The 71,874-nt window shown below is 46.1% G+C and overlaps 3 protein-coding genes across 3 annotated transcripts in view; all 3 read left to right on the top strand.

Moving 5' to 3' along the window:
* The window catches only part of LOC144506215 (lysozyme C-1/C-2-like), an 18,111-nt gene extending 14,645 nt beyond the window's left edge, over nucleotides 1–3,466 (top strand). The window contains exon 4 of the mRNA XM_078232076.1: nucleotides 3,403–3,466. Coding sequence (XP_078088202.1) covers nucleotides 3,403–3,466 — 64 coding nt within the window. The remainder of the gene's footprint in view (nucleotides 1–3,402) is intronic.
* An 18,773-nt stretch (nucleotides 3,467–22,239) lies between these two features.
* Nucleotides 22,240–29,049, top strand: LOC144506099 (lysozyme C-2-like). The gene is made up of 4 exons (XM_078231915.1): nucleotides 22,240–22,369; nucleotides 24,027–24,203; nucleotides 26,028–26,109; nucleotides 28,986–29,049. The coding sequence occupies exons 1-4, from the start codon at nucleotides 22,240–22,242 to the stop codon at nucleotides 29,047–29,049; spliced, it is 453 nt and encodes a 150-aa protein (XP_078088041.1).
* Nucleotides 29,050–41,336: 12,287 nt separating this feature from the next.
* On the top strand, nucleotides 41,337–59,126 carry LOC144506098 (lysozyme C-1-like). Its single transcript, XM_078231914.1, has 4 exons — nucleotides 41,337–41,466; nucleotides 42,903–43,085; nucleotides 56,951–57,026; nucleotides 59,060–59,126. The coding sequence occupies exons 1-4, from the start codon at nucleotides 41,337–41,339 to the stop codon at nucleotides 59,124–59,126; spliced, it is 456 nt and encodes a 151-aa protein (XP_078088040.1).
* Nucleotides 59,127–71,874: the final 12,748 nt, after the last annotated feature.

Genomic DNA, 71,874 nt, shown 5'->3' with positions numbered 1-71,874 from the left:
AGAGAGTGTGACAGTGAGGGGGTGTTATAGAGAGTGTGACAGTGAGGGGGTGTTATAGAGAGTGTGACAGTGAGAGTGTGTTATAGAGAGTGTGACAGTGAGAGTGTGTTATAGAGAGTGTGACAGTGAGAGTGTGTTATAGAGAGTGTGACAGTGAGGGGGTGTTATAGAGAGTGTGACAGTGAGAGTGTGTTATAGAGAGTGTGACAGTGAGGGGGTGTTATAGAGAGTGTGACAGTGAGAGTGTGTTATAGAGAGTGTGACAGTGAGGGGGTGTTATAGAGAGTGTGACAGTGAGGGGGTGTTATAGAGAGTGTGACAGTGAGGGGGTGTTATAGAGAGTGTGACAGTGAGAGGGTGTTATAGAGAGTGTGACAGTGAGAGTGTGTTATAGAGAGTGTGACAGTGAGGGGGTGTTATAGAGAGTGTGACAGTGAGGGGGTGTTATAGAGAGTGTGACAGTGAGAGTGTGTTATAGAGAGTGTGACAGTGAGGGGGTGTTATAGAGAGTGTGACAGTGAGAGTGTGTTATAGAGAGTGTGACAGTGAGGGGGTGTTATAGAGAGTGTGACAGTGAGAGTGTGTTATAGAGAGTGTGACAGTGAGAGTGTGTTATAGAGAGTGTGACAGTGAGGGGGTGTTATAGAGAGTGTGACAGTGAGGGGGTGTTATAGAGAGTGTGACAGTGAGGGGGTGTTATAGAGAGTGTGACAGTGAGAGGGTGTTATAGAGAGTGTGACAGTGAGGGGGTGTTATAGAGAGTGTGACAGTGAGGGGGTGTTATAGAGAGTGTGACAGTGAGGGGGTGTTATAGAGAGTGTGACAGTGAGGGGGTGTTATAGAGAGTGTGACAGTGAGGGGGTGTTATAGAGAGTGTGACAGTGAGGGGGTGTTATAGAGAGTGTGACAGTGAGGGGGTGTTATAGAGAGTGTGACAGTGAGGGGGTGTTATAGAGAGTGTGACAGTGAGGGGGTGTTATAGAGAGTGTGACAGTGAGGGGGTGTTATAGAGAGTGTGACAGTGAGGGGGTGTTATAGAGAGTGTGACAGTGAGGGGGTGTTATAGAGAGTGTGACAGTGAGGGGGTGTTACGGGGAGTGTGACAGTGAGAGTGTTATAGATTTGCGTTTGGCCAATTTTTCCACAATTCACCAGCTGTGCCCAACTTTGTCACAGATTTCTGCCAAATTGATACTCTGCAACAGAGTCTGGTGGTTTTTAATCAAATGGACATTCGGATTATGCGTTTTCTACTGAGGATCAGGTTCCAAAGTCTGTCACACTCCTTTTCCATGTCAAATGTAGAAACGCTGCAATTCCTGACACTACAAAACTGCAGCTGACCTGCTTGTAAGCAAAAGTTAAAGAGACTCCCAGTGAATGTCATTGAAGCAAACTGATATATTTCCATCGCTACACCACAACTCGATGCAGTGCGGTAATGAGTTGCTGCGATTGCAAATATTTTTGTACAGAGATGCCCTCACAGTGCAGCGCACTACTGTTCACCTTTTGCCCACTTCCTCAATCCCAGTTCACCTCTGGGAGGTTATTACAAGATTCTCCCCTCCCTTTACATGTATTTTGTATCACTCAGGAGAGGTGGTACAGAGTTATTGTCACTGGAATAGTAATCCAGAGTCTGGGGACTGAAATAACTCCTCAGAGGCTGGTGTTTCTTCACCAGATTCCCTTTATTTGCAAACTCTGTTCCACTCCTAGAATGCTTCAGGTCCAAAGTCAGAATCTGGTGTTTCAATAGTCCTGACACTCCTCCATATATACACAGGTGACGCTCTTTGATTGGGCAGGCAATTATGACCTCAATTAAGGAGCTCATACTCACGGGCCTCGTTGAAGTAATTTACAGGGGTCTGGGCTCGAATCTCACCACAGTAGATGCTGGAATTTAATATTAATCTGGAATTAAATATTGAATGATGACCATGTCGATTATTGTAAAAGCCCATCTGGAAATCTTTCTTGGTCTGGCCTTCATGTGACTCCAGCTCCACAGCAAGGTCATTGACTCTTATATGGCCTAGATGGGCAATTAGGAATGGCCAATAAATGTTGGCCTGCTAGTGATGCTCAGATCCTATGAATAAAAAAAATCAAGTGGTGAATATAGTGACCCGTGCTTGAATTTTATTGGCACACCCTCCCGAGGCTCGTATGATCGCGCTCGAGGCCAACGGAGAAAGCCGTTCTGCGAGCATCGCCCGCCCCGATTCCGAGGCAGGCGTGCCGGTAAAATCGAGGCCCTGATCTCCACAAGTGAGTATCACGCGTGAGTGTCACATTGATTGTGAGCTGGAGATTATTGGTGCAATGGTTGTGCCAATTCCTGTATTGTAGGTTGTGGTATAGAGTGGCATAGCGTTCCAGCTCACTAACTTCCACAAGGGTAAGGGAATGATTTGCAGGGTTCTGGTGAAGGAGCAGGACAATAGATCCAGTTGGACTCTGCAGGGAGAAAGCATGGGAGTGCGACCAGGGGACTTGCTCCTGTAGAGAACTAGCAAGGACACAATAGGCCAAAAAGTCTCCTACCATGCTACGACCATTCTGTTATTTGTCCATCTCCTGTTGCCGCAATGTTTATCCAGATAGTTAGAAGTACAGATATACTCCAGATTACGGGATACACAGCTAATGGGAGAAGTTGCGGTCGCCCAATACAGAAGAATATCTCGTTTATTACTGGAGTTAGTAACAAGCACATGGTTACTGAGTGGCTTATATCCGGATTGTTTCACCCTCAGAAGAGTGAAGCATCTCAGGAAGGGAGGGGAGGAAACTTTGAAAGGGGCAGGGAAAAATAAACGCAATATATTGCATGCAGTTCAGTTCTGGTCGCCACAGTAACAGAAGGACGTGGATGCTTTGGAGAAGGTGCAAAGAAGGTTTACCAGGATGTTGCCTGGTCTGGAGGGTTTTAAGTATGAGGAAAGATTGGATAAACTCGGATTGTTTTCACTGGAAAGTCAGAGGCTGACGGATGGCCTGATAGAGGTCTGCAAAATTATGAGAGGCATTGACAAGGTGGATAGTCAGAGGCTTTTTCCCAGGGTGGATGGGTGGGCTCCAAGAGGGCACAGGTTTAAGGTGAGAGGGGCTAAGTTTCGGGGAGACATGCAGGGAATGTTTTTCACACAGAGGATGGTGGGTGCTTGGAACGCACGGCCAATGGAGGTGGTGGAAGCAGGCAGGTTAGCAACGCTCTGTTGGTAGGCACATGAACGGGAGGCAAACAGAGGGATAGAAACCACAGATCGGCGCAGGCTTGGTTAGCTGAAGGGCCTGTATTTATCTTTGTTCGAACACCTCCAGTCAATAAAAAATAAAGAAATGTTACTTCTCTCTGACTAATCTCGTTTTTCTGATGTTTCGTTTCTGCAGGAGCAGTTGGGTTGAGGACTGCAAGGGGAAATGGATTGGTTATTACACCTACTTTTGCTTCTAAAGATGGAAGAGATGCGCTTGGCCAAACCCACTCGCTTCAACACAGCGTAGCATGGGAAGGTTTCAGCAGCTAGCTCTGAATTGTTAAGATGGATGGGAACACAAGGAAGGAAGGTTTCTGCCGCAGCTCATTAAAATAAAAACAAGCAAATAACGATCCACAACTCTTTCATTCCTTTCAATATTGAGATTAATCTGGATGTGAATGAAATCCTGTTGTTAGGTTCAGAGTCTTTCCTGTGTCGAGTAGTTCATGGATGAAAAAGTTGCTTCTGCTGAAATCACAAAAGAATCCACAAGAGTGGATTCAATAAAATTCCTGGCTCAAATAAAATGTTGGTGTGGTGAACCATCGTTGGTTCCCACTAGATAGTACTGAGCCAGGGTCTGGCCAGTACTACAAGTATGTATATATGTTGCTGTTGGGGTTAGGGATGGGTTGTTCTACTTGTTGCTGTTGAGGTTAGGGTTGGGCTGTTACACCTGTATTATAGTTATTATGGTACATCACAGTCGGGCTCCGCCTCCTGGGAGAGGTATAAAGGTCTCTGCTCTGTCTGGGACCCCTCAGTCTGGGATCGTGTACTATACATGGTAGCTTCGTTGTAACAGTAAATAAAAGCCTTTATTTCCTTGAGCATCTCAAGCCTCGTGTGTGATAACGCGCATCAATTTTATTTACTGTTAATTAAACTCTCGTCGTTAAAAAAAAAGAAAACGATACAGAGAGTATGGAGCAAATGTTAAAACCCGAACGTCTTACACTGTATCCACGTGCGGCGGGCGCCTCTAACACCTTCGACCACTAGTTGAAATGTTTTGAGGACTACCTGGCAGCCTCCGCAGCGGTCACCACAGACGACGACAGACTCCGGGTCTTCCACGCGAGGGTAAGCGACACCGTATATCTCGCGATCCGTGCGGCCACCGACTACACAAGGGCCCTCGAGCTTCTTAAGAAGCGTTACATTAAACCGCCAAACGAGATGCATGCTCGATACCTCTTAGCCACTCGACGACGGCAGCCCGGCGAAACGACGGAAGAATACGCGAACGAGCTCCTACAGCTAGCCAGGGGCTGTAACTGCAAAGCAGTGTCGGCAGAGCAGAATATGAACGACCTCGCTCGAGATGCATTTGTGGCGGGAATCAGATCATCTTATATCCGACTCAGACTGTTGGAGCAATGTAATCTTGATCTCACTAAGTCGATAGAACTAGCGGATATGTTGGAGACGGCCTCCAAAAGCCTAGTATTGTATCCCGAAGACCACGTGGAGACAACGTGGCAGGAGCAGTCGCTGATCCCTCCTCGTCCCTCGGGTTAGAAAAACTGCGTGATGGCGTGCCCACACTCGGGCCTGACAACGGCAGCAGGTCCGGGCGGCCCGCGGTGTTACTTCTGTGGGGGAGTGAAGCACACTCGGCAGCGATGTCCCGCTAAAGCTGTGTTGTGCTCCGCCTGCGGTAAGAAGGGGCACTATTCGAAGGTATGCCGATCCAAACTTACTTCCAGGAACAGCAGTGCGGCCTGCGACTCCCCAGAGCCCCGTTCTTCATCGTCGGCATCGTCGAGGGTTTCGTCCACATGCGAGGCCAGGACGCTGCCATTACAGTCGACGGAGTCGAAAGAGATGCGTGACCACCAGGGGTCGCTGATTTTGGCACCATCACCCACGTGCGACCTATGGGAGCAGCCATGTTGGTCGGCACTGACCGCGAACGACCAGCAGGGGTCATCTTCATCTATCTCAGCTGCCTGCAGTGGCGCTCACGAACCAACGGTGGCGTCGATCATCCTGGACCAGGTCAAGCCTCACAGACTCGACAAGTCTATGATGGACATTCAGGTAAACAAACACGTGATTTATTGTCTGTTTGACAGCGGGAGCACTGAGAGTTTTATTCACCCAGACGCTGTGAAGCAGTGTGGCCTCCAGATCCAACCTGTCAAACAGACGATTTCGATGGCATCAAGGTCCCGGTCTGTCACCGTGCGAGGGAGTTGCGTGGTAAATTTAACGGTGCAGTGCACGGTTTACAAGCGCTTCAAGCTCCTGGTGTTACCGCACCTTTGCGCGCCAATACTCCTCGGACTAAATTTCATGGTCCACTTGAAGAGTGTAACCCTACAGTATGGTGGGCCACTCCCTCCGCTTTCAGTGGGAGAACAGCAGCTTCCAAATTGCCCAACGCGCCCCGCCTGTAGCCTCTCGACGCTGAAGATTACCACACCCTCCCTGTTCCAGAATCTTGTGCCAGGCTGCAAGCCCATCGCGACTAAGAGTAGGGGTTACAGCGCTGAGGATCGGATCTTCATTCGAGCTGAAGTTCAGTGGCTCCTCAAGGAAGGGATCATACAATCTAGCGCTAGTCCATGGAGAGCGCAGGTCGTGGTGGTCAAGAGTGGGAACAAACCCCGGATGGTCATTGACTATAGTCAGACCATTAATAGATACACGCAGCTGGATGTGTATCCCCTCCCGCGCATATCTGACATGGTCAACCAGATTGCGCAGTACCGGGTGTTCTCCACCATAGACCTCAAGTCTGCCTACCACCAACTCCCCATTCGCCCAGAGGACCGACAATACACGGCTTTTGAGGTGGATGGTCGCATGTATCACTTTCTCAAGGTTCCTTTTGGTGTCACCAATGGGGTCTCGGTCTTCCAGCGTGCTATGGACCAAATGGTGGACCAGAACGGACTGCGGGCTACCTTCCCGTACATGGATAACGTCACCATCTGCGGCCATGACCAGCAGGACCACGACACAAATCTCCTTAAGTTCCTACGCACTGCATCTCGCCTGAATCTGACCTACAACAGGGAGAAGTGTGTGTTTCGTACGCGCCGTTTAGCCATCCTCGGATACATGGTGGAAAACGGGGTCATTGGCCCTGATCCAGACCGTATGCGTCCCCTCCTTGAACTTCCCCTGCCCACTAGCGCAAAAGCACTGAGAAGATGCTTAGGCTTCTTCTCTTACTATGCACAGTGGGTTCCCAATTACGCGGACAAAGCCCGTCCGCTCATCAAGTCCACCTCTTTTCCCCTAACACCAGAGGCTCGATTGGCCTTTGATAAACTAAAAGCCGACATCGCAAAAGCCACGATGCACGCTGTTGATGAGTCCATCCCCTTTCAGGTGGAGAGCGATGCATCTGATTTTGCCCTGGCCGCCACACTTAACCAGGCGGGCAGGCCTGTCGCCTTTTTTTCCCGCATCCTCCAAGGCCCCGAAATTCGACATTCAGCGGTGGAAAAGGAGGCCCAGGCCATTGTGGAGGCCGTCAGGCATTGGCGCCATTACTTGGCAGGAAAACGGTTCACCCTGATCACGGACCAGCGGTCCGTGGCGTTCGTGTTCAATAACACGCTGAGGGGCAAGATCAAGAACGACAAGATCTTGAGGTGGAGAATCGAACTCTCCACCTATAATTACGACATCATGTATCGTCCAGGGAAACTCAACGAGCCCTCGGATGCCCTGTCGCGTGGAACATGCGCCAGTATACAGGAGGACCGTTTGCAGGCTCTCCATAATGACCTCTGCCATCCTGGGGTCACTCGGCTCTACCACTTCGTAAAAGCCCGCAATCTGCCCTACTCGGTGGAGGATGTCAGGTCCATAACAAGAAGCTGTTGGGTATACGCGGAATGCAAACCGCACTTTTACCGACCTGACCGGGCACAACTAGTCAAGGCCACTCGTCCCTTCGAAAGACTGAGTGTCGACTTTAAGGGCCCCCTTCCTTCGACAGATCGCAATGTGTACTTCCTCAACATCATTGATGAGTACTCGAGATTCCCGTTTGTTATTCCCTGCTCTGATATATCCGCTGCCATGGTTATCAAGGCATTCCGTGATCTTTTCACCCTGTTCGGGTACCCCTGCTACATTCACAGCGACAGCGGCTCGTCGTTCATGAGCAATGACTTGAGGCAATACCTGCTCTCATACGGGATTGCCTCTAGTAGAACCACGAGCTACAACCCTAGGAGTAATGGACAGGTGGAACGTGAGAATGCTACAGTCTGGAAGGCTGTCTTACTGGCGTTGAAGTCAAAAAGCCTTCCAGTCTCCCGTTGGCAAGAGGTGCTCCCTGATGCGCTCCATTCCGTACGCTCACTCCTGTGTACGGCAACCAACGCTATTCCCCATGAGAGGCTGTTTTCATTCCCTCGGAAGTCTTCCTCTGGGACCTCATTACCCGTCTTGGTTGACGTACTCAGGACCTGTCCTCCTGCGGCAACATGTAAGGGCCCGCAAGTCCGACCCGTTGGTCGAACAGGTCCATCTCCTCCACGCCAACCCTCAGTATGCCTATGTGGCATACCCTGACGGGCGAGAGGACACGGTCTCGATCCGAGACCTGGCGCCAGCAGGGGACGTAGAAACTCCTGTCGCTCCCATACCTCCTGTTAGAGACCCCCCAACTATTGTTTCCCCTCCTGACACGGCGCGGGCAGCATCGGGACCATTACTTAACCCTTTTACTCCCGTGTACAGCTTGCCTGAGTCCAGGAGATGGTCACCACTTCAGGGCGTGTCGGAACTCAACGGATTATCATCACCTCGGGGTCAACCGGCCCGTGAGACTGTGGAGGAACCGTTGGACATCGCCTTGGGGAGAACGCCACCACGAGTGCCTACTCCGGTGTCATCACCGGTGTTGAGGAGGTCACAACGACGGTGCGGTCCCCCTGACCTTCTGAACTTATAGACTGATGACAAATTATTCTGTTTTTTGTACCCCGCCGGCCTTTGTCTTCAAAGGAGGGGTGAATGTGGTGAACCATCGTTGGTTCCCACTAGATAGTACTGAGCCAGGGTCTGGCCAGTACTACAAGTATGTATATATGTTGCTGTTGGGGTTAGGGATGGGTTGTTCTACTTGTTGCTGTTGGGGTTAGGGTGGGGCTGTTACACCTGTATTATAATTATTGTGGTACATCCCAGTCGGGCTCTGCCTCCTGGGAGAGGTATAAAGGTCACTGCTCTGTCTGGGATCCCTCAGTCTGGGATCGTGTACTATACATGGTAGCTTCGTTGTAACAGTAAATAAAAGCCTTTATTTCCTTGAGCATCTCAAGCCTCGTGTGTGATAACGCGCATCAGCTGGGAGTGTTCTGAAATAATAAATAGGAATTATTACATCAGAACATTAGATGAATGCTTAGAATGCAAGTTTTCCCGATTATTTCACAAGGTTATACCACGAATGCTGATGATTTCTTCAAATTCCCTTCTTCCGACAAAATAGTAGAAATTTGGGAGAATTCTGTGTTGAGGCCTTGAGCACACGCCACATCTTTTTTCATAGTTAACTGTTCCCTGACGTCACTGCAAATCAAACATGGCTGACCAGGAGACTCTCCCACTCTCACCACCTACCATCGACATACTGGATGAATTTGCACATTGGCCACACCATGAATGCAAGGACACCACCCCCTCCGCCACAGGTTCTCCCCTCCCGTCTGATGCACTATCAACACCCAGAGATGGAATCTGGAATAATAGGCTTTTATTAACTATAAAAGGGAACTAACTCTGCAGTAAACTCTAACCAAGGGACCGGACCAGAATGAGGCGAAGGGGAGGAGCAGCCACCTTTATACCCCAGTGAACAGGGGAGGAGCCTCAGGCAGCACCGGTAGGGGTGTGTCCAGTCATCAGAACATAACAGTGGTTATTAGGACATAACAGTGGTTTACCACAGCGTCCCCCTTTCAGAATGGTCAAGATATTGAGGTGATTTGAAAATCTACACATTATGAAGAGTATTAGCAAAATGTAAAAGGCATCACAGAGAATGACTCTAACCTGAGCATAAGTCTAATGTTCCAGGCTACAGATTCTTTATTAAAGACATGGAAATTGGAAAAGGAGAGGGAATTACAATCTCGACAAAAAAAAACAACTGCTAGACTAGAATGGAGAATCTCAGTAAAGGTGATTCCAATTCTCTTCCCGCACCCAATGCTACAGTAAGGCAGGCTTTTGTCTGTCCTACAGCTATTCCTGGAACAGGTCATGAGCCTATGACCAGGGGCTTATAGTTTGAGGGGTGCCACTCCACATTAAGCATAGCGGACCAGGCGTCTCTCCCGCTCTTACTGCTTGCCTATTTGCAGGTTGACACTCAACCTGTTTGATCGTGTTATGATTGCACCTTCCTTGGCCATCAAGTCCTGGGATGGGACGCCAGCCTGGAGCTACCCACTGCAGCACAAAACCTGCAATAAGGGTGATTGGACAGTGGAAACAGTATGGGTGGGATTAAGGCATGGCTGAGGGTGGAAGACTTTGGTAGGATTTGCCTACAGACTGTCACAGGTAGTACCTACCCTTAACAGGGGATGATTTATTATAGAATTGAAATTTAACCATGGTGAGATGTGAGCCCAAAACATTGCTCGAGGTTTGCAGCTTACTAGTTCAGTGACCTATACCACTAGGCCACTACATACACTTGTGTAGTTAAGTAATAATTGTCAACTAATTCCCAATCCAGGAGATCAAATTTCAACCAATACCACCAGGTTCTTCTGAAGTAATTTATCAGGCTTTTTGAAACTCTAGGTGGGAATATCAACCCGATGAATGTTGACTATTATTGTAGTAATTTCTTCATAACCTGAGGTTTAGAACCATAGAATGCCTCCAGTGCGGAAGGAGGCCATTTAGCCCACTGAGCCTGCACCGACCACAATCCCAACCAGGCCCTCTCCCCATAATCCTACTTATTTACCCTACTAACCCCCTGGCACTCAGGGGAAATTTAACATTGCCAATCAACTTAACCCGCACATCTTTGGAGTGTGGGAGGAAACCAGATCACCTGGAGGAAACCCACGCAGACATGGGGAGAAAGTACAAACTCCACACAGAAAGTCACCCAAGCCGGGAATCGAACCCGGGTCCCTGGCGCTGTGAGGCAGCAGTGCTAACCACTGTGCCGCCATATTCCATCGTGTATACCTGAAGCTGTAATTGGCATTTATAAAGTTCATTCCCAAGACCATAATGATCATTTCAAACAGCTTCTCGGTGATGGATATAGGATTTGTTTTTAACTGTGTCTGTGCACACACTTTCTTTTTCACTTTGAACAGTAGCTGAGAAGTGTTGGAAGGATGAGCAGGCTGAGTATTAACTCCTTGATTCATATCACAAATGTTTATTCTGCTGTCCTGGAGTGGGACTTGAATCCAAAGCTACATGCTCAGAGACAGGCGCAGGATCATCTTAAAACTCCCCAAACTTTAGCGGTGTTTGAGGTAACTTGTTGCTCAGAAGCTCTGCTCCTGCCAGGGTCGGGGGGTGGTTGTACACATGAGGTAAACTGGAAGATGCGTACCACGTGGAAGTCCCCATGCAAAGGCAGCATGGAAGTTGCCCAGGAAGTTTGAACCTCCGATGGGCAATTAACTTGCACCGGGAGCCACCCGATTTAAATCAGAGACTTTGGATGTTCCATCGCTTAGCAGGATAGTCACCCAGGAAAAGTTTAAAAGGATTAAACCCACTGCTGATTCTTCGGTAACTATGGTACTGACCCACCCACAACCCCCACTATCACGACTGGGCTCTCACTCACCTGGTGAAGGAGCAGTCTTCCGAAAGCTGGTGATTCCAAATAAACCTGTTGGACTTTAACCCTGGTGTTGTGAGACTTCTTACTGTGCCCCACCCCAGTCCAACACCGGCATCTCCACATTGCAGAATAATAAGACAGAGTTAATGCTCCTTCAGTGCTTTCCACTCTTTGGGCGGAATTTCACACTCGGTGCACAGAATGCTGACTGAGGCGTGTAGCTCATGAGCTGCACAACTGAGATTTCTCCCCAGATTCTCTGGCACTCTGCGGGTGTGGTTTTCACCACCACGGTGGCAGAGCGAGAATGCTTGAGAAACATAGAAACGTAGAAACTAGATGCAGGAGCAGGCCATTCGGCTCTTTTAGTCTGCTCCGCCGTTTTTTTTTGATCATGGCTGATTATCGAATTCAATATCCTGATCCTCCGCTTCCTCCCATATCCCTTGATCCCTTTAGCTCCAAGAGCTAAAACTAATTTCTTCTTGAAATCAGACAATGTTTTGGCCTCAACTACATTCTGTGGTAGTGAATTCCACACACTCACCACCATCTGAGTGAAGAAATTTCTCCTCACCTCAGTCCTAAAAGATTTATCCCTAATCCTCAAACTAAAACCCCTAGTTCTTCACTCCCCCACCGTTGGGAACATTCTTTCTGAATCTATCCTGTCTAACCCTGTTAGAATTTTATATGTCTGTATAGCGCACAATAAACAATATTTTTCACTGCGCACCAATACATGTGACAATCATAAATAAAATAAAATCAAAAACTGAAAGTCTACTGCTCTCTGGGATATAGATTTGCAAAGATTCACAACCCTTTGAGTGAAGATGTTTGTCATCATCTCAGCCCTAATTTGCCAACCTCGTATCCTGAAACTCCGATTCCTAGTTCCACACTCTCCTGAAAGAGAATCATAGAACCCCTACATTGTAGAAGGAGAGGCTATTTGGCCCATTGAGCCTTCACCAACTCTCTGACAGAGAATCTTACCCATCCCCATCCAATCCCTGTAACCCCGCGCATTTACCATGGCTAATCCCCTGAACCTACAGATTTTGAGACACTAACGGGCAATTAAGCATGACCAATCCACATAACCTGCGCATCTTTGGACTGTGGGAGGAAACCGGAGCACCCGGAGGAAACCCACGCAGACACGGGGAGAATGTGCAAACTCCACACTGACAATAACCCAAGCCGGGAATCGAACCTGGGTCTGGAACAGCACAGGGAGTAGCAAGTCCCCTGAAATAATCGTTTAGAATTGGGGATGTTGTGAAACTCAGAAGGAAAGAAGGCTGAACTCAGCGAGGTAGTGCTAAGCTTCCTGTGGCACATGGTGCTGACACAAGCCATTCCAGAGTAAGAACTCTGGCACTGTAAGACCATCTGTTAAAGTTAAAGTTTATTTATTAGTCACAAGTAGGCTTACATTAACACTGCAATGAAGTTACTGTGAAAATCCCCTAGTCGCCACACTCCGGCGCCTGTTCGGGTACACTGAGGGAGAATTTAGCATGGCCAATGCACCCTAACCAGCACGTCTTCCAATCTGTGGGAGGAAACCGGAGCACCCGGAGGAAACCCACGCAGACACGGGGAGAACATGCCCCACTGACACACTGACAGTGACTCAAGCCTGGAATCAAACCCAAGTCCCTGGAGCTGTGAGGCAGCAGTGCTAACCACTGTGCCACTGTGATGCAAGTACTGGAGCTCATTTCCGGAAACATTCAATTATTTTGTCCAAGTGAATAAAATTGCAGCAGATATTGTACTCCCAACTCTCCTGAGTACAATGGGAGATGGTGGGGGAACATTCAACCTCCTGTGAAGTCTGGTGAAAGCAGAAAAACCTGGCTCAAAAACCTATGATGAGATTGTGGAGATTCTGCAGGGCCACTTCTCACCTAAACCTTTGGTCATCACCGAGAGGTTTCAGTCCCATAAACATAGCCAACAAGTTAATGGTAGGGCACTGGGGAGAGTTATAGAACAAAGAGATCTAGGTTCATAGCTCCTTGAAAGTGGAGTCACAGGTGGACAGAGTGGTGAAGAAGGCATTCGGCATGATTGGTTTCATTGGTCAGAACTTTGAATACAGGAGTTGGGACATCTTGTTGAAGTTGTACAAGACATTGGTAAGGCCACACTTGGAATACTGTGTACAGTTCTGGTAACCCTATTATAGAAAGGATATTATTAAACTAGAAAGAGTGCAGAGCAGAAAAGGTTTACTAGGATGCAACCAGAACTTGATGGTTTGAGTTAAAAGGAGAGGCTGGATAGGCTGGGACTTCTTTCTCTGGAGTGTAGGAGGCTTAGGGGTGATCTTATAAAAGTCTATAAAATAATGAGGAGCATGAATCAGCTAGATAGTCAATATCTTTTCCCAAAGGTAGGGGAGTCTAAAACTAGAGGGCATAGGCTTAAGGTGAGAGGGGAGAGATACAAAAGGATCCAGAGGGCCAATTGTTTCACACAGAGGGTGGTGAGTGTCTGGAACAAGCTGCCAGAGGTAGTAGTAGAGGCAGGTACAATTTTTTCTTTTAAAAAGCGTTTAGACAGTTACATGGGTAAGATGGGTATAGAGGGATATGGGCCAAACGCAGGCAATTGGGACTAGCTTAGGGGTTAAAAAAAAGGGGTGGCATGGACAAGTTGGATCAAAGGGCCTGTTTCCATGCTGTAAACTCTACGACTCTATGACTCTGTAAAAAAGTGAAACAATCACAGTTCATAGCTATTTTGGAGAAATTAGCTGAATACTGTGTATTTGGAAATGCCTTGAACGACGCCATTAGAGACAGACTGGTGTGCGGGTTAAGAAGTAAAGCTATCCAGGAAAGGCTGTTATCAGAAAGCAGCTTAAACCTAAAGAAGGCTTTAGAAGCCACAATCTCCATGGAATTAGCAGCTAAGGAAGCCCAACAATTAAGTTTGAGATCTAGAATCTGTAAAATGTTGGGTGAGATCCAAAGGCAAACACAAGCTCGAAATTACCACCACTGTGCAAAAACTGGGCACGCAGCAACTAACTACTGGTGCAAAGCTGAAAATGGAGGAACCATGGTAAAACGGGGCACACCAAACGTATGTGTTGGAGGAAGAAATAATAAGTTTAAAACAAGAATTACAAAAAACAAAAAACAAATGCATCAAGTTGAAAACTGAATAGGGGAAAAGCATCCATGTGATACATAAAGGCATGAGAATGGACCGGAACCACAGTCAGAGAATGAACTGTCGTTGAAAGTCCTGACCACTGTGGGCACAACAAGCCGTACTCGGTTTCTCCTTCACTGGACGGACAATCGGTGAAAATGGAGGTGGACACTGAAGCAACCACTTGGTTGGTCCCAGAAATTTTTTACCAAGAGAAACTACGTGATATTGCCTTAAAATCCTCAAAGATGATACTCAAAACCTGTACTGGAGAAGTGGTTCCACTGAGGGGCAGTATCGATGCAAATTTATAGCTAAACAGTCAGACCACAGAGTTGTCCCTGCATGTCGTTAAAGGTAACTATCCAGCCCTAATGGGGAGAACCTGGCTGGAGAGAATCAAACTAAACTGGGCCACGGTGAATCTGATGTCAGAATCGAAAACAGCTGGGTGAAGATGTTAAAGAAACATGCCATTATCCTTCATGGGAAGCTTGGGAGATTGGAAGAGATCTCAGTCACGCTAAAGATTAAGGATAGAACATAGAACATAGAACATAGAACATTACAGCGCAGAACAGGCCCTTCGGCCCACGATGTTGCACCGACCAGTTAAAAAAAAAACTGTGACCCTCCAACCTAAACCAATTTCTTTTCGTCCATGAACCTATCTACGGATCTCTTAAACGCCCCCAAACTAGGCGCATTTACTACTGATGCTGGCAGGGCATTCCAATCCCTCACCACCCTCTGGGTAAAGAACCTACCCCTGACATCGGTTCTATAACTACCCCCCCTCAATTTAAAGCCATGCCCCCTCGTGCTGGATTTCTCCATCAGAGGAAAAAGGCTATCACTATCCACCCTATCTAAACCTCTAATCATCTTATATGTTTCAATAAGATCCCCTCTTAGCCGCCGCCTTTCCAGCGAAAACAATCCCAAATCCCTCAGCCTCTCCTCATAGGATCTCCCCTCCATACCAGGCAACATCCTGGTAAACCTCCTCTGCACCCTCTCCAAAGCCTCCACATCCTTCCTGTAATGTGGGGACCAGAACTGCACACAGTACTCCAAGTGCGGCCGCACCAGAGTTGTGTACAGTTGCAACATAACGCTACGACTCCTAAATTCAATCCCCCTACCAATAAACGCCAAGACACCATATGCCTTCTTAACAACCTTATCTACTTGATTCCCAACTTTCAGGGATCTATGCACACATACACCTAGATCCCTCTGCTCCTCCACACTATTCAAAGTCCTCCCGTTAGCCCTATACTCAACACATCTGTTATTCCTACCAAAGTGAATTACCTCACACTTCTCCGCATTAAATGGAAGACAAGCAAGATGGCACTTTGTGGCAAGACCGCGGGAACAAACCCGGAGTTGAAGCCATTTTTACCTGAAGACTTGAACTCTCCGTACAGGCTGGTTGTCTCCTCTGGGGAATGAAGGTCATCATTCTTCCACTGTGAGTGAAACGTGTCCAAAATCAACTCCAAGCAGGTCATTGTGGAATGATAAGTTTGAAGGCGATAGCCTGATGCTATTTTTGGTGGCAAGGTCTCGATAATAAAGTCAAGGTGAAGGTGGGTAGGTGCTTGGCTTGTGTAAAGGTTGGAATCCTGCCACCACTGGCACCATTATCCCATGGGAATGGCCAGTAGGGCCATGACAAAGAGTTTGTATTGATTGTGTCGGACCATTTGAAGGACAAATGTTTTTCCTTCTGGTAGACGTGCATTCAAAATGGCCTGAAGTCACCATTATGAAGACCACATCCTCGGAGAGAACAATAGAAAGTCTGGGTGAGATTTTTGCAAGATTCTATTACCCTAAACAACTTGTTAGCAATGATAGACCACAGTTTATTTCACAAGAATTCACAAAGGAGAACAGAATCCAACACATCTGATCTGCATGCGCAAATCACTGTTAAAGGCCGGAGACCCGCGTCTCCCACCGCGACCCAATAGAAAAGTTGCGGGTCACATTGGGAGAATCGCGGCCAATGTTCCCAATGGTGGGAGAGTCCAGGACTCGGGTTCACTGTTTGAGGATCAGGGCTAAACCTTTTGGAACTGAGATGAGGAGAAATTTCTTCACCCAGAGAGTGGTGAATATGTGGAATTCACTACCACAGAATGTAGTTGAGACCAAAACATTGTCTTAGACGGGATTGAGGTTAATAAGGAGGAGGTGTTAGCAATTCTGGAAAATGTGAAAATAGATAAGTCTCCTGGACCAGATGGGATTTATCCTAGGATTCTCTGGGAGGCGAGGGAGGAGATTACAGAGCCTTTGGCTTTGATCTTTATGTCGTCATTGTCTACAGGAATAGTGCTAGAAGACTGGAGGATAGCAAATGTTGTCCCCTTGTTCAAGAAGGGGAGTAGAGACAACCCTGTTAATTATAGACCAGTGAGCCTTACTTCTGTTGTGGGCAAAGTTTTGGAAAGGATTATAAGAGATAGGATTTATAATCATCTAGAAAGAAATAATTTGATTAGGGATAGTCAACACGGTTTTGTGAAGAGTAGGTCGTGCCTCACAAACCTTATTGAATTCTTTGAGAAGGTGACCAAAGAGGTGGATGAGGGTAAAGCAATTGATGTGGTGTATATGGATTTCAGTAAAGCGTTTGATAAGGTTCCCCACGGTAAGCTATTGCAGAAAATACGGAGGCATGGGATTGAAAGTGATTTAGCGGTTTGGATCAGGAATTGGCGAGCTGTAAGAAGACAGAGGTTGGTGGTTGATGGGAAATGTTCATCTTGGAGTTCAGTTACTAGTGGTGTACCGCAAGGATCTGTTTTGGGGCCACTGCTGTTTGTCATTTTTATAAATGACCTGGATGAGGGTGTAGAAGGATGGTTAGTAAATTTGCGGATGACACTAAAGTCGGTGGAGTTGTGGACAGTGCGGAAGGATGTTGCAGGTTACAGAGGGACATAGATAAGCTGCAGAGCTGGGCTGAGAGGTGGCAAATGGAGTTTCATGGTGAAAGGTGTGAGTTGATTCACTTTGGAAGGAGTAACAGGATTACAGAGTACTGGGCTAATGGTAAGATACTTGGTAGTGTGGATGAACAGAGAGATCTCGGTGTCCATGTGCATAGATCCCTGAAAGTTGGCACCCAGGTTGATAGGGTTGTTAAGAATGCGGACGGAGTGTTAGCTTTTATTGGTAGAGGGATTGAGTTTCGGAGCCAGGAGGTCATGTTGCAGCTGTACAAAACTCTGGAGTATTGTGTACAGTTCTGGTCGCTGCATCATAGGAAGGATGTGGAAGCATCGGAAAGGGTGCAGAGGATATTTACCAGGCTGTTGCCTGGTATGGTGGGAAGGTCATATGAGGAAAGGCTGAGGGACTTGAGGTCATTTTCGTTAGAGAGAAGAAGGTTAAGAGGTGACTTAATAGAGGCATACAAGATGATCAGAGGATTAGATAGGGTGGATAGTGAAAGCCTTTTTCCTCGAATGGTGATAGCTAGCACGAGGGGACATAGCTTTAAATTGAGGGGTGGTAGATATAGGACAGATGTCAGAGGTAGGTTCTTTACTCAGAGAGTAGTAAGGGCGTGGAATGCCCTGCCTGCAGCAGTAGTGGACTCGCCAACATTAAGGGCATTTAAATGGTCATTGGATAAACACATGGATGATATTGGAATAGTGTAGGTTAGATGGGCTTTAGATTGGTTTCACTGGTCGGCGCAACATTGAGGGCCGAAGGGCCTGTACTGCGCTGTAATGTTCTATGTTCTATGTTCTATTATTACCAGAAGAAATTAGATATAGCTTTTGGGGCTAAAGTGATCAAGTGATATGAGGGGAAGTGGGGATCAGGATATTGAATTCGATGATCGGCCATGCTCAAGATGAATGGTGGAGCAGGCTTGAAGGGCCGAATGGCCTACTCCTGCTTCTACTTTCTTTGTTTCTATGTTTCTATGAATACATGATGAATGGTAGGACCCTGGGAAGTACCGAGGATCAGAGGGACTTTCTCAGCAGGTCTGTTAGAGAGAATGGAGCTAACATTTTGAATCTCTCCACAGATGCTGTCAGACCTGCTGAGATTTTCCAGCATTTTCTGTTTTCTTTCAGAGTCCAGCATCCGCAGTCATTTGCTTTTATTAGAGGGGTCTTGATGTGCATATGCACTAGTCCCTTAGGGTAGAAAGACAGATGGATTAAGTGGTTGCGAAGGCATATGATATACTTGCCTTTTCTAGTTGAGGCATAGAGTTAAGAGCAGGGTGGTTATGCTGGAAGTGTGTAAAATCTTGGTTCGGTCACAGCGAGAGGATTGTGTGCAGTTCTGCAATCCACACTACAGGAGGGATGTGATCGCATCGGAAAGGATGCAGAGGAGATACACCAGAATGTTGCCTGGGTGGGAGAGTATTACTTATAAAGAGAGACTGAATAGCCAGGGGTTGTCTTCCTTGGAGCAGAGGAGACTGAGCGGGGGGACAGGATTGAGATGTATAAAATTATGAGGGGCATAGATAGAGTAGAGAGGAAGAAGCTATACCCCCTGGTGGAGGGATCAATGACCAGGGACATAGAATAAGGTAAGAGGCGGGAGGTTTAGGGGGAATGTGAAGAAAAACATTTTCACCCAGAGGGTGGTGGGAGTCTGGAACTCACTGCCTGAAACGGTGGTAAAGGCAAAGACCCTCATAGCATTGAAGAAGTAATTAGATATACACTTACGGTGCCAAGGCATACAAGGCTTTGGGTCAAATGCTGGGAAATGGGATTAGAACAGTTAGTGCCTTGTCTTTGACAAGCAGAGACGCGATGGGCCAAAGGGCCTTTTTCTGTGCTGAATACTTCTTTGATTCTATGATTCTCGGGTGCTGAAAAGATTAATCAGAACAGTTTTGGGGATGAGAGACTTCTGTCAGGAGGACAGATTGCTGAAAATGGGGTTGTTCTTTGAGAGAAGAGAGGTTTGAGAGGAGATGTGACAAAGGATTTCAAAATCACCAGGTGTCCAGGCAGAGTGCATGGAAACCTGTTCCCATTGGCAGAAAGGTCCAAAAGCAGAGAACAATGGTTCTGGAGATTGGCACAAGAACCAGGGGAGAGAATGAGCAAAAACCTTTTTCCACAACAACTGGTTAGGGTCGGAAATGCCCTGTCTGAGAGTGTGGTGGAGAAAGATTGACACAGCGAGTGGTTAGGATCTGGAATGCACTGTCTGAGAGTGTGGTGGAGACAGATTCACACAGCGAGTGGTTAGGATCTGGAATGCACTGTCTGAGAGTGTGGTGGAGACAGATTCACACAGCGAGTGGTTAGGATCTGGAATGCACTGTCTGAGAGTGTGGTGGAGACAGATTCACACAGCGAGTGGTTAGGGTCTGGAATGCACTGTCTGGTGGAGACAGATTCTCACAGCGAGTGGTTAGGATCTGGAATGCACTGTCTGAGAGTGTGGTGGAGACAGATTCACACAGCGAGTAGTTAGGATCTGGGATGCACTATCTGAGAGTGTCGTGGAGACACTCTTGGAAATCCAAAAACACCACATCTACCGTTTCCCCTCCGTCAACCGCACTAGTCACATCTTCATAAAAATCCAGTAAGTTTGTCAAACACGACTTTCCTCTCATGAATCCATGCTGCGTCTGCTTGAACGAACCATTCTTATCCAGATGGCCTGCTATTTCTTCTTTAATGATGGATTCCAACATTTTCCCAACTACAGACGTTTGAGAGTGTGGTGGGGACAGTTTCACACAGTGAGTGGTTAGTATCTGGAATGTACTGTCTGAGAGTGTGGTGGAGACAGATTCACACAGCGAGTGGTTAGGATCTGGAGTACACTGTCTGAGAGTGTGGTGGAGACAGATTCACACAGCGAGTGGTTAGGATCTGGAATGCACTGTCTGAGAGTGTGGTGGAGACAGATTCACACAGCGAGTGGTTAGGATCTGGAGTACACTGTCTGAGAGTGTGGTGGAGACAGATTCACACAGCGACTGGTTAGGATCTGGAATGCACTGTCTAAGAACATAAGAACATAAGAAATAGGAGCAGGAGTAGGCCATCTAGCCCCTCGAGCCTGCCCCGCCATTCAATAAGATTATGGCTGACCTGAAGTGAATCAGTTCCACTTACCCGCCTGCTCCCCATAACCCTTAATTCCCTTACCGATCAGGAATCCATCTATCCGTGACTTAAACATATTCAACGAGGTAGCCTCCACCAAATCAGTGGGCAGAGAATTCCAGAGATTCACCACCCTCTGAGAGAAGAAGTTCCTCCTCAACTCTGTCCTAAACTGACCCCCCTTTATTTTGAGGCTGTGCCCTTTAGTTCTGGTTTCCTTTCTAAGTGGAAAGAATCTCTCCACTTCTACCCTATCCAGCCCCTTCATTATCTTATATGCCTCTATAAGATCACCCCTCAGCCTTCTAAACTCCAACAAGTACAATCCTAATCTGCTCAATTTCTCCTCATAATCTACACCCCTCAGCACCGGTATCAACCTGGTGAACCTTCTCTGCACTCCCTCCAAGGCCAATATATCCTTTCGCAAGTAAGGGGACCAAAACTGCACACAGTATTCCAGCTGCGGCCTCACCAATGCCTTGTACAGATGCAGTAAGACTTCTCTGCTTTTATATTCTATCCCCCTCGCGATAAATGCCAACATCCCATTTGCCTTCTTGATCACCTGTTGTACTTGCAGACTGAGTTTTTGCGACTCATGCAGAAGGACCCCCAGGTCCCTTTGCACAGCAGCATGTTGTAACATTTTTCCATTTAAATAATAATCCAATTTGCTATTATTTCTTCCAAAGTGAATAACCGCGCATTTGCCAACGTTATACTTCATCTGCCAGATCCTCGCCCACTCACTCAGCCTATTCAAATCTCTCTGCAGACCTTCCGCTTCCTCCACGCAATTCACTTTCCCACTTATCTTCATGTCGTCAGTAAACTTTGTTACCCTACACTCAGTCCCCTGCTCCAGATCATCTATGTAAATAGTAAACAGTTGAGGCCCCAGTACCAATCCCTGCGGCACGCCACTAGTCACCATCTGCCAACCAGAAAAGCACCCATTTATTCCAACTCTCTGCTTCCTGTTGGATAGCCAATCCCCAATCCACACGAACACCCTACCCCGAACTCCGAGTGCCCCAAACTTCTGCAGCAACCTTTTGTGAGGCACCTTATCGAATGCCTTTTGGAAATCCAAAAACACCACATCTACCGTTTCCCCTCCGTCAACCGCACTAGTCACATCTTCATAAAAATCCAGGAAGTTTGTCAAACACGACTTTCCTCTCATGAATCCATGCTGCGTCTGCTTGAACGAACCATTCTTATCCAGATGGCCTGCTATTTCTTCTTTAATGATGGATTCCAGCATTTTCCCAACTACAGACGTCTGAGAGTGTGGTGGGGACAGTTTCACACAGTCAGTGGTTAGTATCTGGAATGTACTGTCTGAGAGTGTGGTGGAGACAGATTCACACAGCGAGTGGTTAGGATCTGGAATGCACTGTCTGAGAGTGTGGTGGAGACAGATTCACGCAGCCAATGGTTAGGATCTGGAATGTACTGTCTGAGAGCGTGGTGGAGATAGATTCACACAGCCAGTGGTTAGGATCTGGAATGTACTGTCTGAGAGTGTGGTGGAGCCAGATTCACACAGCGGATGGTTAGGATCTGGAATGCACTCTATGAGAACGTGGTGGAGGCTGATTCAATCATGGCTTTCAAAAGGGATTTGAGAAATTATTTCAGGGCTGCATGCAGGGGACTGGGACTGGCTGAAAGCCATGTTTCCCTTTCCTCATATGATAGTGTTTGTTCAATCACAGCATGACTTTGAAACACCTGATCCTCATCTAGTAAACAGCAATGACCTTTTCACTGTTCTTGGTTGTTTACTTTAGTGGAACTGGTAGTCACAGGTATGATGTGATATAAAAGAGCAGTCGTGACCAGACCCACACACGACAAGATGAAGACTCTTATTGTTCTCAGTGTCCTCTTCATGGTCTCCAGCGCCAAAATCCTTTCGCGATGTGAGGTTGCTCGTCTTGTACAGGATTCCATCCTGACTGCATTTTTCGAATACACCGTGGCGGACTGTGAGTGGCATTTCTCCATTCTGTTAAAGCAGTGCTTCGAGATTGTGCTTGTGATTTGCATGTACTGTTTTGTCAGCCAGTGGGTGAGTGTACACGACATTGGTGAGACCAGTTTGGTCTGGACTGAGCAGATTGATCCTTATTTTAGAATAGACTGGAGTTTGGGCAGTTCCTTTTGCAGAGTAACGAGCCTCTGGAATACACCTTTTACCTGTGCACGGGGTGCTGACTCCACAAGACGGAGTCAGCAAGAAAGAGCAGGACTGCTTCTTGCCTGGGGCTGAGATTACATTATTTAGAAGGTCTAGAATCATTCAGAAAAGTGAAGCCAAGGCCGGGATATGCCATGCTCATATTGGGGCCGCACGGTGGCACAGTGGTTAGCACTGATGCCTCACAGCGCCAGCGAACTGGGTTCGATTCCCAGCTTTGGGTCACTGTCTGTGCAGACTCCGCACAGACAGTGACCCAAAGCTCCGGTTTCCTCCCACAGTCCGAAAGACGTGCTGGTTAGGTGCATTGGCCATGTTAAATTCTCCCTCCGTGTACCCGAGCAGGTGCCAGAGTGTGATTTTCACAGTAACTTCATTGCAGTGTTAATGTAAGCCTACTTGTGACAATAATGAATAAATAAATTGTATTGCAGAGCAGGCTGGAGAGGCTGAATTGCCCACTCCTGCTCCTTGTTCTTATGATTCTTTGTAGATAACACTCCGCCCCTGTGATCTCTGAAACTGGTTTTGATCAGCAGAGGTGATGGAGAAGGATTTTTTCTGAATTGTAGCCCCGCAGTGTCTCTGCCTTTCTGGCACTTTGCCTCTCCACAGTGATGCCCGTGCTGTGGGAATGGTGGTGGGAAGTGTTTAATCGTGATGGTCTCGTCATCCTGATGTCAGACACACCTGGTGGAACAGCTGGTGTTTTCCTGCTTTCATATCGTCAAGCGCATCTCAGTCAAGCTGACAGACAGAACTGCACCATGAAGAAACTCATCAGGGTTCAGCAAAGCCAGAGTTTACTGTAGACATTTGGAATATTGTGTGCAGTTCTGGTCACCTCACTATAAGAAGGATGTGGAAGTGCTGGAAAGAGTGGAGAGGAGATTTACCAGGATGCTGCCTGGTTTGGAGGGTAGGTCTTATGAGGAAAGGTTGAGGGAGCTAGGGCTGTTCTCTCTGGAGCGGAGGAGGCTGAGGGGAGACTTAATAGAGGTTTATAAAATGATGAAGGGGATAGATAGAGTGAACGTTCAAAGACTATTTCCTCGGGTGGATGGAGCTATTACAAGGGGGCAAAAATACAGGGTTCGTGGTGGGAGATATAGGAAGGATATCAGAGGTAGGTTCTTTACGCAGAGAGTGGTTGGGGTGTGGAATGGACTGCCTGCAGTGATAGTGGAGTCAGACACTTTAGGAACATTTAAGCGGTTATTGGATAGGCACATGGAGCACACCAGGATGATAGGGAGTGGGATAGCTTGATCTTGGTTTCAGATAAAGCTCGGTACAACATCGTGGGCCGAAGGGCCTGTCCTGTGCTGTACTGTTCTATGTTCTATGTTCTAGACTCTACCCAATCTGTGAGGTGCAGTGTCAATTACATTTCAGCTTTACCATGTGTTCCAACCTACAGCGATTTGTGTTCATTTTTATTGCAGGGGTTTGCATGGCCTACCATGAGAGTGCGTACAACACACGCGCACTGCACTATGAAAGAGACAGTGAAGGAAGTGCCTGGTCAGCAGACTATGGGATCTTCCAGATCAACAGCAAGTGGTGGTGTGTGGACTCAATGTTTCCAGGTGGTGCAAATGTCTGCCGCATCAACTGTGAAGGTGGGTGTACTAATACAACATCAATCTAACTTTCCTTTTTTGCTTTGAATAAGGAATATGCAGTTGGGAGTGCTGTGCACGGGACTAGTTATAAAATGCATTCCGGGGCACTGGATAAGAGATCAAAAGAAAATGTTCAAGAATGATAACAGAACAGAGAGATGCTTGGAAAGGCTGAATAATCTGGGTCACTTCTCTGTTGAGAGGAGAAAGCTGAGGGGTGATCTACTTGAGGTATTGAAGCTCTCGTAGTAATGTTCCACATGTGGAGAAGAGTAAACCCATCAGCCAGCAATATAAGTTGGATACCAGGATATTAAAATGTAATATTATTCATGCATGGGAATGGGCATCACTGGAAAAGCCAGAAAAAGAAACATTTGATTTGATTTGATTTATTATTGTCACGTCTTAGTATACAGTGAAAAGTGTTGTTTCCTGTGCGCTATACAGGCAAAGCATACTGTTCATGGAGAAGGAAACGAGAGTGTGTACAATGTGGTGTTACAGTCATAGCTAGGGTGGAGAGAAAGATCAACTTAGTGCGAGGTAGGTCCATTCAAAGATCTGATGGCAGCAGGGAAGAAGCTGTTCTTGAGTCGGTTGGTACGTGACCTCAGACTTTTGTATCTTTTTCCCGATGGAAGAAGGTGGAAGAGAGAATTCCGAAGTGTGTGGGGTCCTTGATTATGCTGGCTGCTTTCCTGAGGCAGCAGGAAGTGTAGACAGAGTCAATGGATGGGAGGCTGGTTTGCGTGATGGACATCCTAAGCGAATGGTGAGAATGTTGAACTCGCTGCCGTAAGGATGATTTGAATCGAATAGTATAGATACATTTGAGGGTTACTAGATTCAGGAGAGAGAAATTGATGTTGTGCTGATAGAGTTAGATGAAAAAGATTTGTGAAGGCTTTTGTAAAGTCTAAATGCCTGTACAGATGAGTTATGAATGAACTGTTTCTGTGCTGTATATTCTATGTGAGTCCTTATAATATTCCGTCCACTGGTGTACTCAATCCAGAAGGAGATGGCAGAAATGCTACATTTGTGCTAAATGTAAGATTGCATCAGATGAGCTGCCGATTCGAATTCAGATTTTGCCCCTTATTAAAAGTGAAAAGGAGGCTGCCATGGCTAACATTCCTCACTCAACCAGAGTGAAAACTAAACAGATTAATCAACCATCAATCTGATGGGTGCTTGTGGAACTTTGTTAAGTATAAAAGACCTTCTCACATCTTCTCCACTCACTGCTAAATTTAGACACTAATTCCACCACGTTTCAGCATAGAGAATACTGAGTAGCTTCAATCCCAGGGCTCTCCAACTCTGTCACAATATTTAAATCATCCAGACACCTGCACACTTCATGGAATCATAGAAACCCGACAGTGCAGAAGGAGGTAATTCAGCCCATCGAGTCTGCACCGACACCAATCCCACCCTGGCCCTATCCCCGTCACCCCACATGTTTACCTCGCTAATCCCTCTAACCTATGTATCGGGGACACTAAGGGGCAATTTAACACATCCAATCAAGTTATCCTGCACATCTTTGGAGTGTGGGAGGAAGCCGGAGCACCCGGAGGAAACCCACGCAGGCACGGGGAGAACGTGCCGACTCCACACAGACAGTGACCCAATCTGGGAATTGAACCCAGGCTCCTGGAGCTGTGAGGCAGCAGTGTTAACCACTGTGCCACTGTACCACACTTGGGACCTCTCAACCGAGAACTTTCTAATTCTGTATTGAAAAATACCTAACCTATAAACATTGATTCTAATGTGATATTTCTTTCATTATTGTATTATTTATTATTGTAGATTTGCTGACATACGGCAGTGACATACAATCAGACATTGAGTGTGCAGCAATCATAGTGAAACAACAAGGATTGGAAGCCTGGTATGGAAAAGTCTCAACCTATTTTTCCTCATTTTGTATTCAGTTATGGGGGTTGGAAATGAGTGAGGGAATGTTGCAGGAGCAGTGAGTCTGACATTGGTCGTGTGGAATATTCTAGAATCCATTATCAAAGATTTTACAGCAGAGCAAGTGGAAAACAGTGGCACGATCAGATAGGGTCAGCATGGAAGGAATATATGGATCTTTTTCCAACTGGTAGGCAGTGACTAGTGGGATCAATGGATCAGGGATCAGTGCTGGGACCCCAGCTATTCACAATGCATTTTCATGACTTAAATCAGGGAACTAAATGTAATATCTCCAAATTTGCAAATCACACAAAGTTGGGTGGGAGGGTGAGCTGTGAGGAGGATGCAGAGATGTTTCAGTATGAGTTGGTCAAATTGAGTGAGTGGGAAAATGCAGTATGTGGTGGATAAATGTGAGGTTATCCACTTCCGTAGCAAAAATAGGAAGGCAGATTAATATTTGAATGGCGTAAATTGAGAGAGGTGAATACTCGGCGAGACCTCGGTGTCCTCATGCAAAAATAGGAAGGCAGATTAATATTTGAATAGGTGTAAATTGAGAGAGGTGAATACTCGGTGAGACCTCGGTGTCCTCATGCAAAAATAGGAAGGCAGATTAATATTTGAATAGGTGTAAATTGAGAGAGGTGAATACTCGGCGAGACCTCGGTATCCTCATGCAAAAACAGGAAGGCAGATTATTACCTGAATGGCTATAGATTGAGAACGAGAATGCGCAACAAGCGTTGGATGCTTCTATGTGAGAGAGAGCTTTATAGTGAGGGTGTGTCCTACAGAGTATTACATTGGGGGTGTGTTATAGAGAGATATTCTTCACGGTTTGGCTCCCATGTCCAATTGAGCTTGCCCCACCAGAAACTTAATTTTTTGAACAGTAAGAAGTCTCACAACACCAGGTTAAAGTCCAAAAGGTTTATTTGATATCACAAGCTTTTGGAGCGCCGCTCCTTCATCAGGTGAATGGGGAATCACTCACCTGATGAAGGAGCAGCACTCCGAAAGCTTATGATACCAAATAAACCAGTTGGACTTTAACCTAGTGTTGTGAAACTTCTTACTGTGCCCACCCCAGTCCAATGCCGCCATCTCCACATCATAGTTTTTTGAAGATCTGGTGCCATTTTTAAAGTCTTCCCTGGTGCAAAACAGCAAGAAGAAAATCCTGCTGGAAAAACAAATCTCAATGTTACAAAACTTGCTCTATTAAAGTAAATATTAAAGAGATTCACAGTGAAGGAAGTGGAGGCAAATTGATATATTTTTGTTGCTACACCACAACTCAATTGGTGCAGTGATTTATCACTGTTACTGCTAATCTGCTGGGAAAGCATGGTGGCACAGTGGTTAGCACTGCTGCCTCACAGCGCCAGGGACCCGGGTTCGATTCCCAGCTTGGATCGCTGTCTGTGTGGAGTTTGCACATTCTCCCCGTGTCTGCATGGGTTTCCTCCGGGTGCTCTGGTTTCCTCCCACAGCCCAAAGATGTGTGGGTTAGGTGGATTGGCCATGCTAAATTGCCCCTTAGTGCCAGAGGGACTAGCTAAGGTAAATGTATGGGGTAATGGGGACAGGGCCTGAGTGGGAATGTGGTCGGTGCAGACTTGGTGGGTCGAATGGCCTCCTTCTGCAGTGTAGGGATTCTATCTTTTTTGACAGAGCTGCCCTCACAGTGCAGTGCACTATTGATCACCTTTTGCCCTGGTACTCAATCCCAATTCGTCTCTGGAGAATTCATAGAATCCCTACAGTGCAGAAGGAGGCAATTTGGCCCATCGAGTCTGCACCAACCACAATTTCACCCAGACCCTATTCCCATAATCTCATGCATTTACCCTAGCTAGTTCCCCTGACACTAAGGGACAATTTAGCATAGCCAATCCACCTAACCTGCAGATCTTTAGACGAGATTATTACAAGATTCTCACCTTCCTTTCAATATTTTGGACATATTTTCTATCCCTTGCTTCCTGACCTCCACAGAATTCCTAGTGCATTCTTTTTTTTAATTCATTCGTGGGACATGGGCGTCGCTGGCTGGCCAGCATTTATTGCCCATCCCTAGTTGTCCTTGAGAAGGTGGTGGTGAGCTGCCTTCTTGAATCGCTGCAGTCCATGTGCTGTGGGTTGGCCCACAATGCCGTTAGGGAGGGAATTCCAGGATTTTGACCCAGCGACTGCAAAGGATCAGTGATATATTTCCAAGTCAGGATGGTGAGTGGCTTGGAGCGGAACTTGCAGGTGGTGGTGTTCCCACATATCAGCTACCCTTGTTCTTTGAGATGGAAATGTTTGTGGGTTTGGAAGGTACTGTCTAAGGATCTTTGGTGAATTGCTGCAGTGCATCTTGTAGATGGTACACACTGCTGCTACTGAGCGTCGGTGGTGGAGGGAGTGGATGTTTGTAGATGTGGTGCCAATCAAGCGGGGCTGCTTTGTCCTGGATGGTGTCGAACTTTCTGGGTGTTGTTGGCATTGCACCCATCCAGGCAAGTGGGGAGTATTCCACCACACTCCTGACTCTTGTGCCTTGTAGATGGCGGTTAAGCTTTGGTGAGTTAGAAGGTGAGTTACTCGCCGCAGTATTCTTAGCCTCTGACCTGCTCTTGTAGTTGAGTTTCTTGGAATTAGTAACAGGAACTTGCTTGAGGAATGAGTGGGTTATGTCTGGGCTGCCTCACCCTCGGAGGAGTCAGCACCCTATGAGAGAAGGTGAGAAAACGTTTGAGGGACAGGGAAATCTGAACCCAACACCTTGACTTAATAAAACAATTATGAATATTGCTTCTCTCAAACTGATCCCATGTTTCTGTTGTTTTGGTTTTGTAGGGTTTCCTGGTCCAGGTACTGCAAAGGGAGATCGATCAGTCATTACACGGACAATTGCTCCTGATGAGAGGGAGGAGATCCCGTTGATCAATCCCACTGGCTTCAACACAGCGTGGCATGGGATGCATCCAGTAGCTAGCTCTGCATTGTTAAGATGGCTAGAAGCACTGCTCATTGAAATAAACACAAGCAAATATCAATCTGCAACTGTTTCATTCCTTTAAACATTGAGATAATTCTGGATGTGCGGAGGTTCGGCTGGAACAAAGTGCTGTTGGATTTGGGCTCTTGTTTTTGAAGAGAAAAGATATTGAGGTGTTCTGAAAACGTATAGAATTTGAAGGCTATTAGCAAATTGCAGAAAGCATTGTGGAGAACTGACTCTAACCGGAGTATAAGTTTTATGTTCCAGGCTACAGATTCTTTATTAAGGATGTGGAAATTGGAAAAGGAGGGGGAGCTGTAATATTGATACAAGACACAACTAGCAGAGTAGCGTGGAGAATGTCAGCTCTCCATAGTGAAATCCATTCAGTCCCATTCCCCATTCCATCCATGTAACTCTGAAACTTGATTGCCAACAGGTGCCATCCTGTTTCCCTTTGAGATAATTGATTGTCTTCCCTTCCATCACCCGAATCGGCAGCTCATCACCACTGGTGGTGTCAAAATGTTCCTCCTCAAATCCCCCCCCCTGAAACTCTTGTCCAAAGCCTGAAATCTACATCCTCTAATGCTTGTCCTGCCAGCTAATGGGGACAGTTTTTGCATTGTCTACCTTGTCTAATCCTCTGTTATGCCTCTGTCAGATCTCCCTCCCAGGAGACTAACACCAGCTTCTCCAGCCTAACCATTTAGCTAAAAGTCCCCTATTCCTGGGACTACTCTGGTGAATCTCTGCACTTCCCAATACCCTACACATCCCATTGGATTTTAACTCTGCCATGGTTTTACTGTTGCTTGCTGCACTTCACTGAGAGGTGCTGGATGACTTTGAACACAAACTCTACCTTTCAGAGAAATCAGGGTGCGACCCTTCAGTCTCAATTCAGTTACAACTATACACTGCTACATCCGGAGATGAAACTGTTCATGTGAGGGTTTCAGTAAGACTCTTTAGTATTGATTTCAAATTTTAACTTAGTTAAGATGCACCACATGCAATAAATAGTACATAACAATCCAACCAAAAGATGTTACTTAGATCCACATATGAAGCTAGTAGGATGGAAATTCAAACGCATTACACTTCTGAGCTTATCATCATAGGTCTTTACAACAATTCCATTTTATATAATGCTTTTAATATTCCAAAGTCCCATCATGAACTGTTAAAATTATATATTTTCATAGAATCACAGAATCCATACAGTGCAGAAGGAGGCCATTCGGCCCATCGAGTCTGCATCGGCCACAATCCCACCCAGGCCCTATCCCCATAACCCCGCGTATTTATTCGAGCTAATCCCCCTGACACTAAGGGGCAATTTAGCATGGCCTATCCACCTAACCCACACATTTTTGGACTGTGGGTGGAAACCGGAGCACCTGGAGGAAACCCATGCAGACACAGGGAGGATATGCAAACTCCACACAGACAGTCACCTGAGGCTCATCCGGGTACCTGGCGCTGTGAGGCAACAGTGCTAACCACTGTGCCAACGTGCCGCCCCATTTAATTTCAGATTTTTGTTAAACTCAAATTTCACTCTCTGCCTTGTGGGATTTTGATTACTTCCTTTGGATAACAATCCACGTGTTTTGACATTCCACAATTGAAAAACAGACAAATACAATTCCTTATAATGCAGATTCAATTGACATAACCTTTTCAATGTCTTTAACTTTCTTTACTTAACAAACTCCATTTATATGAACTAACAATTACCGTATAACTTCCTTTGTTTTTGCAACAGTGTCATGCTTGTTTCACCTAATTACTATTCTTCCAAGTGGAAACCTTAATTATTGGATTGTTTATTTCTGTATCATTAACTCAGTGTTCCCCAATCCTTGTAATGGGAATTAATGGGATCAGTCCTCCCTTGTGGACCTTGTCCAAACCTGCCATAGTCTTGTACACATTTATCAAATCTGCCCTTCATCTCTTGCTCCATGGAGAATAATCAAAGCCTCCCTAATCTAACCTTGTACCTAAAATCCCTCGTGCCTGATACTACTCTGGCACATATCCTCTGCACGCTCTCAAGGTCTCACGCCTCCTTCCTAAAGTTTGGCGACTGAAGGCTCTTATTGTGCCCTCTCCAGAGGCCTCAGCTATGACTCATTACTTCATCCTGCAAGTGACCATTACTGCAGGGCCAACCCTGGTCCAACAACTCAACCTTATATGGACTTCAGATTTGCTTCTTAATGGGAAGAAACTGAATACTAACGTTAACATAAGGTATAGAGAAATCCATAGCAGGGTGTGATTAGTGCACTTCAGAATACCAAATGGAAAATGCTGGAAACACTCAGCAGATCTGGCAGCATCAGTGGAGAGAGAAGCAAAGCTAACACTTCAGGTCTTTGATTGGAACTGGGAAAAGTTAGAAATGTAAATCTGACAATGGGGAGGTGATGGCCTAGAGGTATTATCGCTAGACTATTAATCTAGAAACTCAGTTAATATTCCAGAGTTTGAAACTCGTCACGGCAGGTGGTGAAATTTGAATTCAATAAAAAAATACTTGGAATTAGCAAAGGCGGCAGAGGGACTTCACTGAGGAGCATTGTGGGATAAGTTGGCGCAGTCATATCTACTCGAAAGTGGGAAGAGGAAGAGCTCCTCCAGTGATAAACAGGAGGAAGAGCATCCAGCAGAGGCAGAAGAGAGGGCTTTTGCAATGATAGGATGGCAATTACAGGAATGAGAAGTTCTTCCCTATTACTCTGATAAAGGAAGGAGTGTTAGAACAATGGGATGTGAGTGAGAGCTATCTGAAAGAAGCTGCTGTAATGAAGGGCTGAATGAGTGCGTGGGGAAAGTTGCTGGGGGGGATACTTAGAGTCATAAAGTCATAGAGCTTACAGCGTGGAAACAGGCCCTTCGGCCCAACTAGAATTGCCCATGCAATTGACATCTTGGATCAATTCAAATCCCTGTCGGGTGGTTTTAGGGCCTTGAGTTTGAACAGAATGAATGGCCTCCTGTCGTGATACATGTCGGTACCAATGACGTGGGAAGGAAGAGTGAGGAGGTCCTAAAGAGTGAGTACAAAGAGCTTGGAAGGAAGTTAAAAAGCAGGACCCCGAGGGTAGTAATCTCAGGATTGCTACCTGAGCCACATGCCAGTGAGGGCAGGAGTAGGATGCTTGGGCGGATAAACACGTGGCTGAGGAACTGGTGCAGGGGGCAGGGTTTCCAATTCTTGGATCATTGGGACCTCTTCTGGGGCAGGTGGGACCTATACAAGAGAAACGGGTTACACCTAAACTACAAGGGGACCAATATACTTGCAGGGAGATTTGCTAGTGTTATTGGGGAGCGTTTAAATTAGATTTGCAGGGGGGTGGGAACCAGAGTGCCAGAGCAGATAGTGGAGCAGGGGTAAAAAGACAGGTTAGTTCAAGCAAAATCACAAATGGAAGGGTAGAGTGTGGCGGAAATAATTTTTTGAGGTGTGTCTATTTCAATGCCAGGAGGATTGTGGGGAAGGCAGATGAGCTGAAGGCGTGGATAGACACGTGGAAATATGACATTATAGCCATTAGTGAAACTTGGCTACAGGAGGGGCAGGACTGGCAGCTCAATGTTCCAGGGTTCCAATGTTTCAGGTGGGATAGAGGCAGAGGGATAAAAGGTGGGGGGGGTGGCATTGTTGGTCAGGGAAAATGTTACAGCGGTACTCAGGCAGGATAGATTAGGGAGCTTGTCTACAGAGGCCCTATGGGGGGAGCTGAGAAACAGGAAAGGTATGACCACATTAATGGGCTTGTATTATAGACCACCCAATAGTCAGCGAGAATTGGAGGAGCAAATCAGCAGAGAGATAGCTGACAACTGCAAGAAACACAAAGTTGTGATAGTAGGGGATTTTAATTTTCCACATATAGATTGGGACTCGCATACTGTTAAAGGTTTAGACGGGGTAGAGTTTGTAAAATGTGTTCAGGAGAATTTTCTACATCAGTATATAGAGGTGCCAACTAGAGAGGTTGCGATATTGGATCTCCTGTTGGGAAATGAGTTAGGGCAGGTGATGGATGTGAGTGTGAGGGAACACTTTGGATCCAGTGATCATAATGCCATTAGTTTCAACCTGATCGTGGATAAGGATAGATCTGGTCCTCGGGTTGAAGTTCTGAACTGGAAAAAGGCCAAATTTGATGAAATGAGAAGGGATCTGGGAAGTGTGGATTGGCACAGGCTGTTCTCTGGTAAGGATGTAAATGGAAAGTGGGAGGCCTTCAAAGGAGAAATTTTGAGAGTGCAGAGTTTGTATGTTCCTGTCAGGATTAAAGGCAAAGTAAATAGGAATAAGGAACCTTGGTTCTCGAGGGAGATTGTAACACTGATTAAGAGGAAGAGAGAGTTGTATGAAATGTACAGGCAGCAAGGAACACATCAGATGCTCGAGGAGTATAAAAAGTGCAAGAAGCTACTTAAGAGGGAAATCAGGAGGGCTAAAAGAAGACAGTGCTTTGGCAGACAGAGTGAAGGAAAATCCAAAGAGCTTCTATAGGTATGTTAGGAGCAAAAGGATAGTGAGGGATAAAATTGGTCCTCTTGAAGACCAGAGTGGTACACTGTGTATGGAACCAAAAGAGATGGGGGAGATACTAAATGGTTTTTTTGCATCCGTATTTACTGAGGAAACGGGCATGGAGTCTACGGAAATAGGGCAAACTGGTAGGGAGGCCATGGAACCTTTACAGATTAAAGGGGAGGAGGTGCTCGCTGTCTTGAGGCAAATCAGAGTGGATAAATCCCCAGGACCGGACAGGGTATTCCCACGGACCTTGAGGGAAACTAGTGTTGAACTTGCAGGGGCCCTGGCAGACATATTTAAAATGTCAGTATTCACGGGGGAGGTGTCGGATGATTGGAGGGTGGCTCATGTTGTTCCGTTGTTTAAAAAAGGTTCCAAAAGAAATCCGGGAAATTATCGGCCAGTAAGTTTGACGTCGGTGGTGGGCAAGCTATTGGAAGGTGTGATAAGGGATAGGATCTACAAATATTTGGATAGACAGGGACTTATTAGGGAGAGTCAACATGGCTTTGTGCGTGGTAGGTCATGTTTGACCAATCTATTAGAGTTTTTCGAGGAGGTTACCAGGAAAGTGGATGAAGGGAAGGCGGTGGATGTTGTCTACCTGGATTTCAGCAAGGCCTTTGACAAGGTCCCTCATGGGAGGTTAGTTAGGAAGGTTCAGTCGCTAGGTATACATGGGGAGGTAGTAAATTGGATAAGACACTGGCTCAATGGAAGAAGCCAGAGAGTGGTTGTGGAGGATTGCTTCTCTGAGTGGAGGCCTGTGACTAGTGGTGTGCCGCAGGGATCGGTGTTGGGTCCATTGTTGTTTGTCATCTATATCAATGATCTGGATGATAATGTGGTAAATTGGATCAGCAAGTTTGCTGATGATACAAAGATTGGAGGTGTAGTGGACAGTGAGGAAGGTTTTCAAAGCTTGCAGAGGGATTTGGACCAACTAGAAAAATGGGCTGAAAAATGGCAAATGGAATTTAACGCAGACAAGTGTGAGATATTGCACTTTGGAAGGACAAACCAAAGAAGAACGTACAGGGTAAATGGGAGGACTCTGAAGAGTGCAGTTGAACAGAGGGATCTGGGAATACAGGTACAGAATTCCCTAAAAGTGACGTCACAGGTGGATAGGGTCGCAAAGAGTGCCTTTGGTACATTGGCCTTTATAAATCGGAGTATCGAGTATAAAAGTTGGAGTGTTATGGTAAGGTTATATAAGGCATTGGTGAGGCCGAATTTGGAGTATTGTGTACAGTTTTGGTCACCTAGTTACAGGAAGGATGTAAATAAGATTGAAAGAGTGCAGAGAAGGTTCACAAGGATGTTGCCGGGACTTGAGAAGCTGAGTTACAGAGAGAGATTGAATAGGTTGGGACTTTATTCCCTGGAGCGTAGAAGATTGAGGGGAGATTTGATAGCGGTGTATAAGATTTTGATGGGTATAGATAGAGTGAATGCAAGCAGGCTTTTTCCGCTGAGGCTAGGGGAGAAAAAAACCAGAGGGCATGGGTTAAGGGTGAAAGGAGAAAAGTTTAAAGGGAATATTAGGGGGGGCTTCTTCACGCAGAGAGTGGTGGGAGTGTGGAATGAGCTGCCGGATAAAGTGGTAAATGCGGGGTCACTTTTAACATTTAAGAAAATCTTGGACGGGTTCATGGATGAGAGGGGTGTGGAGGGATATGGTCCAAGTGCAGGTCAGTGGGACTAGGCATAAAATGGTTCGGCACAGACAAGAAGGGCCAAAAGGCCTGTTTCTGAGCTGTAATTTTCTATGGTTCTATGGTTCTGTGTTTCTTTCCTCGGTTTCTGATCGATAAGGAACGGCGATGTGGATATCGATAAGGAACGGCGATGTGGATATCGATAAGGAACGGCGATGTGGATATCGATAAGGAACGGCGATGTGGATATCGATAAGGAACGGCGATGTGGATATCGATAAGGAACGGCGATGTGGATATCGATAAGGAACGGCGATGTGGATATCGATAAGGAACGGCGATGTGGATATCGATAAGGAACGGTGATGTGGTCTTTCTGAGAACAAAGGGCAGTTCATGCCCTTGAAAAGAAAGAAGAACTGCATTTCTTAAAAATAATTTATTTTTGATAGTTCTCCAGGAAGTTCCTCAGCAAGCTGGAGATCAGAGAAAACAGGAAAATAAACCTCGGGGAAGCGTTTGAGGAATTTGAAGATCCTCGTGTCTCGAGATAATCCTTTTACACGAGAGGCGTTGGGGATGAGAGTAGGCTTGGCAAGACTCCAGCTTCATGGTCCTCACCTTGTTCACTGGATCCTTTCTCCAATAATCTCCCTCTACCTGAACCCCTCCCTCTGGCCTCTTACCTGCTCTTGATCTTTTCATTGAGAACTGTTGGCACAACATTGGCCATCTCAGTTTCTCTGCCCCTGTCACACAATCCAACATGACTCGTGCCGAACTTGTTTCACTCCATTATCCCAGATACAACCCTGACTTTATTATCAAACCTGTCGACAAGGGGGGTGTTATTTTTGATTGGCGTATTGACCTTTACATTTGAGGGGCTGAGCTCCAATTCTCAGACACTTCCTCCTACTGCCCCATGGACCATGAACCCACACTGAACATCAATCCATCAAAGAACAAAGAACAATTCAGCACAGGAACAGGCCCTTTGGCCCTCCAAGCCCGCGCCGCTCCCTGGTCCAAACTAGACCATTCTTTTGTATCTCTCCATCCCCACTCCGTTCATGTGGCTATCTAGATAAGTCTTAAACGTTCCCAGTGTGCCCGCCTCCACCACTTTGCCCGGCACCGCATTCCAGGCCCCCACCACCCTCTGTGTAAAATATGTCCTTCTGATATCCGTGTTAAACCTCCCCCCCCCTCACCTTGAACCTATGACCCCTCGTGAACGTCACCACCAACCTGGGAAAAAGCTTCCCACCGTTCACCCTATCTATGCCTTTCATAATTTTATACACCTCTATTAGGTCTCCCCTCATCCTCCATCATTTCCAGGACTGTCAATTACCTCATCTCCTCTGGTGATCTTCCCAGCAGAGCCTCCAACCTCAGATCCCCCAACTTCGCACAGCCCACTTCTACCCACTTCCCAAAATCCACAAACAGGACAGCCATGGTAGACCTCTCATATCAACCTGTTCCAACCCCACTGTACATATTTTTTTGGATCTTGACTTCTCCTCATATCCCACTCCCTGTAAGGACTCCTACCCATTCTTCCAGTTTCCCCTCCTCAGTTGCATCTTTCAAAATGATGTTTCTGACCTATCTGACATATCCTGAGTCACGGTTTCCTCCCCACCACTGTGGTTTTTAGGGCACTCAACTGTGTCTGACTAATCTCCGCACCTCTACTCTCACCCCTTCCCTTTTCTCCCACAATCACGATAAAATTCCCCTTGTCCTCACATGTCCTCACTTTTCAGCCCACCAATATTCAAAGGACCATCCTCCGCCATTTCCACCAACTTCAGTCCTTTCCCTCCTACATTCATGATTCCTTTGATGCCCTACGTCATGTCAACAATTTCCACTTCCCTGGAGCTAACCGCCTCCTCTTCACTATGGACGTCCAATCCCTCTACACCTCCTCTCCCCACCAGGAGAGTTTGAGCGGTAGTCACTTGTTCCTTGAGTAGAGGCCTGAACAATCCCTGTACTCCACCACCCTCTTCCCCCTTGCAGAACTTGTTCTGTCACTCGACAATTTCTCCTTTAACTTGTCTCACTTCCAGGTGTGGCTCTGGGTGCCCTATGGGCTCCAGTTATGCCTGTCTTTTTGTGGGGTATGTGGAACTCTCCTACTCCTGTCTTACTCCGGGCCCGCTTCCATAAGTCTTTTTCTCTTACACCAAAGATTGTATCGGTGTCGCTCATGCTCTCATCTGGAACTGGAAACCTGTATTGACTTTGCTTCCACTTCCACCCCACTCTCACCTTCACATGGTCCATCTCCAACACTTCCCTTCTTTGACTTCTCTGTCTCCATTTCTGGCGATAAACTGACTGCCAATATTCGTTACAAACCCACTGACTCCCACAGCTACCTCGACTACAGATCCTCACATCCTACATTCCCTGTAAGGACTCCGGCCCATTCTACTAATTTCCCCTCCTCAGTTGTATCTGATGCCACCTTTCAAAATGATGTTTCTGACTTATCCTGAGTCACTGTTTTCTCCCCACCACTGTGGTTTTTGTGTCTAATCTCCGCACCTCTACCCTCATCCCTTCTCTCCCAAAATAATGATAGAGTTCCCCTTGTCCCCACTTTTCAACCACCAATATTCAAGGGATCATCCTCCGCCATTTCCATCAACTCCAAAATAATTCCAACATGTCTTCCCCTCCCCCATCAGCATTCCGCAGGGACCGTTTCCTCTGGGACACAGCCTGGTTCATTCCTCCATCAGCTCTCCCGAGGCAATCGCAGAAGATGTAACAGCTGCCCCTTTACCTTGTCCCTCCTCACTGTCCAAACACTTCCTTTCAGTTGAAGCAGCGTTTTCCTTTCACCTGTTTCAATCTGGTCTATTGTATTCACTTGCTCCCAATGCAGTCTCCTCTACACTGGACAGACAAAGCTCAAACTATGTGACCGCTCACCTTGGCTCAGGTGGCAAGCGTGACTCCAACTGGCCATTTCAATTCATCATCTGGCTGTCATTCCCACATGTCCATCCTTATCCTGCTGTGATATTCTAGTCAATCCCAATGCAGGCTGGACAAGCAACATCTCATCTTCTGACTGGACACGTTGCAGCCTTTTGGATTCAACATTGAGTTCAACAACTTCAGACTGTGAACCTTCTCTATCTTGACCACTTTTTTTAATCCAAAAAAAATATTTTGTCCCAATGCAATCTCCCCACCCACAGGACCATCTGCCACTTGTTCTTAGGTTATTCCTTCACAGAGTGCTGACCTGCTATTAACACATTCTGCTATTGCATCTTACCCATTATGCTGCCACTAAGGCTTCTTTTGTCACGTGCTCTAAACTACTTTTTCCAATCTTTCCCAGCTCTCACCTTTCCCACACCCGACAAGCTCCACCTGCTTCACCCCCACTTCAACAGTATAAAATCCATCACATTTCTTCATAGAATAGAATCCCCACAGTACAGAAGGAAGCCATTCGGCCCATTGAGTCTGCACCGACCACAATCCCACTCAGGCTCTATCCACTTCACGCCACATATTTACCCTGCTAATCCCCTGAAACTAGCTCAATTTAGTATGGCCAATCACCTAATCCGCACGTTTTTCAGACTGTGGGAGGGCCGAAGGGCCTGTTTCCTGTGCTGTACTGTTCTTTTGTTCTTTGAAACCGGAGCACCCGGAGGAAACCCACACAGACACGGGGAGAATGTACAAACTCCAGTGATGATGAAGTGGGAGTCTGATGATGCAGCTGTATAGATCGCTGGTTCGGCCACATTTGGAGTACTGCGTCCAGTTCTGGTTGCCGCACTACCAGAAGGACGTGGAGGCATTAGAGAGAGTGCAGAGAAGGTTTACCAGGATGTTGCCTGGTATGGAGGGTCTCAGCTATGAGGAGAGATTGGGTAAACTGGGGTTGTTCTCCCTGGAAAGACGGAGAATGAGGGGAGATCTAGTAGAGGTGTACAAGATTATGAAGGGGATACATAGGGTGAACGGTGAGAAGATTTTTCCCAGATCAGAAGTGACGATCACGAGGGGTCACGGGCTCAAGGTGAGAGGGGCGAAGTATAACTCAGATATTAGAGGGATGTTTTTTACACAGAGGGTTGTGGAGGCCTGGAATGCTCTGCCAAGTAGGGTGGTGGAGACAGACACGCTGACATCGTTTAAGACTTACCTGGATAGTCACATGAGCAGCCTGGGAATGGAGGGATACAAACGATTGGTCTAGTTGGACCAAGGAGCGGCACAGGCTTGGAGGGCCGAAGGGCCTGTTTCCTGTGCTGTACTGTTCTTTGTTCTTTGTCCACACAGACAGTGACCCGAGGCCGGAATTGAACCCGGGTTCCTGACGCTATGAGGCAGCAGTGCTAACCACTGTGCCACTGGGGCATTTTTCCTTCCCTTGAACTCTGAAGAGGAGTCATGCAAAGTCAAAGTGTTAACTCTGTTTTTCTCTCCACAGACCTGTTGATTTTTTTTTCCAGCATTTTCTGTTTTGAATCTGGGTTCTTGGTTCAGCTGAGTTGAAAACCGTTTTTGCCAAGGGGCAGTGCTTTTTTTACTTGTTCATGTGGAAATTGCAGACTTGGAGGAGGTGGTGTTCCCACGTACCTGTGCCCCCTGTTCTTCCTGATAGAGGTCGCAGGTTTGGAAGGTGCTGTCAAAGGGATTTTGGTGAGTTGCTGCATTGCCTCTTGTATATGGTACACACTGTTGCCCACGTGCGCCAGTGACTGAGGGAGTTAAGATTTTATGTGGTTTAAGGGATGTCAATCAAGGCGGGCTGCTTTGTCCTGAATGAAGTTGAGCTGCTTCAGTATTTCTTGAACAAAGAGAACAAAGAACAAAGAACAGTGCAGCACAGGAACAGGCCCATCGGCCCTCCAAGCCTGCGCCGATCACGTTGTCCTATCTAGACCAACCGCCTGTATCCCTCTGTTCCACGTCTGTTCATATGCCTATCTAGATAAGTCTTATATGTCGCTAACTTATCTGCCTCAACCACCTCACTTGGCAGTGCATTCCAGGCCCTCACCTCCCTCTGTGTAAAAAACTTCCCCCGCACACCCCCACTGATCCCTTCCCCCCTTACCTTGAACTTGTGCCACTTGTAATTGTCATTTCTGCCCTGGGAAAAAGCTTCCAACTGTTCACCCTATCTATACTCCTCATAATTTTATAAACTTCTATCAGGTCACCCCCTCAACCTCCGTCTTCCCAGGGAGAACAATCCTAGTTTATTCAATCTGTCCTCATAGCTAATACCCTCCATGTTTACCAGGCAACATCCTGGTAAACCTTTTCTACACTCCCTCCAAAGCCTCCATGTCCTTCTGGTAGTGTGGTGACCAGAATTGGACACAGTATTCCAAATGTAAAGGTGCACACTCATCCAGGCAAGAGGACAGTATTCTGTAATACTCCTGGTTCGTGCCTTGCAGACAGGCTTTGGGGAGTCAATTTCTCATCATAGAATTGCTAGCCTGTGACCTGCTTTTCTAGCCACAGTTTTTATACGGCTAGTCCAGTTCGGTTTCTGGTCAGTAGAAACCCCCAAGGATGTCAACAGTGTAATATATAGAAATGTAGCAGCTAGCTCACCTAGAAAAGAAACACTGGACTTGCACATAGTTCAGCTGGTGTGAGTTTTAGGGAATTTAGAGTTTCGAATTTCCAAGGATCTTTGTTACCTTCTGATAACAAAATAGTCATTTTCGGAGAAAGAAAGATTGCCGAGCTCCCTGGTTTGAGATATTTTAAAAAACCTTCCTGGAAATCTCGTGTTTTTGATGAATGGGAGCCAGAATTTGAAGACTGTTCAGTGATTGGCTGTGTTTTTATTCCATTTATTTGACGTGTGCAATAACGACAGAGTGGTGTGTGGGAGGGGGGAGGGGGGAGGGTGTCGGACTCCTGACCCAATTACAAAAGGGATAACTTGATTAGTGATCAGGAAAATGAAAACCTTTCTCATTCTCAGTGCCTTGCTCACAGGAGCAAGTCCGTACGTCTATCAGAAATGCGAACTTGCCCAACTTTTACTGGAAAATGGATTGGATGGATATCGTGGCTACAGTCTGGAAAACTGTGAGTCTCACATTCTCTGTACGAGTAGGTTGTAGCCAAAGATCCTCGCCTCTAACCTTGACATTTTTTAATGCCATAGCCTCAACAGCTCATTCCGTTTTCTGGGCACCTTTTGTAGTTTAACTTGATAGTTTTATTTAGTAATTGCACTGTTTGATATGGAGCTGAGGCAAACTGCTGTGTGTAGTGTTCAATTCTTCTTGTTTGATGATGTAAGTCTGCTTACTATTGATGAGAACTGTACTTGATTAGTGAAGCCTGGGTGTGGAGTGAAAGCAAAGTAAACAAACTGTAGAAGTTCATTGAATCATAAAATCCCTACAGTGTGGAAGGAGGCCATTTGGCCCATCGAATCTGCACTGACCACAATCCAACCCAGGCCCATAACCCCTGCTTGTTTACCCTGCTAATCCCCTGACACTAGGGTCAATGTAGCATGGCCAATCTGTGGTAAACCACTGTTAGCTTATTACCTGTATATGTGACATGCCTGGACACATCCCTGCTGGCCCTACCCGAGACTCCTCCCCCCCCTGGTCCAGGTATAAAGGCGATTGCTCCCCACCCTCCTGCCTCAATCTGGACCAGTTCATCAGCATGGGTGTGCTCCAAGTCTTTTGCTAATAAAAGCCTATTTGTTCGTGCATACAAACTAGTCTTTGCTTGATTGATGGTGCATCACAATCAACCTAACCCACACATCTTTGGACTGTGGGAGGAAACCGGAGCACCCGGAGGAAATCCACGCAGACACGGGGAGAATGTACAAATTCCACACAGACAGTGACCCAAGCCGGGAATCGAACCCAGGTCCCTGGCGCTGTGAGGCAGCAGTGCTAACCACTGTGCCACCGTGCCGCCCCAAAGTTGCTGAAACCAAAGGGCTCTAAGTGTGAAGCACGCTTATTTAAAAAAAGAAAATTGTGCAAATCAAATTGCTACACACAAAGAAACTGGTGTGTTGTTTCTGCAGAGCTTGAAGGCAGAGACTATCACGGTGTTTCCAATCCAAAACCTCACTTTTCCATGGTCATTGTTAACAAACCTATGGGTGGAATTTTCCCATCCCGCCTGCCACGGGAATTGTAACAGGCAGGGGCGGACCATGCAAAGGTCCGTTGACCTTGGGCGGGATTTTCCGGTCTTGGGGCGAGTGTGGCCTGAAAATCCGGCCCGAAGTCTCTGACTGTATAAGAGAAAAGTGCATTGCTTTTGACTCCATGTTATTCATGTCTGTGGAATGTATTGTATTCGACCCAGCCCTGCCCCACCATCTACCTTTCTCAGATTATTATGAAGAGAGATTGACCCAGACTGAGGAGAGCCTTAACATGGTGAGGTTATGTGAGGCAGTGTGATGGAGTTTGAGAAGGGTAGGGGAGAGGGGGTGTCAGAGGAAATGTCTAACACGAGTGTGTGATTTGTCTTCATTTTAGGGGTATGTTTGGTTCAATATGAAAGCAATTACGACACAAGAGTAATTGGACGCAACAGGCGAGGTGGAAAGACTCTGTCATCAGACTATGGAATCTTCCAGATCAACAGCATCAGGTGGTGCGATGATGGTCAGACTCAGGAATCAAAAAAGTTAAGAAATGGGTGTAAGAAGAGCTGTAAAGGTAAATAATTCAGCAGATCATTAAAACACTCCACACGGTATCCTAGATTGGTCTGAATCTCCGCCTGGAGTAGGTGGGGAAGGGAGGGCCATCATTTTTTTTTCCAGAGGATTCTTTCCCACACTTTATGGTCTTGGTGCGGACTAGCGACTTTTAGAAATAAATCCAAACTCCCATTTTTCAACTCAAAGAAGTAAGCCATGGATTTAATGCTTTAAACAAAAGCTTTTACTGAATAACTCCTGAGGGTTATTTGGGAGGCAGAACAGAAATTCATCCCAAGGAGGAGGAAACATGCTAAGGGGAGGGTGAGGCATCCATGGCTGACAAGGGAAGTCAAGGACAACATAAAAGCAAAAGAAAAATCTTACAAAGTGGCGAGGATTAGTGGGAAGCCAGAGGATTGGGAAGCCTTTAAAAGCGAGCAGAAGACAATTAAAAAAGCAATAAGGGGGGAAAAGATGAAATATGAGTGTAAGCTAGCTAGTAATATAAAAGAAGATAGGAAGAGTTTTTTCAATATATAAAAGGTAAGAGAGGCAAAAATAGCCATTGGACCACTGGAAAATGAGGCTTGACAAGTAGTAATAGGAAACAAAGCGATGGCAGAGGAACTGAATAGTTACTTTGCATCAGTCTTCATGGTGGAAGACACCAGTGGGATGCCAGAGCTCCAGGAGAGTCAGGGGACACAGGTGAGTGTTGTGGCCATCACCAAGCAGAAGGTTCTGGGGAAACTGAAAGGTCTGAAGGTGGATAAATCACTTGGACCAGATGGACTGCACCCCAGGGTTCTAAAAGAGATAGCTGAGGAAATTGTGGAGGCATTGGTGGTGATCTTTCAGGAATCACTGGAGGCAGGGAGGGTCCCAGAGGACTGGAAAGTAGCTAATGTAACACCGCTGTTAAAGAAGAGAGGGAACAGCAGATGGGAAATTGTAGGCCGGTTAGCCTGACTTCAATCATTGGCAAGATTTTAGAGTCCATTATTAAAGATAAGATCGCAGAGTAATTGGAAGTGCATGATAAAATAGGACTGAGTCAGCACGGCTTTGTCGAGGGGAGGTCATGTCTGACAAATCCGTCAGAGTTCTTTGAGGAGATAACAAGGAAGTTAGATAAAGGAGAACCGGTGGACGTAATTTATTTAGATTTCCAGGAGGCGTTTGACAAGGTGCCGCATAGGAGACTGTTAAATAAGTTAAGTGCCCATGGTGTTAAGGGTAAGATCCTGGCATGGATAGAGGATTGGCTGACTGGCAGAAGGCAGAGAGTGGGGATTAAGGGATCTTTTTCAGGATGGCAGCCGGTGACTGGTGGTTTGCTTCAGGGGTCAGTGCTGGGACCACAACTTTTCACAATATACATTAACGATTTGGAGGAAGGAACTGAAGGCACTTTTGCTAAGTTTGCAGATCAAACAAAGATATGTAGAAAGACAGGTAGTATTGAGGAAGCAGGAGGGTTGCAGAGGGACTTGGACAGGTTAGGAGAGTGGGCAAGGAAGTGGCAGATGGAATACAATGTGATAAAGTGTGAGGTTATGCACTTTGGAAGGAGGAATGGAGGCATAGACTATTTTCTAAATGGGAAAATGCTTAGGAAATCAGAAGCACAAAGGGATTTGGGAGTCCTTGTTCAAGATTCTCTTAAGGTTAACGTGCAGGTTCAGTCGGCAATTAGGGAGGCAAATGCAATTTTAGCATTCATGTCGAGAGGGCTAGAATACAAGAGCAGGGATGTACTTCTGAGGCTGTATAAGGCTCTGGTCAGACCCCATTTGGAGTACTGTGAGCAGTTTTGGGCTCCGTATCTAAGGAAGGATGTGCTGGCTTTGGAAAGGGTCCAGAGGAGGTTCACAAGAATGATTCCTGGACTGAAGAGCTTGTCGTATGAGGAGCGGTTGAGGACTCTGGGTCTGTACTCGTTGGAGTTTAGAAGGATGAGGGGGGATCATATTGAAACTTACAGGGTACTGCGAGGACTGGATAGAGTGGACGTGGAGAGGATGTTTCCACTAGTAGGAAAAACTAGAACCAGAGGGCACAACTTCAGGCTAAAGGGACGATCCTTTAAAACAGAGATGAGGAGGAATTTCTTCAGCCAGGGAGTGGTAAATCTGTGGAACTCTTTGCCGCAGAAGGCTGTGGAGACCATGTCATTGAATGTCTTTAAGACAGAGATAGATAGGTTCTTAATCAATAAGGGGATCAGGGGTTATGAGGAAAAGGCAGGAGAATGGGGATGAGACAAATATCAGCCATGGTTGAATGGCGGAACAGACTCGATGGGCCGAGTGGCCTAATTCTGTTCCTGTGTCTTATGGTCTTATGGTCAAGAATTGGTGAAAGCAAAACTTAACATGTAATCTTTAAACCTGAAAATCCTAACAAGGCACTCCCAGTGCTATTTTTCTTTCCACCCAAGAATTCCCCTAAATTTCACAGGGTCTTGAGGTTTGTCCTGGGCCAAATCAAGGTGTGCCGCAACTCTCAGGAATTCAAAGCTGTCCTTGTGTCAATGGGTGGCTCACTGAATTGTACCCCTGCTTCTCAGTCAGAATGTTTTGGGTTCAAGCCCCTCTGATGACTTGAATCCAAAAAACCGAAGGAGTGCTGCTTGTGGATCTTATGTTAAGGCCAGACCCTGTATGCCTCTCAGGTGTGTGCAAAAATGGCACAGTGGCACAGTGGTTAGCACTGACGCCTCACACAGCACCAGGAAAACGGGTTTGATGCCACCCCTGGGTGTCTGTGCGGAGTCTGCAAGTTCTCCCCATGTCTGCGTGCGTTTGCTCCGGGTGCACCGCTTTTCTCCTATGGTCCAAAGATGTGCGCATTAGGTGGATTGGCCATGCTAAACTGCCCCTTAGTGGCTCAAGATTTTTTAAAGTTTATTTATTCATGTCACAAGCAGGCTTACATTAACACTGCAATGAAGTTACTGTGAAAATCCCCTCGTTGCCACACTCCGGCACCTGTTCGGGTACACTGAGGGAGAACTTGCTGGTTAGGAGCATGGCCAATGCATCTAACCAGCACATCTTTCAGAAGATATGTAGGTTAGTGGGATGGGCAAGGTAAATATTTGGGGCTACGGGAATAGGGCCTGTGTGCAATGCTCTGTTAGAGAGCTGGTGCAGACTCAATGGGCCAAATGGCCCCTTCAGCATTGTAGCGATTCTATGACCATGGCTAAGAATACTCTTGTACAAATTTGAAGGAGAAGATGAGTTACGTCTTGTGTCCTCCAACCAGCATCACAAAAAGATTATCTGGCCATTGTTGCATTGCCGTTTAAGCTTGCTGTGGGTAGATTGGCTGCTATGGTTGTTGCATGGCAATGGAAACTACATTCCAAAAAGTACTTCATTGACTGCGAAGTGCTTTGGGAGCACCTAAGGTTGTGAGAGGTTCTATATAATTGCAAGTTCTGCCTTCCATTTCCTAGTGGCAGAGGCCACAGTGTCTGAGTGGTACCCAGTCCAGCAATGTGTACATTTCCTAACTGAGAACCCAGTCATTAACCGGAGTTGGCTCTTTTTCTGCCTGTATGAACAATAGAATCATAGAATCTATGGAATAACACAGGGCCTTCAGCCCAAACTGGTCCATGCTGACCAAAAAGCCTATCTAAGCTAACCCCATTTGCCTGCATTTGGCCCATATCCCTCTAAACCTTTCCTATCCATGTTTCTGTCCAAATGCCTTTTAAATGTTGTCAATGTCCCTGCCTCAACCACTTCCTCCGGCAGCTCATTCCACATACGCACCACCCTCTGTGTAAAAAAGCTGCTCGTCAGGTTCCCATTAATTCTTTCCCCTCTTAACTTAAACCTATGCCCTCTAGTTCTCGATTCCGCAACCCTGGGAAAAAGACTGAGTGCGTTCACCCTATCCATGCCTCTCATGATCTTATACGCCTCTAGAAGATCACCCCTCAGTCTTCTACGCTCCAAAGAAAAAAGTCCTAGCTTGTCCAAACTCTCCCTATAACTCAATCCCTTGAGTCCTGGCAACATCCTTGTAAATTTCTTCTGCACTCTCTCCAGTTCAATAACATCTTTCCCGCAGCAAGGCGACCATGAAAAGGCGCTCGAGCATTCGGAATCTTCCCTTTACCTGCTAAATGGGAAGGGCCTTCAATTCAATTCGAATACGTGACACCTCGAGAAATGTTGGTGATACATCCAACCCTGTGTGAGAGAAGTGAAGGGATGGCGAAGAAGAGTACAGCTCTGTAGCATATACATAGAGGATCTGGAGGAGGGGACCGAGTGTAGGGTAACAAAGTTTGCGGATGACACTAAGATGGGTGGGAAAGCAAATTGCGTGGAAGACACAGAGAGTCTGCAGAGAGATTTGGATAGGTTAAGTGAGTGGGCGAGGATCTGGCAGATGGAGTATAACGTTGGTAAGTGTGAGGTCATCCACTTTGGAAGGAATAATAGGAAAAGGGACTATTATTTAAACGGTGAAAAATTATAACATGCTACTGTGCAGAGGGACCTGGGGGTCCTTGTGCATGAAGCACAAAAACACAGTTTGCAGGTGCAGCAGGTGGTCAAGAAGGCAAATGGAATGTTGGCCTTTATCGCGAGAGGGATGGAGTATAGAAGCAGGGAGGTCATGCTGCAACTGTACAGGGTACTGGTGAGGCCGCACCTAGAGTACTGTGTACAGTTTTGGTCCCCTTATTTAAGAAAGGATGTATTGGCTTTGGAAGGGGTGCAGAGAAGGTTCACTAGGTTGATTCCGGAGATGAGGGGATTGGCTTATGAGGAGAGATTGAGCAGACTGGGCCTGTACTCTTTGGAGTTTAGAAGGTTGAGGGGAGATCTTATAGAGACATATAAGATAATGAAGGGACTAGACAGGGTAGAAACATCGAGATTGTTTCCACTTACAATGGAAACAAGAACTAGGGGGCATAGCCTCAAAATACGGGGGAGTCAATTGAGAACAGAGTTGAGGAGGAACTTCTTCTCCCAGAGGGTAGTGAATCTTTGGAATTCTCTGCCCAATGAAGCGGTAGAGGCTACCTCAATAAATGTGTTTAAGTCACAGATAGATAGGTTTTCAGCAAATAAGGGAATTAAGGGTTATGGGGAGTGGGCGGGTAAGTGGAACTGAACCCACTATCAGATCAGCCATGATCTTATTGAATGGCGGAGCAGGCTTGAGGGGCCAGATGGCCTACTCCTGCTTCTATTTCTGATGTTCTTATGTAGCGCCAGCTGGTGGAGAGAAGAGAGAAGAAATGCTAATGGCATTTGCTGGCAAATAAACCTGTTGGACTTTAGCCTGGTGTTGTTAAAACTCTTACGGAGAGAAGAGAAACAGAGCATCAGATTCATGCAGCTTGCTGCATGTTCCAGAATCAAACAGTCGTTGAGACCAGAGTGAGACAGATGTGTGCAGATTGTCAAAAACTAAATGGAAGACCAGTTGCAGCAGTAGGAAAAGAAGCATCTGAAAAGGAAATAAATGGTTGGCAAAACTGTAGCAGTGGTGCAGGTGAGACACGCTCCTCAAAATCACTGAGAAAGGGAGATAGATCTTAAGATAGTTCAAAGAATTATTTGAGTGCGAGTGAAGGAAGCTATTGGAGGTTCCGGATTTTTTGTGTCAAAGAGCGAAAAGTTCTCTTACTCTTATTGGAGAGGGTTCTTCGAGGCAGGATTTACTCCCACTTGGAAATAAGTGGATGTATTAGCGAGAGGCAACATGGTTTTGTGAAGGGGAGGTCGTGTCTCACTAACTTGATCGAGTTTTTCGAGGAAGTGACGAAGATGATTGATGAGTGTAGGGCAGTGGATGTTGTCTACATGGACTTCAGTGAGGCCTTTGACAAGGTCCCTCATGGCAGACTGGTGCAGAAGGTGAAGTCGCACGGGATCAGAGGTTGGAGACTTGGGCAGAGAGATGGCAGATGGAGTTTAATCCGGACAAATGTGAGGTAATGCATTTTGGAAGGTCTAATACAGATAGGAAATATACAGTAAATGGCAGAACCCTTAAGAGTATTGATAGGCAGAGGGATCTGGGTGTACAGGTACACAGGTCCCTGAAAATGGCAATGCAGGTGGAGAAAGTAGTCAAGAAGGCATACGGCATGCTTGCCTTCATCGGCCAAGGCATTGAGTTTAAAAATTTACAAATCATGTTGCAGCTTTATAGAACCTTAGTGAGGCCGCACTTGGAATATAGTGTTCAATTCTGGCCGCCACACTACCAGAAGATGTGGAGGCTTTGGAGAAGATACAGAAAAGATTAATCAGGATGTTGCCTGGTATGGAGGGCATTAGCTATGAGGAGAGATTAGTGAAACTTGGTTTGTTCTCACTGGAACAACAGAGGTTGAGAAGTGACCTGATAGAAGTCTACAAGATTATGAGAGGCATGGACAGAGTGGATAGTCAGAAGATTTTTCCCAGGGTGGAAGAGTCAATTATTCGGGGACATAAGTTTAAGGTGCGAGGGGCAAAGTTTAAAGGAGATGTACAAGGCAAATGTTTTACACAGAGGGTGACGGGTGCCTGGAACTCGCTGCTGGGGGAGATAGTGGAAGCAGATACGATAGTGACTCTTAAGGGACGTCTAGACAAATGCGTGGATAGGATGGGAATAGAGGGATATGGTCCCCGGAATGGTAGAGATTTTTAGTTCAGCCGGGCAGCATGGTCGGTGCAGGTTTGGAGGGCCAAAGGGCCTGTTCCTGTGCTATAATTTCCTTTGTTCTTTGTTCTAAATCTTTCCTGCATTCTTTCAAGCATAATAATATGCTTTCTATAATAGGGTGACCAGAACTGTACACAGTATTCCAAGTGTGGCCTTGCCAATGTCTTGAACACATTCAACAAGACATCCCAACTCCTGTATTCAATGTTCTGACCAATGAAACAAAGCGTGCCAAATGCCTGCTTCACCACCCTGTCCACCTGTGACTCCACTTTCAAGGAGCTATGAACCTGTACCCCTAGATCTCTTTGTTCTGTAACTCTCCCCAATGCCCTACCATTAACTGAGTGAGTCCTGCCCTGGTTCAATCTACCAAAGTGCATCACTTCACATTTACCTAAATTAAACTCCATCTGCCGTTGATTGGCCCACTGGCCCAATTGATCAAGTTTCTTGGTGTAGGGTTAACTTCAGAAGTAATTTTCTAAGTGGAATTGGTACAATGGGAATTATTTCTCACTTAACTATTGGAGGGATAGATTTCATCCTAGGTAATGATGTGGCTTATGGAGACAGTAAGGTGATGATATCTGCATTCTAACAGGCAGTTAGTTGATCATGGTGATCTTACCAAACTTTTGAAAACTACAGTGGAGAAATGTAAGACACATTTTGCAGATAACAAGCAAGTGAAGGCCAAACCTGATTAACAGAGAAAATCAATTTTCACATGTGAAAGAGGAGATTGCGAATGAAAAAAGACAACTGATGAAAACAATTGAGAATCAATCGGGGAAAGTGGAACATTTGACTCGGGACTTGAACTGTCTAAAGGATAATCTGGAAAAAAACTAACCGGGGAATTGAGACAGAAAGAATATATTAAGATGGCTGAGGTTAAGAGGACAGAGACCAAGGTATTGTTCAGAAGAGATCAATGAAGAACGAACAAAGTTGTTCTGAGTTAAAGAGACAATTGCAGTAACTGGTTTCAATGTGGGACAGCAGACTTCAGAGGTAAATCAAACATCTGATGCCATTTTAGTATAGTCTGGCAATTGAGAATTAAAACAATTAGTTTGTACAGCAGTCAAGATAAAGAAATGCTGAAAGGTGAATCCTCAACTAGATTCGCTGTTAAAAGTGGAGCAGAAGTTTTGTTTAAAAGGGTCATTTGTAAAACCTGGACTGGATTTCAGAATGCAAATTGTCGGCACAGTGGTTAGTACTGCTGCCTCAGCACCAGGGACCTGAGTTTGATTCCGGCCTTGTGTCATTGCCTGTGTGGAGTTTGCATGCTCTCCTTGTGTCTGTGTAGGTTTCCTCTGGGTGCTCCGGCCTCCTCCCACACTCCAAATATATGCAGGTTGGGTGGATTAGGTTAGGTGGATTAGTCATGCTAAATTGCCCCTTCGGATTACGGGGATAGGGCCTGGGTGGGATGCTCTGTCAAAGAGTCAGTGCAGACTCGATAGGCCAAATGGCCTCCTTCTGCACTGTAGGGATTCTATTCTATGGAAACTACTAAGGTAAAGCATTATGATGTGAGAAGATTTTACAGCATGTTTTTGGGAGTGATGTTTAGAAACTCTCATGTCACAAGCATCAGGGAGGATTCTGACGAGAAATCCACAGATAATCACTTGGGTTCAGAGTGGACAATGTATTTGACCACAGCCATCTTGTGTGCTTCAAAGGGAGTCTGTCACTGAGACTGTTAAACCTTAAGATATGCTTTGTAATCTGCATTATTGTTAAAATTTGTCTGCATTTGTTAAGCTAAGGGGGGAGTAAAGGAGTATTGCATCATAATCCAATTGTTTCATGTTTAATAATTTTTTTCTTGTTAAAACTAATTAGGGATTTTTATAGTAACTTCATTGCAGTGTTAATGTCAGCCTACTTGTGACGAATAAATAAACTTTAACTTTACTTTTAATTAGTGGTCCTGTGACTCTGTTCCTTCAAGTTTTATTAGAAAACAGTAAAATGTATGGTCTTTTGAGCTGGGGTTTGATTCTGGGATCTTCCCAGTTATAACATCAACTGGATACATAATCATTCTTGGCCACAGACACTGTACATTGGAGGGATATTTGACTGTGTGATACCTCATCTGATCCTCAGTTAGGCTGTTAATTTCTGCAAGGAATCTCTTGATCACTTGTGCTTTGGCATAATTGGCGGAAATCCTGTTTGCAAACTTTATCTCGAATCTTTGCCAAAGCAAAGTTGTGGACGTCAATGCCGAGAACTCCCATGGAAACTCTCCATGCAATGTATACATATCAGGTTTTGGAGACGTGATCCCTCAATGTAGCTCAAAGGTGGAGAATGTGAGTCAGTGTTGAATTGCGGTTCTACCGCACTGACGTATTTGATTTGATTTATTATTGTCACATGTATTAGTATACAGTGAAAAGTATTGTTTCTTGCGTGCTGTACAGACAAAGCATACCATTCATAGAGAAGGAAAGGAGAGGGTGCAGAATGTAGTGTTACAGTCATAGCTAGGGTGTCGAGAAAGATCAACTTAATTCAAGGTAGGTCCATTCAAAAGTCTGACAGCAGCAGGGAAGAAGCTGTTCTTGAGTGGGTTGGTACGTGACCTCAGATTTTTGTATCTTTTTCCCAAAGGAAGAAGGTGGAAGAGAGAATGTCTGGGGTGCGTGGGGTCCTTAATTCTGCTGGCTGCTTTTCCGAGGTAGCGGGAATTGTAGACAGAGTCAATGGATGGGAGGCCGGTTTGCGTGATGGATTGGGCTACATTCACAACCTTTTGTAGTTCCTTGTGGTCTTGGGCAGAGCAGGAGCCATACCAAGCTGTGATACAACCAGAAAGAATGCTTTCTATGCTGCAGTTGGTGAGAGTCGTAGCTGACATGCCAAATTTCCTTAGTCTTCTGAGAAAGTAGAGGCGTTGGTGGGCTTTCTTAACTCTCGTGTTAATTGGTTAATGTAGGATAAGTAACACCACTTACTGAGACTGAGCCACAACAACATGTTTTAGTAATTTCGGAAAGACTATGGCTGGAATTTTACCATCCTGCCCGCCACGGGAATCGAAGTGGGTGAGAGACGGCGCATGGAAAGATCTGCTGACCTCAGGTGGGACGAGTGAGACCAGAAAATCCCACCTTAAAGCTCAGACTTTACTGACCTAAACCTTTCAAGCTAATTTGGGCACTACAGGACCACAATTACCCTCATGTGTAGATCATGTCTAGAATAAAGAAGAATATTTCTGCTACTGGACTAAAGTCCGTTCAAGATGGTGAACAGATGAAAAGTGGGTTAAAATCATTCACTAATCAAAAGCACCAGAATGTGATAACTCTACATGTTTACCATTGGCAGACAATACACCTTTACTGAATTCTTAACTATGTCAAGGTAACGAGTAAAATGCAACATGCTGCTGAGCTGGTTACAGTGTTGAGAATTAACCAGACGATGCACAGTGAGTACTCAAAAACTATGTCTTTATTTCTTGTGCACAAGGAGAACAGACACAGTCACACAGTAGTCTCACTATGGTGTTCGAACCAGATTCAGTCAAACAGTTTCAATTATAGCATTCTGCAGCCTATACACACCAGTTAAAACAGCAATAGCATTACAGTTGGTGTGTACTTTCAATCAATGCAATTCAGCATCTTTATGATCCTTTGTTTGCATATTTATCGCTCGACACACAGATGTGCAGAGTCCTTGTCACTTTAGCACACAATGTTCAGTAAACATCTATATTTTCCCAGTGAGTCTGAATACTTACTTATATTTGATCAAGCAGACCCACACCTTTCACCTGTCAACGACTGACTCCAACGTCCACAACAGTAATTGGTTCCAAATATTGTCTCTCTTGTCTGTTAAAGGGGGCATTCATTGAGATAATTGGACTGATCCATTGTCTCACAGGGATATGCAAACCCACTCCTGTGAAAGAAAACACCAGACATGATCAATGACAGACCCAGCAAAGCCAGATTTCCTTCTAGGTATCAGGAGCTAAGGGCAGTTTGGTAACCAGGTTTTGTCTGCCATCTCCTGTTTGAGCCAGGAATGAGTTACAGTTCTATTGGTGCTGTCAGATCTCCAGCACTTCATTAAAGCAGTTGTTTCCCATATCCATAGAATCCATAAAATCCCTACAGGCCATTCAGCCCATCGAGGCTGCACTGACAATGATCCCAACCAGGCCCTATCCCTGTAACCCCATATATTTACACTGCTAATTCCCATATCGTTCCATAATAGATTGTTGTCCTATTTACATTGGGACGGTGATAATATGATGCTAACACTTAGGATGGAATTTTACGAGAAAAATTCTGAGGGTGGAATTTTAGATGAAAAATTCGAAATGTTCAACTAGTGTGAAAATGGGAGAGTTGCAGATGCATTTTTTGGGCGAGTTTTTACTCTCAATCTTATGCACATAGTGCATGTAAAAATGGGTTAGGCTGTTTCTAGCTACTCGAGGCAGTGGGCTGGGCTTAATTCGCCAGCCAGCCTAATCAGGCAGCAAGGGGAGCTATTGTGCATGTGCAGACCTCTGTAGCTGCATGCGCGCAATTCCAACAGCAGAGGCCTGACATAGAGAGACAGAGATGTCAAGCCTCTGCTGTTGCAGCTGGTCTCAACACCGCACCACCCCTCCATAATTGTAGGGGTCCATGGCTGATTACGAGCCCTACACTGCCTGAAAATATAGCCCCACCCCGCCCCCCTCCACACCGATCACAGGCAGAGTGTTCAATGGGATCCCCCTCCCTGCCCCTACCAATCATGATGTAGAGTGCGCAGCGGGCCCCTCTTTGCCCTCAACAACCCCCCCCCCGGGGTTGGGGGAGGGCTCAATGGTCTCTGGTTCTCTGGTTCTACCGGTGAGGGCAACACGACTGTGGGGATCAGGTGTTTTCCTCGCTAGCGAGAATGTCTCTCGGAGAGGCCATAAAGGCAAGTGAGCCCGGACGACTGAGCGCCAGATGCGCTGAACAGATGCAAAGCACTATTTAAATACACTGAGATAATTTATTCAGCCTCTGGCTGGGAATGGGTGAGAGGCTACCCCTGCTGGAAATCCGGTGGCGGGACAATCGTGAGAGATGAGGAATCAGGTGCGATCAGTCCGATCCAGTAAAATAATGGCCTTAGTCTTTGGTGAGGATTAAACTCTCAATGTCACAGTCCCAACCATTAAGTAGAGTTGGTCATCCAAACCAAAGTTCAGGTTTCACACATTCAGAGACGTGAGAGAGCAGAGTCAAACTGATAGAAATGGAAGGAGATAGTCAGATAGAAAGTGAAAGAACCATAGAATCCCTACAGTGCAGAAAGAGGCCATTCGGCCCATTGAGGCTGCACCGGCTCTCCAGAAGAGCATCCCACCCGGGCTCTCCCCTCCAATCTATCCCCATAACCCTGCATATTTACCATGGCCAATCCATCCAATCTACACGGCTTGGGACACTAAGGGGTAGTTTAGCATGGCCAATCCACCAACCCATACATCTTTGGAGTGTGGGAGGAAACCGGAGCACCCGGAGGAAACCCACGCAGACGTGGGGAGAACATGCAAACTCCACACAGACAGTGACCCAAGCCAGGAGTTGAACCTGGGCCCCTGGCTCTGTGAGGCAGCAGTGCTAACCACTGTGCCACCGTGCCGCCCCATTATGAGAATAAGAGAAAGATTAATTGAAAGGATGTAGGAAGAAAGAAGAAATAATTTGTTCCTTTCATTATTTCTTGTGAAATCGTCATATTTTTGTTAAACAACGTATCAGTGCTTTGACAAAGCATTTCTTATATGTACATTATTCTGAATCTATCGATTATATATGCTTTGTTTGTGATTACAGTAAAAACAAATATAGCCCACAGAATCCCCACAGTTCAGAAGGAGACCATTCGGCCCAAAGAGTCTGCACTGACCCTCTGACAGGGCATCTTACCCAGGCCCAACTCCCTCGCTACCCCCATAACCCCACACATGTCCCATGATTAATTCCCGCTAACCTAGACACCTTGGGACACTAAGGGGCAAGTTAGCATGGCCAATCCACCAAACCTGCACATCTTTGGAGTGTGGGAGGAAACCAGAACACCCGGAGGAAACCCACGCAGACATGGGGAGAACGTGCAAACTCCACACAGACAGTCGCCCAAGCTGTGAATCAAACCTGGGCCCCTGGCTCTGTGAGGTAGCAGTGCTAATCTTTAACTATGACTCCTGCATCGCCAGCTGGTGATGGAGGCTTCACAACATCAGAGATGCCCCGTCATGTGATTCAGCGGCAAGGCTGCATCATTCCCACTGATTGGTCAGCCATCATGTGACCACGTTGGGTTGGCTGCCAAGTAACTGCACTCAGATTTTCAATGGCTTTTGGTGCTGCCATTGGGAGTGATAAATTTGGTCCAATGAGATGCAGTAGTCCCTGAAGAGGAATCCATTTAACTTGGACGACATGGTGGCAGAGTGGTGAGCACTGCTGCCTCGCAACGCCAGGGACCCGGGTTCGATTCCCGCCTTGGGTGACTGTCTGTGTGGAATTTGCACATTCTCCCCGTGTCTGCATGGGTTTCCTCCCACACTCCAAAGATGAGCAGGTTAGGTGGATTATGGGAAATGTGGGGGTTAAGGGAATAGGGTGGGGGAGAGGGCCTGGGGAAGATACTCTGTCAGACAGTCAGCACAGGCTTAATGGACCGAATGGCCTCTTTAGCACTGTAGGAATGTTATGATTTATTCTATGATAATTTCAGACTGAATGATATTGAGCAAAAGTATATGAGCACGAGGAGAAAGCTGTTTAAATAAATTCAGATCGTCCAATTCACCTACTTTTGACACAATTTGTAAGAAAGTTATGTTGAATATCTGTTGGTCAGGCTGAGATTCATGCCACTGTGAGCAACCCCCTCAGCTCAGCTTAGCTCTCTCCAATACGGCAACTTTATATCTCCAAAAAGTGTTCAACACCGTAAAACAAAGTGGAGAAGACAAATATTTCCAGAGATTAAGTATTTAAGAGCCCTGGGAATCTGGACTCCAGCCACATTTCTCAAACTATCTTTGCCAAATTAAAAACCTTCGGTCACAAATATCAGCACACACTTCACATTTCAACCTTCAGTGAATTGATTTTCATGCCGATGTTGTATTTTCCTTTGTAGATTTTATCAATGATAACATCATGGATGACATTCAATGTGTGAAAAAGATAGTGAAACCCCAAGGAATGAATGCCTGGTATGTTCAAACATTTTCCTTTCTTGCTTCTAGCTGTCTCTAAACATCATTTCTATTTCATTATAGAATCTTAGAATTATACTGTGCAGGAGAGGCCATTCAGCCCATCGAGTCTGCACCGACACATTCGAAACACCTGAACTCCCACCTAATCACATCTGCCAGCATTTGGCCCATAGCCCTGAATGTTATGGTGTGCCAAGTGCTCATCCAGATACTTTTTAAAGGATGTGAGGCATCCCACCTCCACCACCCTCCCAGGCAGCGCATTCCACCCTCTGGGTAAAAAGATTTTAAGAACATAAGAACTAGGAGCAGGAGTAGGCCATCTGGCCCCTCAAACCTGCTCCGCCATTCAATAAGATAATGGCTGAACTTTTCGTGGACTGAGCTCCAATTACCCGCCCGCTCACCATAACCCTTAATTCCTCTACTGTTCAAAAATTTGGGAGGTGATCAGAAGGTGGATTGGTAAGGTCACTGTGTAGTGGCAGGCTTGGGTTAATGTAGACCTTCGCCAGGAACTTTCTTGTTGCAATCGCCCCACTCTGTGTGGCTCAGGATTAGGAGCCAGGGGTGCCGTGTTGGCCGGAGGGTACCTGACATGATCTCCAATGTTGTGTTGAGTTGGATATTGACAAGACTGATATGAGATGAGTTGCACCATACTGATGCACAGTACTCTGCAGTCGAGTAGACAATGGCAAGAGCTGAGGTCCTTAAGGTTTGAGCATCTGCACCCCAGCAAGTTTGCTGAGGAAATTGTTTCATGCTTTGATCTTGCTGCCTTGCTCAGACGCTTTTTGTCTGTTGGCGTTCAGTTAAGGGTAAGACCAAGATAAACGGGATGCTGTTCGTGATTCAGCATCTTACGATTCAGCGAGATGTTGAGTTCTGTTTTGGCACTGGCATTGCGGATGTGGAATATACTTGCGACTGTTTTGTTGCTGTTGGGCTGAGATGCCATGTCTTGCAGTAACTGTCCAGCTTTGCAATGTCATTGTTGGGGGGTGTTATCTCTCGTTTAGAAAATGTCAGAACCTGAGAATCACAGCAGATAGCGGCAACATAGAAACAGTCCCGAGACAAGGTTGGAGGCAGATCAGTGATATTGAGATTGAAAAGGGTTGAGATTAGAACAGATCCCTGAGTGTTCAGTGTTATATCCTCCCAATCAGAATGAAGAGGGGAGAAACTCATTGTGAAATGACCTTTCACACTCTCTCTTGGTTCACAATTGGTGAATGCCTTCCTGGCCGCATCATTGATTTTCATAGAGGAAGAATCACAGAATCCCTATAGTGCAGAAGGAGGCCCTTCGGCCCATCAAGTCTACACCGACTCTCCGGCAGAGCATCTTACCCAGGCCCTACCCCTGTAACTTCACATATTTACCCTGCTAATTCCCCTAAGTTGCACATCTTGGGACACTAAAGATGGGATTTTCCAGCCGCACTTGCCCCGAAACCGGAAAATCCTGCCCGAGGTCAACAGACCTTTCCATGGTCCGCCCCTCGCTCGATATGATTCTCATGATGAGGTGGAATGGGAACATTTACCCCCTAGGGTTAATTTACCATGGCCAATCCACCTAACCTGCACATCCTTGGACTGTGGGAGGAAACTGGAGCACCCGGAGGAAACCCTCGCAGACATGGGGAGAATGTGCAGACTCTGCACAGACAGTGACCCAAGGCCGGAATTGAACCTGGGTCCCTGGTGTTGTGTGGCAGTAGTGCTAACCACTGTGCCACCATGCTGCCCCTTAAACCATTTATATCGTGAACCACTCCTGGTTCAATCCCATCAGGGAGATATGGACAAAACTAGGATGGGCGCTGAACCTCCAAGACCTGTAAAGAAACCCAAAACAAAAGCTGAAAATACTGGGAAATGTTCAGTGGGCCAGGCAGCAGTGAGAAGAGGAACAGAGTTAACATTCCAGGTGGATGATTCTTCAAAGAAACATGAATGTTTGTACGGACTTTCATTGGTCATTGCCAGAGTTTAGCACTGTTTTTTTCCTTTTGCAGGTATGGTTGGAAGAAAAGATGCCAGAACAGAAACCTTAACAATTGTCTGAATGACTGCGACCTGTAACGCATGAAAGAGCCCATTCATTGGAACCACATGGTGCGCCCAAACTCAGCATGTGGTGCATCTAATAGTTAGCTTGACATTGTTAAGAGTCCAGTGAATGTATGATAGGCTAACCTACATTTTCTGCAGATATTAAATCCGTAAAGTTATGTAACCAGTTCCTGCTGCATTTGATCAGTGAACAATTGGGACCCATTCACCATCTTGAGGAACTAGTTTATCCCAGTGATGTAAATGCTCTTCTCCCTTGCAGACTTGGTCTACATGTGACACCATGTCAGTGTGTGATAAGCTAGCCCCGTATAGCATTGAGATTTAGACCACTAAGGTCTCTGCTTCAGTTTTTCCAAACTCGCTTCGCTGACTGAGTTGCTTCAAGGTGACTGATATTACTGATATTAACAAATAGTAGTATTTCAGTGAGCTACAGCCTGATAATTTCCACACTTTCCACCTCTGTTCACTATCCAGTGATCACTGCTATTGAAACTCAGCACGGTGGCACAGTGGTTAGCACTGCTGCCTCACAGCGCCAGGGACCCGGGTTCCATTCCTGGCTTGGGTCACTGTCTGTGTGGAGTTTGCACGTTCTCCCCGTATCTGCATGGGTTTCCTCCGGGTGCTCCGGTTTCCTCCCACTGTCTGAAAGACGTGCTGATTAGGTAATTGGCCATGCTAAATTCTCCCTCAGTGTACCCGAACAGGCGCCGGAGTGTGGCGACTAGGGGATTTTCACAGTAACTTCAGTGTGAATGTAAGTACACTTGTGACTAATAAATAAACTTTAACAATTAATTAACAACATCTGTGCGTTAGCAAGGTATATTTTCTTGGATGTTCATCTATGTCGACATTAAATTTGTGAAGAAATCCCAGATAAACCACATAATAAAAGTTCGACCAATTTTCAATCGCAGGATTGAGTGAAACACTGGAAATTACTAGCCTAGTAAGAGTTTTAACAACACCAGGTTAAAGATTTAACCTGGTGTTGTTAAAACTCTTACTGTGTTTACCCCAGTCCAACGCCGGCATCTCCACATCATAATTACTAGCCTAGCCATGGATCCAATGAGTTTTCCGCAGATTAATATGTTGTCAAACCCTAGTGACTGTGACCAAGCGGGAAGAATGATCACTTTTCCCCTCACACTGGGAAACATACAGAACCTCTGTGACTGGCCAAAGCTTCAGTAGAGGAAAGGATAAAGTTGTCATTCTTACTGAGAAAGCTGCCTCAGATTGGGTATGATTTGTAAATGAAGAGCACTTCCGTCCTCTTGGAATCATAAAAGGTTTACAGCAAAAAAAGTGGCCACTCGGCTCATTGTGGCTGCACTGGCCGAAAATCGAGCCACCCAACTTATTCCCACTTCCCATCATTTGGTCCATCGCCCTATTGGTTACAGCACTTAAGGTTCTTATCCAGACATCTTCTAAATGAGTTGAGTTTTTCTGCCTTTTCAGGTAGTGAGTTCCAAACCAACATAACCATCTGGGTGAAAACCTTTTCCTCATCTCCCCTAGAATCTTTCTGCCAATCACTTTAGTCTATATCCGCTAGTCACTGACCTCTCTGCCGAAGTAAATAGAATCTTCCCATCTAATCTACCCAGGCTCCTCACTATTATACATCACAATCAAATCTCCCCTCAACCTCCTCTGTCCCAAGGAGAACAATCCCTGCCTTTCCGATCTTTCCTCATTGCTGTAATATTCCAGTCCTGGCAACATCCTCATAAATCTCCTCTATACCCTCTCTCATGGAATTACATCCTTTCTGTAATGAGGTGACCAGAACTACACACAGTACTTAAGTTTGTGTCCTAACTAGTGTCTATAATTCCAGCAAGGAATCCACATCTCTTAACCAGATTATAGAGGAATCCATATCCCTGCTTAACCACCTTATCGACCCGTCCTGCTATTGTCAGGGATTAGTGGATGTTCATTCCAAGATCTCTCACTCCCTCTACTCCTTGTGCCACTCTCCCGTTTATTGTGTATTCCTTTGCCTTGTTTGGCCTCTCCAACTGCATCACTTCAACTTTTCTGGGTTGAATTAAATTTGCCACTTTTCTGCCCAGCCGACCACTCCATTGATATCTTCATGCAGTGTACAGCAATCCTCCCCTTGAGACAGTTAACAACAGATTACAGAGCAGAGAAACTCAGCAAGATCATATCATACTCAAGTTGTTTCCAAGTTTGGTAAATAACAGCAGCTGCAAAACAAAACCTCCAGAAACATATAAATGTTTGTGCAATAGCAGATAGAGTGAATGCAATCTGTACAACAGTGTGGATCTATTAGAATCCGATACTAACAACAAACCTCCTTCAACAGAGCAGTGAGAGGCTGCTGTGATAGTCATCAAGATTACCCAGCTTGTGGGTAACTCCTATCATTGCTTAGAATTTATTTTTATCATGCAGTGCAAAGCAAATCCAAAAATGATTTCTGTTCTTTAACATCTCCAGGCAGTTACCTTACAGCTGGACACAGCCAATAGACAAGGTCAGGATATATCTGACCTCAGGATTTTCGTTACACGTACTCCAAATCGTTCTATTCTCCAGTATCTGATGTTCTCACCAGTGCTAATGATTAAAAATAGCCGCATTTCAATGCTGTTTACTCATACATCACAATATATTACATTGTCGTTACGGACAATGACTACGACTCGCACCATAGTGTTGTGCCTGCCGCAGTCTGTTTTAACCCTTATACGGTGGACAAAGAATTGCAAGTAGATTTCTTGTTAGTACAACCAATATTTATTTAAAACACACAATCAATAATCACCCACCCAACCAACAATAAGTTATCTTACAGAAAATACTAAAGTTCAAGGCCAATACTAGACCTTGACTTAACTTTGCGTGACTGCTAAGTACCCAGGTAGATATTGGCCTTTATCTGTGCGCTGGTCTCGGTCGTCCTCTGCGTGGTCTGGTCCTTCGGTCTGGTCTGACACTCTGGCTCTGGTCTTCCTTCCTTCTCGGGTGTGGTGGCTCTCCTCGTGCTGGTCGTTGCTGGCGACGGTCACCTTTGTTGTAGCTCGTTTGTGGGGTCAGAGAGAGAGAGAGAGCTTCTGTTGTGGAGCATTTTTTTTCCCCACCTTGGTTTTGTGTCCTTTTGGGCGGTCTCCTGATTCTCGTCAATCAATCGGTCAGGGCTTGATCACCCTGATCTATAAGAGTCCCATCAGGTGCTGCCACACCGATCTCTGGGTGTGTACCCAACGGCCATGCCTGTAGGTGCTGGAGGCAGGTAGGTCACAGACCTCCCTCCCAGATAAGGGGTTAAGGCTTCCCTTTGTCTGGTAAACAAGTATGTTTGACCAGAGAGTGTCCATTGTCCTTGGGATGGCCTATTTCCTGTGTATTCAGTCGTCTGAGTTGCAGCCTGTTTATCTCTGTCTTTTAGGCTGCAGCCTGTCTGTTTTAGTTCTTGCCCAATTGCCCCAAAGTGCTTTATAAATCGCCATTTCAAGTGGCCACAATAGAAAGCATTCTTTCTGGTCGTATCACAGCTTGGTATGGCTCCTGCTCTGTCCGAGACCGCAAGAAACTACAAAGGGTCGCGAACGAAATCCAGTCCATCACACAAACCAGCCTCCCATCCATTGACTCTATCTGCACTTCCCGCTGTCTCGGAAAAGCAGCCAGCATAATTAAGACTCTACGCATCCCGGACATTCTCTCTTCCGCCTTCTTCCATCTAGAGTCTGAAGTCACGTACCCATCGACTCAAGAACAGCTTCTTCCCTGCTGCCACTAGACTTTTGAATGGACCTACCTTGCATTAAGTTGATCTTTCTCTGCACCCTAGCTGTGACTGTAACACTACATTCTGCACTCTCTACTTTCCTTCTCTGTGAACGGTATGCTTTGTCTGTATCGCGCACAAGAAATAATACTTTTCACTGTATCCCAATACATGTGAAAAAAGACAGGAGAGGCATTAGTTCAAAGAACCCTGATTTCTCCTCTCGCTATCCACCTTGAGCAGAAAAGTGTTTTCATTTTTTGATTTCCCCCCTTTGTAAGTGGCCCAATCCTTAAATTTGGAATGTTCCAATTCTCTAAGAATAATTCACACAGCAAACTCCAGATAAGATAGTGTAAAAGGGTTGGTGTATTCCACGCGCACACGCACAAAACACAGGAAAGGGGTTTCACAACATCAGCGACTTTGCACTCACACAATAACAGAGGGATAAAAGAAAGGGTCTCAGGGCAAGACCACGATAAAAAGATGAGTTCTGGTTTTACATGAGTTCAAAATCAAATGGTAAATGGTGCATTCTTTCAGGGGATAATTGGCTGACTATTGCATGGACACTTCCATGATGAGAGATGCCACTGGATAAACACAAATTATTGCGGATGCTGGAATCTCAAACAAGAAGAGAAAATGCTGGAAAACCTCAGCAGGTCTGGCAGCACCTGTAAGGGGAGAAAAGAACTGATGTTTCCAGTCCAGATGACCCTTTGTCAAAACTTTGTCAAAGCTCTTTTCTCTCCTTACAGATGCTGCCAGACCTGCTGAGATTTTCCAGCGTTTTCTGATTTGATGAGAGATGGCACGGAGGGATGGATTAGTCTGGAAGGCGCAAGTTCCAATGTTTCAATAGTTCACAGTGTTTCTCTTGGGAGGTCAAACAGCGGCTGTCTATATTCGGGTCCACTTCACAATATTGCAGGTTTTAGCAGCTTGGAGGGGATAGAACATAGAACATAGAACATTACAGCACAGAACAGGCCCTTCGGCCCACGATGTTGTGCCGACCTTCATCTGAAACCAAGATCAAGCTATCCCACTCCCTACCATCCTGGTGTGCTCCATGTGCCTATCCAATAACCGCTTAAATGTTCCTAAAGTGTCTGACTCCACTATCACTGCAGGCAGTCCATTCCACACGCCAACCACTCTCTGCGTGAAGAACCTACCTCTGATATCCTTCCTATATCTCCCACCATGAACCCTACAGTTATGCCCCCTTGTAATAGCTCCATCCACCCGAGGAAATAGTCTTTGAACGTTCACTCGATCTATCCCCTTCATCATTTTATAAACCTCTATTAAGTCTCCCCTCAATCTCCTCCGCTCCAGAGAGAACAGCCCCAGCTCCCTCAACCTTTCCTCATAAGACCGACACTCCAAACCAGGCAGCATCCTGGTAAATCTCCTCTGCACTCTTTCCAGCGCTTCCACATCCTTCTTATAGTGAGGTGACCAGAACTGCACGCAATATTCCAAATGCGGTCTCACCAAGGTCCTGTACAGTTGCAGCATAACCCCACGGCTCTTAAACTCCAACCCCCTGTTAATAAAAGCTAACACACTATATGCCATCTTCACAGCTCTATCCACTTGAGTGGCAACCTTTAGAGATCTGTGGATATGGACCCCAAGATCTCTCTGTTCCTCCACAGTCTTCAGAACCCTACCTTTGACCCTGTAATCCACATTTAAATTAGTCCTACCAAAATGAATCACCTCACATTTATCAGGGTTAAACTCCATTTGCCATTTTTCAGCCCAGCTTTGCATCCTATCTATGTCTCTTTGCAGCCTACAACAGCCCTCCACCTCATCCACTACTCCACCAATCTTGGTGTCATCAGCAAATTTACTGATCCACCCTTCAGCCCCCTCCTCTAAGTCATTAATAAAAATCACAAAGAGCAGAGGACCAAGCACCGATCCCTGCGGCACTCCGCTAGCAACCTGCCTCCAGTCCGAAAATTTTCCATCCACCACCACCCTCTGTCTTCGATCAGATAGCCAGTTACCTATCCAATCGGCCAACTTTCCCTCTATCCCACACCTCCTTACTTTCATCATAAGCCGACCATGGGGGACCTTATCAAACGCCTTACTAAAATCCATATATATGACATCAACCGCCCTACCTTCATCAACACACCTAGTTACCTCCTCAAAAAATTCTATCAAATTTGTGAGGCACGATTTGCCCTTCACAAATCCGTGCTGACTATCCCGGATTAATCCGCATCTTTCTAAATGGTCGTAAATCCCATCCCTAAGGACCTTTTCCATCAATTTACCAACCACCGAAGTCAGACTAACCGGTCTATAATTACCAGGGTCATTTCTATTCCCTTTCTTAAACAGAGGAACAACATTCGCCACTCTCCAGTCCTCTGGCACCATCCCCGTGGACAGCGAGGACCCAAAGATCAAAGCCAAAGGCTCTGCAATCTCATCCCTCGCCTCCCAAAGAATCCTAGGATACATTTCATCAGGCCCAGGGGACTTATCGACCTTCAGTTTATTCAAAACTGCCAATACATCCTCCCTCCGAACATCTATTTCCTCCAGCCTATTAGCCTGTAACACCTTCTCTTCCTGAAAAACATGGCCCCTCTCCTTGGTGAACACTGAAGAAAAGTATTCATTCATCACCTCGCCTATCTCTACTGATTCCATACACAAGTTCCCACCACTGTCCTTGACCGGCCCTAACCTCACCCTGGTCATTCTTTTATTCCTCACATAAGAGTAAAAAGCCTTGGGGTTTTCCTTGATCCGACCCGCCAAGGACTTCTCATGTCCCCTCCTAGCTCTCCTCAGCCCCTTTTTCAGCTCATTCCTTGCTAACTTGTAACCCTCAATCGAGCCATCTGAACCTTGTTTCCTCATCCCTACATAAGCTTCCCTCTTCCTTTTCACAAGACATTCCACCTCTTTTGTGAACCACGGTTCCCTCACTCGGCCATTTCCTCCCTGCCTGACAGGGACATACCTATCAAGGACACCCAGTATTTGTTCCTTGAAAAAGTTCCACTTTTCATCAGTGCCTTTCCCTGACAGTTTCTGTTCCCATCTTATGCCCCCTAATTCTTGCCTAATCGCATCATAATTACCTCTCCCCCAATTGTAAGCCTTGCCCTGCCGTCCGGCCCTATCCCTCTCCATTGCAATAACAAAAGACACCGAATTGTGGTCACTATCTCCAAAGTTCTCTCCCACAACCAAATCTAACACTTGGCCCGGTTCATTTCCCAGTACCAAATCCAATGTGGCCTCACCCCTTGTCGGCCTATCCACATATTGTGTCAGGAAACCCTCCTGCACACACTGCACAAAAAGTGCCCCATCCAAACTATTCGATCTACAAAGGTTCCAATCAATATTTGGAAAGTTAAAGTCCCCCATGACAACTACCCTGTGACCCCCACACGTATCCATAATCTGCTTAGCAATTTCTTCCTCCACATCTCTATTACTATTTGGGGGCCTATAGTAAACTCCTAGCAACGTGACCGCTCCTTTCCTGTTTCTAACTGCAGCCCATATTACCTCAGTGTGCATATCCCCCTCAAAGTGCTTTTCCGCAGCCGTTAAACTATCCTTGATTAACAATGCTACTCCTCCACCTCTTTTACCAGCTTCACTACACTTAGTGAAACATCTATACCCCGGAACGTCCAACAACCATTCCTGTCCTTGTTCTACCCACGTCTCCGTAATGGCCACAACATCGTAGTCCCAAGTAGCAATCCACGCCCCAAGTTCATCCACCTTGTTCCGGATGCTCCTTGCATTGAAGTAGACACACTTCAACCCATCTTCCTGTCTACCGGTACCCACCCTTGACCTTGATACCTTCCCCAATATCTCACCACCCTCAACACTGACTTCCGGACTACAACTCCTTTTCCCACTCCCCTGACAAATTAGTTTAAATCCCCCTGAAGAGCCGTAGCAAATTTCCCTCCGAGGATATTGGTGCCCCTCTGGTTCAGGTGCACCCCGTCCTGTTTGTAGAGGTCCCACCTTCCCCAGAACGTGTTCCAATTATCCACGTATCTGAAACCCTCCCTCCTGCACCATCCCTGCAACCACATGTTTAAGTGCACTCTCTCCCTGTTCCTCAACTCGCTATCACGTGGCACCGGTAGCGTACCAGAGATGACCACATGTTTTGTCTTTGCTCTCAGCTTCCAGCCCAGCTCCCGAAATTCCTGTTTTAAATCCCCGTCCCTTCTCTTACCTATGTCGTTGGTACCACGACTTGTGACTGTTTCCCCTCCCCCTTAAGAATCCGGAAAACACGGTCCGAGACGTCACGGACCCTGGCATCCGCTAGGCAACAAACCATCCTCGAGTCTCTTTTGCTGCCACAGAACCTCCTATCTATCCCTCTAACTAACGAGTCCCCAATAACTATTGCCCTCCCGCTCTCCTCCTTACCCTCCTGAGCCACAGGGACGGACTCAGTGCCGGAGATCCTCTCACTGCGGCTCACCACTGGTATGTCGTCCCCCTCAACCGTATCCAAAGCGGAATACTTATTGCTAAGGGGAACGACCACAGGGGATCCCTGCACCGACTGCTTCTTCCCAGCCCCTCTCACCGTCACCCATCTATTTTCATTCCTCGGAGTAACTGTATCCCTGAAGCTTCTGTCTATGGCCATCTCTGCATCCCTAATGATCCTAAGTTCATCCAACTCCAGCTCCAGTTCCCTTACACGGTTTTGGAGGAGCTGCAGATGGATGCACTTCTCACAGGTATAATCAGCAGGGACACTGTCGTCGTCCCTCACCTCGAACATAGTGCAAGAGGAACATTGCACTGCCTTCACACCCATCCTCTCTAGATACCCTGCCAGTACCAGGTAGAAACAGCAAAAAATGAATTAACTCACCCCTGCTCGCCCTTTCTGCCTGAGCCCTGTGAGCCAAAGCCCTACTGCTTTCACTCTGCCTCCTGCTCACTCTGCTGCCCGCTAACGACGCTGCCCGCTCAAAAGTGCGGCCTACTTTTAAACCCTCCAAAAACCTTCCCAGACTCCTGCTGGGCCCACTTCCTGTTTTAAAAAAAACCTCCGATTTTTTTACACAAATTTAACTTAAAATAAATAAATAAATGTAGTGAACAAACCAACTGCCTTCTCCTCAGCCTGGTCCTGTGGAACAATGAGGGATCATGTGACATCCCTCCCACTTCTCCTGGGTGTGGGACAAAGGATGTATTTTCCCAGGTCGTTGTTTAATAGGAGTCAGTGTTATTTTTGTTCTTGATGACACAGCATCTCTGTGGCCAGAAAGGGGCAAAGTCCAGTTCCAGGGAGGAACATTAGTGCATTTTCTTTTACAGATAAAGAGTTTCTGATGGTTGTCTGAGGGTTAAAAGTTCCTCTGGTATGAGTCATGGCCAGTCAGGATAAAACCTTGTCCATTTTTAAAATTAAAAATAATAATTTTATAGAATGGCCTGGGAGACGTAGATATATATATTTAAATTTTCCTTCCTGTTTCATTTGGGACATTGTATAAATCTTTTGTAATTCATTTTTAGGTTATGGGCTTGTTTGGCTGGACAGCATTTATTGTCCATCCCTAAGTGCCCTTGAGAAGTTGGTGGTGAACTGCCCTTATGAACCGCCATATCCTATCCATATCCATATCCACCCCATCTGACGAAGGAGCTGTGCTCCGAAAGCTTATGGTATTTGCTACCAAATAAACCTGTTGGACTTTAACCTGGTGTTGTGAGACTTCTTACTGTGATTACCCCAGTCCAACGCCGGCATCTCCACATAGGGAAAGGAGCTCCAGGATTTTGATCGGTGACCATGAAGGAACGGTGATATATTTCCAAGTCAGGATTGTGAGTGACTTGGAGGGAAACTTGCAGGTGGTGATGTTCCAAAGGCACTTTGCTGACTTTGTCCTTCTAGATGGTAGTGGTTGTGGGTTTGGAAGGTGCTATCCAAAGAGCCTTTTACATCACAGGAACAGGCCACTCAGCTCAGCTAGTCTTAGAGGGTGTTTATTCTACATGTGAGTTTCCTCCCACCTTTACTCGTCTAACTCCATCAATATCTCTTTCTATTCCTTTCTCCTTCATGTGTTTCATTGAAGTACATCAATGCTTGTTGTAACTACTCCATGTAAGGTCAGCGTCCCATACGAAATAGGAGCAGGAGGAGGCCATTCAGCCCCTCAAGCCTGTTCCATCATTCAATAAGATCTAGACTGATCTGATTATGGTCTTAACTTCACTTTCCTGACCACAACAGCCTACACCTCCCACCCCACTCCCTCACCACACCACTCCCACAATAAAACTTGACTCTCTGGTCAATTAAAAACTTATCTACCAAAATATATTCAATGATTCCATTTCGATTGCTCACTGAAGAAGAGAATTTTGAAGTCTAATGAGATCCAGAGAAGAAATTGCTCCCAACCTCCATTTTAATTAAGTGACACTTTAATTTGAAACTGTGTGTCCTGGTTCCAGATTCTTTCACGAGGGAAAACATGCAGAGAACCATAGAAAAGTTACAGCAGAGAAGGAGACCATTCAGCCCATTTGTCCATGCCAGCCCGAGGACACACACAGGTGCACTTTCTAAGACCACCGTCCTGCACCTGGCCTGTAGTCCTGTACAGAACCCTTTCAGAATTTTAATGTATTTCAATAAGATCACCTTTTTTTCATTCCACGCTGCAATTAGTATTGGCCCAACCTGCTCAACCTTTCCTCAGAAGACAACCCCTTCAACCCAGGAATCACCGAATGGGACTTCCTCTGAAAGGCTTCCCATGCAAGTGTATCCTTCTGTAAATAAGGAGCCCAAAAGTATCCAGAGTACTCTAGGTGCACTGTCACCATGCAGTGTGCTGCAGCAAGACTTTTCTACTCTTATCCACACCCACCTTGCAACAAAGGCCAACATTCTATTTTCCTTTCTGATTCATAGATGTTTGCAGCACAGAGGGAGACCATTAAGAGTGTCCATGTCGGTCAACAAAGATCTGACTACACTAATCCCATTTTCCAGTACTTGACCCATAGCCCTGGAGGTTATGGAAGAGCAAGTGAATATTTAAGTACTTCTCAAATGTTACAAGAGTTTCTGACTCAACCGTTCTATCAGGCAGTGAGTTCCAGACTGCCACCCACTCTGGGTGAAAATGTTTCTCCTCAATCCTCCTCTTGGCCTTCTATCTCTTACCTTATCTCTGCCCCCTGGTTATTGGAGCCCTCCACTCATGGAAAATGTGTCTTCCTATCCACCCTATCTCTGTCCCTCCTAATGTCATACACCTCCATGAAGTCCCCTCTCAACCTTTGCTGCTCCAATGAAAACAGCACCCGCCAATCCAATATTTCTGGATAGCTCGGACCCTCCAGCCCAGGCAGCATCCTGGTGAATCCCCTCTCCACCCCCTCCAGTGCAATCACATCCTTCCTATAATGTGGCGACCAGAATTGCACACAGTAGTCATGCAGTTCCAGCATGACATCCCGACTCTTGTATTCTACGCCTCAGATAATAAAGGCAAGTATATCCCATTCACCTTCTTCACCACTTGATCCACCTGCTCTGTCACCTTCAGGGATCTGTGGATATGCACTCCAAGGACCAGCTGGTCTCCAGTCCTTCCCAGGGACCTAGCATACATAGTGTAATCCTTTCTCTTGTTAGCCCCTCCCCATGTGCATTATCTCGCACTTTTCCAGTTTGAATTCCAAATGAACAAAGAACAAAGAATATTACAGCACAGGAACAGACCCTTCGGCCCTCCAAGCCTGCACCGACCATGCTGCCTGTCTGAACTAAAACCCCTACCCTTCCGGGGACCATATCCCTTTATTCCCATCTTATTCATGTATTTGTCCAGATACCCCTTAAAGGTCACTGCTTCCATTACCTCCCCCGGCAGCGAGTTCCAGGCAACCACCACCTTCTGTGTAAAAAACTTGCCTCGTACATCTCCTTTAAACCTTGCCCCTCACATCTTAAACCTATGCCCCCTAGTAATTGGCTCTTCCACCCTGGGGAAAAGCTTCTGACTATCCACTCTGTCCATGCCCCTCATAATCTTGTAGACTTCTATCAGGTTGCTCCTCAACCTCTGTCGTTCCAATGAGAACAAACCAAGTTTCTCCAACCTCTCCTCCTAGCTGATGCCCTCCATACCAGGCAACATCCTGGTAAATCTTTTCTGTACCCTCTCCAAAGCCTCCACATCTTTCTGGTAGTCTGGTGACCAGAATTGAACACTATATGCCAAGTGCGGCCTAACTAAGGTTCTATAAAGCTGCAACATCAGTTGCCAATTTTTAAACTCAATGCCTCGGCCAATGAAGGCAAGCATGACAAATGCTGCTGCTCTGCCTACCTGACCAGCCCATTAATATCCTCCTGCAGTCTATGACTATCCCTCTTTGCTATTTACCAGCCTACCAATTCTTGTGTCATCTGCAAATGTCGTGGCCATACCCCCTACTGATGACTTGCTGAATGCTAATATTTTGTTAATCAAAACACCCGGGTCACACTCCACTTCAGCATTCGGCAGTCTCTCTCTCTCTCTCCATTTAAATAATATTCTGCTTTTGTATTCTTCCTGTGACAATGAACAATATCCCATTTTCCCACATGATGCTTTATCTGCCAGTTATTTTATGATGACCTCTAGTTTTGACCTTTCCTTACAAGTGGAAAGATTTTCTTTCATTGTCCCTTCAGTGCCTTTTCGTAATTTTTAAAGGCGTCATTCTGGTCGTCCTCTCAGCCTCCATTGTTCGACAGACAGAAGAGAGCACCGCCCTGCGGAATGTTGGCCAGGACATTAGGATAACTTTCCCACTTCGTACAGAATTCTTGTAGTGTTGCCAATTCTCCTGGATAACCCTGGAGTTTCCAGAAATTAAACATTAATTTTCCAGGACATTGCAGCAGGCAATTCA

The sequence above is a fragment of the Mustelus asterias genome, chromosome 17 (genome assembly GCF_964213995.1).
Source record: "Mustelus asterias chromosome 17, sMusAst1.hap1.1, whole genome shotgun sequence".
Taxonomy (NCBI): Eukaryota; Metazoa; Chordata; class Chondrichthyes; order Carcharhiniformes; family Triakidae; genus Mustelus; species Mustelus asterias.
Note: the sequence above shows the minus strand (reverse complement) of the source record. Positions and strands in the feature narration are given on the sequence as shown.

Excerpts from the sequence above, each read along its gene's own strand:
- LOC144506099 (XM_078231915.1), top strand. The coding sequence starts at position 22,240 with ATGAAGACTCTTATTGTTCTCAGTGTCCTCTTCATGGTCTCCAGCGCC. Across the intron at positions 22,370-24,026 it reads CGAATACACCGTGGCGGACT|GGGTTTGCATGGCCTACCAT; the intron begins GTGAGTGGCATT and ends TTTTTATTGCAG. Across the intron at positions 26,110-28,985 it reads CAACAAGGATTGGAAGCCTG|GGTTTCCTGGTCCAGGTACT; the intron begins GTATGGAAAAGT and ends TTGGTTTTGTAG.
- LOC144506098 (XM_078231914.1), top strand. The coding sequence starts at position 41,337 with ATGAAAACCTTTCTCATTCTCAGTGCCTTGCTCACAGGAGCAAGTCCG. Across the intron at positions 41,467-42,902 it reads TGGCTACAGTCTGGAAAACT|GGGTATGTTTGGTTCAATAT; the intron begins GTGAGTCTCACA and ends TCTTCATTTTAG. Across the intron at positions 43,086-56,950 it reads GTGTAAGAAGAGCTGTAAAG|ATTTTATCAATGATAACATC; the intron begins GTAAATAATTCA and ends TTTCCTTTGTAG.